The 58,174-nt window shown below is 38.0% G+C and overlaps 2 protein-coding genes across 2 annotated transcripts; one reads left to right on the forward strand and one right to left on the reverse strand.

Moving 5' to 3' along the window:
* Window positions 1-5,451: 5,451 nt before the first annotated feature.
* Window positions 5,452-6,789, reverse strand: LOC146002300 (uncharacterized). Its single transcript, XM_083140011.1, has one exon. The coding sequence runs from the start codon at window positions 6,787-6,789 to the stop codon at window positions 5,452-5,454; it is 1,338 nt and encodes a 445-aa protein (XP_082996137.1).
* Window positions 6,790-10,681: 3,892 nt separating this feature from the next.
* Window positions 10,682-52,134, forward strand: LOC146002301 (uncharacterized). Its single transcript, XM_083140012.1, has 4 exons — window positions 10,682-10,692; window positions 13,227-13,512; window positions 14,400-14,518; window positions 51,889-52,134. Exons 1-4 carry the CDS (start codon window positions 10,682-10,684, stop codon window positions 52,004-52,006), a joined length of 534 nt encoding a protein of 177 aa, XP_082996138.1. The 3' UTR covers window positions 52,007-52,134.
* The last annotated feature ends 6,040 nt before the right edge of the window (window positions 52,135-58,174 follow it).

The following is a 58,174-nucleotide window of genomic DNA, read 5'->3' on the forward strand; positions in this document are numbered from 1 at the left end:
GAAGGTCTCTCTCTCTAAAGTGAATATTCGGCAGTATTGGGCTGGGCATTGGAGCAATTTATTAAAAAAGAAATAAGCTGCATAGATCAACTGAAAATCAAAGTTTTGAGTGATGATTTGGTTGTGCCAGGACCAAATTTTGTGTATGCAGTCCGAGAATTTCATGGCATAAAAAAAATACTTTTGTTTAAGGCTACTGGGTTCGACACACACTCAACAGACAATTTTGAACACTTGTGAGTGCTTAGGCCTGAATATGAACAATTTGGTGGGTTTCGGCTTTTATAAGAGCTGCAAACATGGGAGGACAAGACACATTAGTGGTCTTCAGGCTCGAATGAGAGAGAAATATTCGTGAACTGTCTGCGTCCAGTTCCCAGCACACAGTTTGAATCTCGCGTTGTCGAGTGGATTGTGCATTCCGTGCATGTGTAACACCTTCGTATAAACACTTCTGGTACATAGATGTTTTGATGCCTGATGAGAAGAAATGGGCAAACATACATACTGAGATGGTTCCGGCACACAATGTTAATGCATGGAAACAGAGGAGTTGAGTAGTAGAAAATGTCCCGATTTCACGTTCTGATTAAAATGACAGTCTTAAACAGTGGCGACGATTTAGGAGATAGTTCCTCCCCATTCTTTTGCCTCCACACTATCACACTATGGCCTCTTAAGGCTTGTCTCCTTGTCCACCCCCGCCCCCACACACACACACACATTTTGAACCCAATTGCCACCACTGGCCTTAAACATACAATTGTGATACCCCTTTGAAAAATGGTGCTCAGCCTTCCCCCGAAAGAAATCCCTGGATACGTGCCTGCTGCTTCCCGTAAAATATCACTGCACTCTCCAGGTTTCTCTTCTGTCTTTTCTTTGGCGCCGTCAATAGCTTCAACACGTTGTTCTTTTTTTTATATATTTGTCACATATTTGTTTTAATTAGTATTCTGCTCGTTCCGCCACCTGAACGCAGCAGCTAGGGCTCAAAGGGCAGTGCAGTTACACCGGAAGAAGGCTCGGAAATGGCAGGCTTCAGAAGTTAACTCTTCCAAATTAAATGTGCTCTCTCAAAATTTAAATCATAGTTCACAAATAATTTGATTAAAAGTTTTAAAAGTATCTGTTTTATTTAATAGTGTATTAATTGGTGCATTCTTCTCCAGCATAGCTATAGGCAGTGACCACACTACAGGGGGGAGGCAGGAACGCCCCCCTATTCTCGTTCGACAATTTCTCTCTCTCTCTCTCTCTTATCTGCCCCCAGTAAAACGACAAAAATAAATAAATGAATGAATGCTCTTTTAGCCAAAATATGCATTTTTGTGTCGTGTGTAACGGAATAATAAACATGATTGCCCCGGGAAAATATGATTTACCCCTCCATCTTTACTATTGCGCCGTCAGTAGCTACAACATATTTTGCTTTCTATTGTTCCCACATATTTATTTTAATTTTAGTATTGTGAATCATATTCCACTGTGTTACCTCACGTAGCCATCCCCCCCTCACACACACACACGTACGATATCAGTTGTAAGTTTTAGACTAAGCTTGTCAAATGTCCACTTATATCTTTGTATTCTTGAGCCATTTTAAAAAAAAAATCATTTCGCCCCTTCTCCTGGACTATTTCATAGCAATGTTTTCCCACTGGAAGCCCCTTTGCAGATCGAGATCCGGGGCTATAGCCTTCCCAAGCCCCTCCAAATACTCTCTTGGCTTCATGAACGAAAAATATATGTATTTCTACGAAATATTAATTTGACTTGGCAGTTTCTTTTTTCGAACAGGAATAAGTTTTAAATTTTAATAGCTTATAAATTTACACTAGCAATTTTGAGTAAAGGTTTTGCGTAACCCCAAAAGTACATTTAGAGACTGCAAGGTCAACTCTCAACATTTCAGATATATTAATAATTTTCATCACAACGTCTTGTATAATTATTTGTTACTTCAATAATTTCCTCGCAAATGTTTCTCGCATATTAAAACATTTATGCCATTTTCTGTTTATTTCCTTGTAATGCTGACCTCCGTGGCGAAGTGATTAGCACAACGCTTTACGATGCCAAGGGTCCCCAGGTTCGAATCCCAGCACGGGCATGGGTCTACTTTCCTTTCTTCAATTTCATCATATCATCACGCATCCTCATCTTTGCGATTAGCCATATGTGACAGATAAGCGAAGTGAAATAAACTAAGTCTATTAATCAATTATTTTTTAAAATTCTTTAATTCTTCTTTAGCATGCAACGTTTTTGTTAAAATTACATTACAATTTGTAAAATGAGGAAATTGTAAAGGAGAACACGCAACTTTCTTTGTAACGGATCGGTCAGAAAGTTTCAGGAATATGGATTTTCAAAATACATTTTTTCACATGTACTTTGCCCCCTTTTAAAAGTAGCACGTTTTCAATTATGTTACTAATCATTAAAAGGATGCCTCAATACCATCTTGGAGGATGACAATTAATATTTTCCCCCTCCTAAAAGTAATAATATACTTTCGCTCTCTGAATCTCCCATATAAATGCTAGGGGCCGTCTGATTCAGCCGAGCTCACTGCTTCTCCCGTGACGTCACGCGTTCGTGCAAGATCGTCAATCTTCGGATGGCTTTGCCTAATCTCTATGTACCTTGCCTGAAAATGACCTGCTTAAGGCGGAAAACACCATTTAAAGACCAACGAGATGTTTTTATTCTCAGTAAGACAGAAATTTCTTCCTCGCAAGAAAAACAATACAATACTGTAAGTGAAACACGCCTCTGTTGCCACTCACTTATCGGTAACGTTGTCGATATCAAAGAATGCGCTATAATACTCATAGCTCTTACGATTTCGTTTCTTTCTTTCATCTCTTACCCTCTTTCTCCACCTTTCTTTGTCTATTTCTCCTCTGTTCTTTCGTCATCTTTCTATTTTTCTTGTTATCTCTCTTTGTTTCTTTCTTTTTCTTCACTTTTATCTCAATCTTTCTTCACCTATCTTATTCCATCTTTCAATCTTTCTCGCCAGGGTCCAGGGTTCGAATCCTGGCATGGGCATGGATGTTTGTGAGTGTCCATTTTACTTCGCTTTTTGTGCCACTTTTGGCTAATTTACGAAGATGGGGATGAGTGATGATATGATGAAATTGATGAATGTATCGCATTTTTATTCATGTACGTATATGCATTAGTACTCTACATTATAAGTAATGCGAAATGTAAATCTGTTTTTCCAGCAGCGCTCTATACTGTATTTAAAGTCAACCCTGTATAAGAAGGAAAACTGTTAAGATAGAAAATTTTGCTCGGAACCATCATGTTCCGGGATAGACAGGTTTTACTGTATTTAGTAGTTATAACTTCTCTTTCTGGCAATTTACAGTGCATTACAGAAAACAATAAAATTGCGAGCGTAGCGAGCAAGAAAATTTTTAGACAAAAATTTTGGCAAATTGAAAGCAATATTGGTTTAATATGGCACAATAAAACTTCATGCGCCGCCATGGCATTCTTTTACAACTTTTTCATCATTTCGGCGCCCAGGGCCAACTCCTGCCGGTTCCTAGCTATGGCTCTTAACAAGACTGTAAGAAAAGGAGACATTGCAAGCGAAGCGAGCAAGAAAATTTTACGAAATGTATCTTTATTTGTATGAAACTGGATATCGAGGGGGGCAATGCCCCTATGTGCCCCCTGCAGGTGCTCTTGGCCGCCTGGAAGAAATAATGCAAGATAGACGTGAAAACAAATTTCATCTTAGATTCTACTAGTCTTGCTTTCTTTTACCCCAATGTTTGCCCCCTTGCCGCCTAGAATTGATTTCCGTCCAAGTTTGGGGAGGGGGCAATACGAGTACAATATCGTTTAATATCGGTGATAAAATTCCTCTACACTAAATTTCTAGGTGAAAGTATAATAATGTAAAGACATAGATTTCTGGAAGGGGGGCAAGAATGGTCACACCTCCCCTTAGAAATCGAATGTCAACTTAAAAGTATATATTTCACACGTATAATTTGAATTCAATCATAGTAATTTACATTAATGCGATAATTTCAAATTCAAGTTGCCTTTCTTAGGGTGCAACATTATTATCGGCGTAATATGCCCAAAATACTTTGCTTGTCCCTCCGTGGAAAAAAAAAACTGGGGTCGTCTATGATTAGGCAAGTACCACCACTTGCCCCCCCCCCCCCCCCGTGCGCACGCCTATGGTTGTTTCTATATTAAATTTCATAAACCATTTAAGAACGGACACTAATTGCAACGTATCACACATATTTTTTTTTATGATAAAGATAACAGTAAAACAGGACAAATTATTTCTTACAATTTGCAGGCAGCAAAAGATTGTCACCGGTCCCGTCTAGTTGGCTACACTTTTTGACACTAGGTTAGTGCAGGTGTATCCCAGTGTCAGGCTGGTGCAAGGAAATTGTGTTCAACCAAGTATACGCTGTACGCAAGAACAGCGGTGTTGAGTTCAGAAGATTAAACAAATTCTAGTCTGTTGGTTTCATTGCTCACTTTTATTGGTTAGCACGTGCCACGTGACCATACAGTACACTGTACACCTCTCTACGCAAACGATATAAACACCAAATACACTACGTGATTCAAAATCAACGAAGTAGACGATTCGGTGTTGCACTTTGTAACCATCTAGACGGTTCAGTGCAAAGAGAGTCAAAAAAATGCCGTGAACTAGACAGGGTTACAAAGCCACTTCTGGTGATAAATCATTTATCGTCTTTCAGAGCTGCCATATATCAAAATCTACACTGCATGCTCTTAGGAGAATTTTCCTTACACTTTAGTCGCAGTGGTGCCAACTCTTAAGAAACATTGAGTGGGGTCAAACGCTTGAGTTATAAGTTCACAAGAAGTATCATAAATCCTCCCTCCCATGTACCATGATATAATGCACACCAACAATGGATCCTCACTTATTTATTTACATCTGTTATTTACTGATTTCAATAATCAATTTATCACGAATCACGATAAGAAATATAATAATGATTTAATAACAGTTGTCTGTAGATACCTTCCACGTATCAACATGAAAGAAAACTAGCATCTCTGGGTATGACGCCATATTGTCTATCTTACCATAGGGCTGGAACAACGGATATAGCAACAAATTCGCATATGATACAAGTCCTTTAATTCACATGGTATTATATAATAATTAAATACGTTTGCACACTGAAGAAATACAAAAAGGCCCACATCCGATAGGCTAGCTGAAATGTTCTCCCGCTGCCGCGAGCCGACATGCACCATGCCGCTTTGTACGAATATCACGCTCCCAGAATTCCGAGTTCTTGCACGAAGCTCCCAGCGGGAGTAAAATAAAAACAAATGAGGAGCGGAAAGCAATACTATTTACAATCTTAAACATTCTCCCCCCCGTTGGAATGCACAGCATCCAAACTAAATCATGAAAGTTCAATTGATCTTCCCATCTGGAAGAGGTACAATCTTACTGAGAGCCCTTCGGTACACTCCATCCTTGGTGCGAACCACGGCTACACGAACTAAATTGTCTTTCCCTGGAAACACTTCTTCTATAATGCCCATTTTCCAAGATAATGGGGGTAGGTTGTCTTCTTTCAGAAGCACAAGTAGTCCTGGTTGCAGGTTGGGCTGCGTGGTTGTCCACTTCTGACGCTGTTGCATACCATGAAGATAATCTCGGGACCAGTTTCTCCAAATCCTTTGTTGAATCTGTTGAACTCGTTGCCACCTGGAAAGTCTATTTTCCTTGAGATCACTTAAGTCTGGTTGAGGAAAGGAAGTTAGTGGACCACCAATAAGAAAGTGGCCTGGAGTGAGGTAATTAAATTCTTCATGAGAGTCAGGTAAGGATGTAAGAGGTCGAGAGTTTAAGCAAGCTTCGATTTGGCACAAAAGAGTTGACAGCTCTTCGTATGTCAGTACAGCATTCTTGGCGACTCTGCGAAGATGGTACTTCATGGATTTTATGGCGCTTTCCCAGACACCACCGAATGTTGGGCTACGTGGAGGTGAATTTTTCCACTGAAAGTTTTCTTGTGCTGCATACCTTTGAATATCTTCACTGAATTCTTGCGATTGAAATAGCAATTGAAGTTTCTGAAGTTCGTTCTTCGCTCCTTGAAATGTTGTGGCATTATCGCTGATAATGGTGGAACACTTGCCTCGCCTTGCTGTAAAGCGTCGCAATGCTGCTATGAAAGCTTCAGAAGTAAGGTCTGTTACTAGCTCAAGATGTATTGCTCTCGTGGCTAGGCACGTAAAAAGAGCTATGTAGCATTTCTTTGTGATTTTACTCCAGATTGACCCTACTTTGATGACGTATGGTCCGGCATTGTCTATGCCCACATGATTAAATGCCTTGCTAGGTGTAACTCTGATGGATGGGAGCTGCCCCATTAGCTGTTGTGCTGCGGATGCCTTCAAACGATAACAAGTTAAACACTGATGAATGATTTGCTTAATAACTTGTCGTATTCTAGGAATCCAGTACCTTTCTCGAATGGATGAGATTAACAATTGAGGTGCTGCGTGCATCAATCGTTCATGCTCTGATGCAATTAGTAGACGGGCGAAGTGACTTTTTGGATGCAAAATGATTTGATGCTTGCTGCTGAATTCCAAGTTGCTATTTTCTAGCCTACCTCCGACACGAAGAATTCCCTGATTATCCAGAAAGGGGTGTAAGTCCTTGAGGATACTTTTGTTGGATGCTTGCTCTTTGGCAGTGAGATCATTTATCTCTCGATGAAAGAACGAAATTTGTGTCATAACGACACACGTTTGAGTAGCGTCTTCAATGTCAATTGAAGTAAGTGGATCGGATTGTTTGTTACTTGCATTTTTACAATTGCGAATGAATCTTTTACAGAGCGCTACAATCCTTAACAATTTGAAAAATGTAGAAAAATCGTTTATTATTGCCTCTGATTGCAGATGAGACACCAGTGTAGTTACAGGAAGCTTTCGTTGTTCAGGAACATCTTTGTTCTTAAGACTTGTGTCAGATGATGATGATGGCCAGCACGTTTCATCTTCTTGCAACCAAGCTGGACAATGAAACCATAGCGAATGATGATGAATATCTTTAGGTTTAACTCCACGGGAGATTAAATCCGCTGGATTATCCTTGGACGAAACATGTCTCCATTGATAAGTTTGAGTAAATTCTTGAATTTGCGCTACTCTGTTGGATACAAAAGGCTTCCATCTGCTTGCTGGCGATCTGAGCCATGCCAGAACTATTTGTGAATCTGTCCACAAATAAACATTGTCAATATTAAGTCTCAAAATTGGGAGAGTTTTGTTGAGTAATTTGGCCAATAAGACTGAAGCGCACAGTTCCAATCTAGGAAGAGTGGTTTTCTTGATCGGGGCGACCCGTGATTTTGAGCACAGTAAGTGAACTTCGGTGTAACCTTCTTTGTTTGCTGAACGAACATACAAGCAACTGCCATAATTTTTCTCCGATGCATCGGAAAAGCCATGGATTTGTATATTCTTGACACAACCAGGTGTTAGGATGAAACGTGGTATTTGCATTTCACTGATGACTGGTAGCTGAGAATGAAGATGAACCCATTCAACTTGCAGGCTATCTGGAAGTGGATCATCCCAGTTTATGTTGTGAAGCCACAACTGTTGTAAAAAATACTTATACATTACAGTTACTGGTGAAAGTAGTCCAATTGGATCAAAAATCTGGGCAATAACACTGGCTACTTGACGTTTGGTTGGTTTGTGTGACATCATATTGACAGACTTGGCTCCAATGTTAATCATGAAAGTGTCTGCCGAGGGATTCCATGAAATTCCTAGAGTTTTAACACCTTCGGTATGAAAATGAATTAGATTTTGAGTCTCTCTCAGTGATTCTGGAATAGCGTTGAGTACTTCGGTGCTGTTGGAGCACCACTTTCGTAAGATGAATCCTCCTCTTTTCAGAAGTTCTGAAAGATCTTGATAAAGTTGTAACGCACCTTGCACGCTACTGCTTCCTCCAACGTAATCATCAACATAGAAATCACGCTGCAACACTTGACATGCGTGTGGGAAGTTAAATGCTTCATCTTCGGCTAACTGCTTCAGACATCTGGTTGCTAAAAAGGCACTTGATGTAAGCCCATACGAGACCGTATTCAATTGAAATACTGTTATGAGTTCCTGAGGAGAGTTTCTCCACAGAATGCATTGCAGTGGCCTGTCATCTGGATGTATGTGTATCATTCTATACATCTTTGTTACATCAGAAACCAATTCCACCTTGTGAGTTCGAAATCTTAGAACAATTGAAAATAAATCTTCCTGTATGGTAGGTCCAACTATTTGTATGCTATTTATTGATTCACCGCTTGTTGATGGCGAACTCCCATAAAAAACAACACGTATTTTCGTTGTACTGGAATCCTTGAAAACACAATGATGCGGAATGAAAATTTTTGTGCAGTCATTTGTTTGTACATCATTTAAATTCCCTATGGGTTCCATGTGTCCCAACTGGTAATATTCTTGCATAAATTCTGTATAATCAGCCTTTAATTGTGGTTGACGTTGAAGCCTCGTTTCTAATTGGTGAAATCGAGTTAATGCAGAGTGTGAGGAGTCACCTAACACTGAACGATCCTTACATAATGGCAGCCTGACCGTATAACGGCCACTTTCATCTCGTGTCACATTTCGCTGAAAATGTTGCTCGCAAGCAATTTCTTCTGGTGATTGCAGTTTCGTGTGGATCTCCTCTATGATCCAGAACTGTTGGAGTTGGGAGCTGAGAGAATCTTCCTTTCTCGTGAAAAATGACCTAGTAATACTGTTGCTAGAAGATGTTGCTGGAATCTTCCCTGCAATAATCCATCCAAACTCTGTGTCTTGAAGAATGGGGAAATTTCCTGGTTTTGTTCTCTTTTCAGGCTTCATAACGGTAAAGAAAACCTCTGCACCAAGCAGAATCTGTATTTTGCCAGGCGAACAAAAGCTTGGGTCTGCTAAACGAATATCTGTTGGAATGTTCCATTCAGATGCATCAACCTTTTCTGAAGGCATTAGTCCTGTAATGGTTGGCAACACTGAGCACGAAATACTTGTCGTAAAATTGCTATTATTAGATCTCAGACGGATCTCTACTGAATGACTCGATTCAGCTGACGAATTGTTGATTCCCTGAATGGGAACTCGATGCTTTACCTTTCGAAGACGATTACTTTGAACAACGTCTTCAACAATGAAATTATTCTGACTCGCCGCGTCCAAGAGAGCACGACAATTGACCCAATTGCCCGCTATATCTTGTACTTGAACAATCGCCGTAGCAAGTAACACCTGTGACGCGCTTTTCTGCTTAATTGAACAATAAGAAACCTGAGGTGCTTGATCTGAATGCTGTGAAGAATCGCTTGTATTGTTTACCATCGATGTGTTCACGTGACCCCCAGATGACATTTCTCGTTGCCGGTTTACATTGGATGTACCTTCATCTACATGAAGTAAAGTACTATGCTCCTGTTTACATCGCTTGCACACTCCATATTTACACTGCGCCGAAACGTGATTGTTGCTGCTAAGACAGTTAAAGCATACGCGATTCTCACGTAAAAATTTATACTTTTGTGAAATAGAAGCTTTCTTAAAGGCTTCACACGAAAATAAGCGATGTTTGTTTGCTTTACAAAACATGCACAATGAAGAATCTGTTGTAACATATGACTTCGAAGATTGTTGACATTTAGCACTGTACTGTTTGTGCATATTTGTAGATGATTTTGTTGCTACCTTGTTACCTTCACTCGTAACTGGATTAATCTTTTCAAGAGCCTGGCATCTGTGCTCTAGAAAACTAAAGAGCTGATCTAATGTGCTAAATTCAGTATCATTACTTTCTAGTTCAAATGCTCTTCTCGTTGCAGGGTCGAGATTTGAAACAAGATGCTGAACTAAAATTATATCAGTTAACGACGTGTCTTCAGCTATCATTTTGAGCGCTGAAATAGAGCTAACTGCAGTGTTTGTAAATGAACGAAGTTCCTGACAATTCTCCTTTACAACTGGATTGATATGTAAAATATCATTTACATGTGACACTGCTATCAACCTTTTATTGTCGTATCGCTCATTGAGTTGCTCCCAAGCAATAGCGTAATTTGCTTCTGTCATTGGCAAATTTTGAATTAGATGTAAGGCCTCGCCTTTCAATGATACGCGCAAATACTGAAACTTCTGAACATTTGAAATATCTACATTGTTGTGTATCAGCGATACGAACGTGTCCTTGAAAGACACCCACTGCGTGTAATTACCGCTAAAATGTGGTAATGCAATTGCCGGAAGCTTCACCTGCGTACTTCCTCGTGATGCAGATTGTTTAGTTTCAGGGGAAACTGGCTTTGTGACATGCTTGTCAATCAAAATTTGCATTCTTGTTTTCAAATCAAAGTACATACGTTCAATTTCTTCTCTTGCCGCGTCATGTTCACCTTCGACTGATTGTAGTTCAATGCTGTCTTGAACTTCCTCTAATTTTAGCCAAACCTCGTTTAAATGCTCCAAGCGAGTCTTGATTGTTAGAATGTTGCTTGATGCTTCATCGTAAGTATCAACATACGAAGCTATACGTTTGAGTTTGCGCTTGCATGCATTTCTCTCTTTGATAAGACGCTGAATGTCGGCCATGGTTGCAAGGTAAGGAAAATACAAGGAAGGAAATGTAAAATGAACCAGACTTACTCACCGATTTGCTTCTTTGACGCTCGCGTAGAAAGTCAATCCCTCCTCCCACGACGATGGTGAAGAAACAGAGAATGCATCATCCTACGACGAAACAAGAGTTCCTGAAAAAGCTGATTTCACCGTACCGTGACGATTAATGCTACTTAATCGCAACCGAGTTCAAGGTCACTGCAAAATTCGTTGTAACGATGTTCGTTACGAAAGCGCGGAAAACATGTATCTGTGCAAACCAAAAACACTGTTCGTTCTGTAACACTGTCACAATTAGCACTGTCACAATTAGCACTGTCACAACTGATGATCACTGAACTGCACGAAACAACAACTGTCACTATATCCGGAATGCGGAGGACCATAAATGTTTGCAGATACCTTTCACGTATCAACATGAAAGAAAACTAGCATCTCTGGGTATGACGCCATATTGTCTATCTTACCATAGGGCTGGAACAACGGATATAGCAACAAATTCGCATATGATACAAGTCCTTTAATTCACATGGTATTATATAATAATTAAATACGTTTGCACACTGAAGAAATACAAAAAGGCCCACATCCGATAGGCTAGCTGAAATGTTCTCCCGCTGCCGCGAGCCGACATGCACCATGCCGCTTTGTACGAATATCACGCTCCCAGAATTCCGAGTTCTTGCACGAAGCTCCCAGCGGGAGTAAAATAAAAACAAATGAGGAGCGGAAAGCAATACTATTTACAATCTTAAACAACAGTACAAAATATTGTGTGGGCTCGGGCCCTACCCCAGATAAGTTGGCACCAGTGCTACAGTGGTATTAGAAACTGCACCAGCGACCACGAAATTCACTAATTCAGGTATATTATGCAGTGTTTCATTTACTAATGAATTATGCAATAGAATTTTTGGGAGAACTCACCGGCAAGTATAGAAGCATTTAGAGAACAAAAGCAAGTCGTTAGAGTTATGGCAGGAATAAAAACTAAGGAATCGTGGAAAACGTTGTTTAATAAATATAATATATTAACCTCGCTTCACTGTGTGTGTGTGTGTATATATATATATATATATATATATATGAAATGGCATTATCTAACGAGAAAAATATTACTCCACGAAGCTCAATAGAACATAGTATATACCTGTATAACACCCGAAACAAACAGCTTCTAGTTCACCAGGCTAACATTAGTTCAAGAAGGATTCAAACATATGGCAATTAAAATATTCAATAACCTACCAAATGATATAAAACAGAAAATTTGAGAAGGTACAAAAACAAATTGAAAGAAACTATTATTAAATTAGGAATATAATAGCGTTAGTGAATACTTAAATTGTAAATTATAGATAATCTTGTGTTATTATTTTTTTGTCTGAATTGTACCGAACCCTCCAAATACCAATATGTATGGTTTATAAAAATTCAAATTTAAATTCAAATTCGAAATTTGGCGACTGGGTAGAAGTGCGCTGGTATCATATACGGAAAATGCAAAGCGAGCGAAGCTCAAGAATATCTGCGTACACTGTGTGGCAACGTCTACAATGCAGCGTTGCCTACTCCAAGCGTCAATCCTCCCTCTGAAGGGAAAGCAGTCGTTGTCTTCCCTAGTCTTTTCTACAAATGTTGATGTCATTCTTGTATCACGTATATCGTTCAGAAAAGAGAGAGCATGCAGACTCGTAAACCTCCTAACAAATCCAGTTGTGAACAGGGTCGCGTGCGCCTATGCGACAACAGCGCATATTCTGCTAGGCGCCTGATTTCTTATATCCTAGTGCAAGGCAGTATATGTTAAGGCCGAATCGCACGGAACTGGATTTCCAGTGGGAATGCCCTAGTCGGTTACCTGGTGGAAATCATAGCAGACAAGCTGCCTGCTTGACTGGTTTTGAAGAATGGGCCATGTTCTACATGCAACTGGCTTTCCTCGACTGAATTCTGGGGAACAACCAATCACAGCGGAGTTTGGTCATTTGAAAATAATCTGTAAGTTTGCAAGGCAAACTCGTGAATGTGGTTTCCGAGTGGTGGTTGTTTTTGTTGGCTTCTCGATAAAAGAAAAATTAACAGAGATTATGCACATTCTTGTTCAGTTCATTAATATTTTATGTATCTCCGCAAACCGATGAGATTTGTACTTGACAAATATGATTAGCGGATAATGAAAATCCTTATTATTACAAGTATATTAAATGTTCAATTTCTAGTCCATACTTTTCTGTTTTCATTTTTAATAACAGCAGTAATTCTCTTACAACGTTTTTTAAATCGCTCGTTCATCTTCTTAGATTGCCTGTTCTGGGCAATGTCTTGTGGGAACAAAAGTATTCCGACATGTACGGTAACAAGTATCGTGCGAGACGATGGGTAGCCAGCCAGTCCAGGACCAACTAGGCCATTCCTATCGGAAATCCAGTTCCGTGTGATTCGGCCTTAAGTCTTGTTGTATATTTGTTCTGTTTTCAATTAAACTTTCAGTACTCCTGCTTTTAATTTTCTAGGTTCAAATTCCTTCCAGTCCTGGTAGTGCTTTGTGCTGTGTGTAAAGAGAGTGACACCACATGGAATCAAGCTCAGAACAATGTGATTCCCATCCCAATCGACACCTTTAGCTGGCCACAGGTCTTTCTAATAAAAACAATTACTTTGGCCTACACTGTGATCTGGTTCTGGGGAAGGTTTCCCATAGCAGTGGAGGTGCCGTTGACGAACTTCTTCTCTAGTGACGAAAGAAGCATGGACGATGAAAATGGAATATTTTCTCTCATGGAAGAATTTGTTTTTATGGTGAGTCCATATTCTCGGTCTCCTTCTTTTCCCATTACTTCTATCCATAATTGTAAGCAAATCGAGTGTAGATCAAGTAGGAAGAGGGCGGATTGAATCGCTTATGCTTCTGTTCCGGCGATGATGTATGATACTTAGAGGACACCAAATACTCTCGCTTACCGGAGAGGCGGGCATCATGTCCACACCTCCATTTTTTCTATTTTTCAACTGTGACAATGTTTATAAAAAATATTTCTGTATTAGTTCTGTTAATAAAAACCATACGTTTAATGCAAATAGAAGGAAAAATGCCTAGGTGGGTCTATCAGCCGCCATCTTTGAATGTGTGTTACTCGGTACACTCAAGTCAGTGACAGTGTACAATTGGTTGGTAATGATGGTAATGATCTGTAATTATTATAATTAATAAACAACTGCACCTCGAAACAAAGAAGCATTAATGAAAAAAGATTATGTTTTTGTGAATTTTTGAATAGTAAAACATGTGTGTGACACTCATGTAATAATTGGTTATTATTTCTTATTAATTATGACATTTTTGTAATTATTGTAATTAACAAATAACTGCACATATACATATACATATACAATCAACATAAGAAGCAATGATTCAATAACAAAATGGTTTCTTGAATTTTAATGATTAAAAAAAGTGTGAGCCTGTGAGCCCCCTCAGGAAAGCAGGAAAGTAAGTTTCTCGTACGGCACGGGTAAGGTAGGCTTAATTTACGTTATTTTAGATATCCATTTCTCATTTTGTTGAAAAATTCTATTTTCCCGTTCATTGTGAATAAAGATGTCATCCAACATGGATAATTTCAACTCACAATCCTCCACTAAAGTATGAACAGGTTCTAAATACCAAGTTTTCTCCTCTCTTACAGGCCATTCATCGTCTGAGCAGTGAAGATTGTGCTTTGAAATACACGTGCGAGTTAGCTTCAAAAGCAAGGCAAGAAGAGGGTTTCGATGTTTTTTATTCGATTTTTCTTCTTCAACTCTTGTAAGTTTCTGAATACTACAAAGTCACATTATACGGCATAACTTTTTTTTCTGTTTGTATAGGACGGAGCTCACCAAAGTTCTTCGCGGATAAGCGAAGGTTATAATTTATTACTTAAGTATGTGTTCCATGATAACAAGTTGTATCACATAGAGGTTACATCACTATGTGCTTTGCCTCTTTGTAGACAAAGGCGTATGCAACGTTTCATCACATGTAATTTCCGTACAATATGCTTCCTTCGTTGTTGGCGCCTTGGGTTGCTTACATGGGCGCAGCAATATGTTTCAATATTGTCATTAAAATTTAATCAATGATATGACTGTTCCAAATATGTGCTTATTTAGTACTTTTTACATGTGAAATGTTTCTGAATTAAAAATATACGAGTATGTTTATTTCTTAAAATAAGGCAAGCAACGTAACCACTCTAATAACAGAGCGTTGCAAGTGTTAGATAGGCCTACATTCTGACTTGGGCATCGCTGAAAAATCTTGAAACACTAAGGGAGCCGTGAAACGAAAAAGTTTCGGAACCGCTGCAATAGAAGTTATGCATTTTAAGTTCTTTCTTTTCACTGAAATTCAGTTTCTCGTCTTCATAGACGGGATGTAATCTTAATTTGTGTCACATCTTGTTGTGGTGTTTGAGTTGTTGTTTTATTGTGACCCTTTCACCGTTTTTCATATCTCATTCAGTTCGTATCTTCGGTGCTTTCGTTTTAGTTTCTTCGGCACTGTTTTCTGTAAGGACTTTTCTATTCTGAATAGATTCTATCTAGGGGAGACTTTTTATCAATGAGTTTTCTGAAATCAGAATGTGTGGTAGTTTAGATGGAATAGCTGGAAGAGGATATGGAAGAGGAACGTTTTCCTCGTGGTTTCCCTTTCTGTTTCATCTCAACGCCGACAATTTGCTTTAAACAGAAAAAAGAGAATAATCAAGTATTGTTTAAACCTCCATTTCCCTAATATTGGAAGATACGTCTGTTACTATACAATTGCCACCTGCAACTCACTCGATTGTACATTTTTGTAGATGTTATTGTGAATCAGCTAATATGAACTAAACGAATATATGTACAGTGTTATTCAAAATGATGGACTCACTTTCATTCATGTATATTTCCTTGAATATACATTGAATGTGAATAATATACATACAATAGAGAGAGGAAGGTCTAAAGTATACAAATTGACAATAGAGGTTATAGATGTTCAATATGGCCAGCGTCTGCTGCACGGCAAACATCTAAGTGGTAGCCGAACTCATCCCACTCACGAAGAAGCATCTCTTGTGTTACTGAGTTCACCACAACTGTGATACGGTTCCGAAGGTCGGACAGAGTTGTTGGAAGAGGTGATACGTACACTGCTTCTTTGACATACCCCCACAAGAAAAAGTCACATGGCGTGAGATCAGAAAATCTCGGAACCACAACAGAATAGTCAGGTCTTCATTTTCCTTGCGACCTATCCATCCTTGAGGGAGGGCTTCATTCAGAAATCCTCGAACAGCAAGGTGCCAATGGGGCGGAGCTCCATTTTGATGAAAAGATGAAGGTTTTGGAATCTTCATTAAGTTGAGGAAAAAGCCAGTGTACCAACATGTCCAGATATGTAATCCCACTTACCGTGCTCTCCGAATAAAAAAGTCCGCAAATCTTTCTGTGCGATAAGGCACACAAAAAATTTACCTTTGGTGAGTCTCTCTCAAGTGGCAGTGTTGCACGGGGATTTTCCAGACCCTATATACGAACATTGTGCCTGTTCACTTTCCCGCTAAAGTGAAACGTCGCTTTGTCACTGAACACTACAGCGGGAGAAAAGTGGCATCCTCCATTTCTTTCTAGCATGTTCACACAAAATTCAATACGCTTTTGTTTGTCAATCCCGAGGAGCGCCTGTACAAGTTGTAAGCGGTGTGGCTTGTACAGTAAACGGCGTCTCTAATCTCGCCATACAGTTGGTTGAGGTATTCCAAGTTCTCTGCTAGTTGTATTGGTTGACTTTCTAGGACTGCGCACATAACTGTCTTAAATTCGTCTCACGTCCTCCTCTGACACACGCGGTCGGCCCGTGCTTTTTCCTTTGCAGAGACATCCAGTCCGTTGAAATTGGTTAAACCAACGGCATATGCTCTTCCTAGTTGGCGGTTCTATGCCGAATCAGAGACGGAATGCCCGCTGCACTGCAGTTGCCGACTCAGTTTTGCCGAACTCAAGAACGCAGAAAATCTTATGCTGCACGGTGGCCATCTTACTCGGAACTGAACTGAAGCGTACTTGGTGGCGCGAGCACGCACACTCAAGCGGTTGGTTACGCAACTGCACTCTAGCGGTAGTATTCGAAACTTTAGACCTTCCTCTCTCTCTTGTATGTATATTATTCATATTCAATGTATATTCAAGAAAATATACATGAATAAAAGTGAGTCCATCATTTTGAATAACCCTGTATATGTGACGACCTCCGTGGCTGAGTAGTTGGATGCCCGAGGTCCTGACCTGAGTATAGTTGTTTGTTATGTGTGGCGTGTCCCTTCATCAATTTCGTCATATCATCACTCTCGCCTCCCTGTGCAATCGGGGAGGAAACCCGGTTGTCAGCAGGGTGCGATTCTGAACGATCAGTGGCGTACGTAAATCAGTCTTTAAGTTCTTTAAATAATTTACTTAAAATACTGGTTTAGAAGCATAGTTTAATAGTTTGCATAATACATACACGTAATGTTATATAATGAGATATTGGCCATTAAAGTTAAATGTGTAAAAATAAAAGAAAAAAGTTGGTTTACCAGTGCTAAACGGGGTAACATGGCGTATAGTACGTACTCCACTGTTCAAGCATCACTTAGATCATATCTTTCTTTTTCAAAGAAATTTGTTGAGAATAGTGTATGTTAAAATCTACAAGTTTATTTTGAATCTACGATCTTGTCGATTTTATGGTACGTTATTCTCACAAAATTTCTTTGAAAAAAAATTATATAAATGGCATTTGGTATCTTTATAGTTTTCAAGTCATGCCCACACATGCCATCACACTGTGAGTACAAGGACAAATATTCAAATGAAAATGAAGTCTGTAAAGTAATCGTACCGTGACTTTTGTATATTGTAAAGGAGCCAAAAGGCGTATTTTGAACGCTGAAATTCGACCGAAGTGTTTTTTCGCTTGCACAGTGGTTCGTATCTTCACTCATCCTCATCGACACGATTAGCCAAAAGTGGCAGAAAAACGACGCTAAATGACAATAAACTCATCAGAATCAAATCAAACCATTCTGTGACTGGAAGAATAGACTAGACAAAAACCCTTATGTTTGGAAGAGAAGACTAGTTATTGCTTCTGCTCAGTGACGGTCATAAATTCACTGATTCCCAAAACAGAATGTACACTGATTCATTACAATGTCAAAACTATATTTGAAAACTGTGAACCGAAAGATAGGCACTCGAGCACTGAATGCTTACATTTAGCAGCTTACGATCAGTGGCGTAGCGTTATAGTACGCCCATACGCCCGGCTTTCCCAGATTTAAAATTCCAAAAATGCTTAAATGCTGCGATTATAAAGTAAAACGTGACTAATTTCATATATGTTTGACCTTCATGGCATTATAGTAGCTATTTTTCGCGATCCGCTTGCAACGCTCCAGTCTCAACACTCGTTCTAGCATCTCTTTTCAATGCCTTTCCTGGTCTCTATATTCCTTGCTGCCTTTCTGGAGGGAAAGCTTCAATTTCTACAGCACGCGCGTAAATGCTCTCTCTTACGCCAGCGTACGGAGCAGAGAGGTCTACCGTGATTGGTTCATGTGACCCTTCCTGCCTTCTGAAGCAGACGACAGCGGTAGAATTTCTACCCGGTTCTTCGCGCTCATGCAACTCGTGCTATGTGATGCTACAATACGCAATATTGACTGACGTAACTTTACCAATCTCAAATATACTGCTTCTTAATACCCACTGCATTGTATAATTTATCGCACGAACAGCGATGTGCATTAGAAACTAAAAGATCAACACAGTTTTTGTCAAGTAAGTTGGTGATGTCCTCGTGGTAGAAGTTCAGCCTGTGGCTGCTCTACCACTTAACCCGCAAAACTATTAATTTTTTATTGTATTTTTTCGTTATTGTCTAACTACTTAATGTTGTGTCAATGGAAATGTTTAGCATTCATTTGAAAACTCTTAACATCGAATGGTCTCTTGACAAAATTATTTTAAAATGTTATCAGCATTCTCAAGATGTAATAAACAGTGGTCTGAATTACTAATCGGTACTGTTACGTCAGTAGAGTGTACGATATTTGGATCATCCACTCTGCTTTGCACAGTGCGCCAAGACGACCGAGGTCCCTGGTTCGAATCCCGGCGTGAGCACGGGTGTTCTTTGTCAGTGTCCCATCATCAATATCATCACTCATATTCATATTCGCAATTACCCAAAAGTGGTAGAAAAGCAAAATAAAATAAACCAAATCAATCAGTAGTTGGATCATCCACAACAATGACGTCTACTGTTGTGCAGAGGCGCTTGTGATTCAGGTAGGTTTTTAATGAAAAAATATAAATATGCTGACCAAGGCAGTAATTTATTTTATTAAAAACATAAACTAAACGTAACGTTTCAACCTTCTAGCAAGGTCTTCATCAGACTCTGTATCAAGTACAAAAGTAACAAGATACCTAAAACAGGGCATTATATACACAAAACATTACTCCCTCCAGACTAATAGAAAGTTGTTTTGGAACTTTCTCGCAGGTGGCTTTCACTATACTTTCACCTAAAAGGCGAAAAATATATACTTTCATATAGAATGTGGATTGGGCTTTATATATCACGCTCTTTTTCCTTCATTTTCTTCCTTCTCCTCTCCTCTTTCTCTCTTGTTCTTCCACTCTTTCTAACACTTTCTTCCATTCTTTGTTTAACTTCAGTCCCCCATTCCAGTTCATTGTGTCTTCTTCACCTTTCCTCTCTATTTCCTTGGCTTCCTTCCATTTTCTCACTAGCATTCTCTTCTCCCTTCCTATCTGCTTAGCCTCATCCCACTCTATGTCATGTCCTGTTTCTCTCGTGTGTTTAAATATCGCATTTCTCTCTCTCTTAAGTCGTACATCATCCCTATGTTGTTTCAACCTATCTTTCAGTCTCTTTTTCGTTTCTCCTATGTACACACTCTGACATTCTTTACATTTTACTTCGTAGATAATCCCTTCCTCTTCCTCTTCTCTGTTTTTCTTTTTCTTGTTTGCATTCTTCGCTATTCCTAAGATGCTTCTCCCTCCCTTTCTGTAAGTTTTAATGCCCGCTTTCCTAAGCACTTTGCATATCTTTTCTGTGGTCTCACCCATACTCCTTATTCCAAACCACCTCTCTTTTTCTTTCTCTTCATCTTTCTCTTCCAATTCTCCCCTTCCTCTTTTCTTCCTTCTTCTGTTTATGTCCAGTCTATCCTGCTTCTCATAGCCATTCTTTTCCAGCTGTTTCCAAAGGCTATTTATTTTGCCTTCTTTTTCACATTCCTTCGTGCATATTTTCGTTATTCTGTCCTCCGTATTCTTTATGAAATTTCTTTTTGTCACCTCACTTACATCACTTCTTTTGTGGCAGAATACCCCTGCTGCACACTTCTTCTGATGCCAAGCGGTTTCAATTTCTTCTCCTCTCTTCCTTTTCATCAATATATCAAGGTAGCTTAACTTGCCTTCTTCTTCTATTTCAAGTTCCAATAAAATCCCTCTTTCTTCATCTTGTATTTCTTTGGCAAAAATGTCAAGCTGCCTCTTTGTTCCCTTCCATATGCCAAAACAATCGTCCACATATCTGCAAAACAAAATTATTTTGTCACCTCCTTTTTCTATCACTTTCTTTTCCCATTCATTCATAACCAATTCAGCCAATGCTGGGCTTAGGCTAGAACCTATATTCAGTCCTTCACTCATTAACATTATTTTATCTCCCATTATACTGTAACCGTTATTCCAAATGGTTTCCAGCGCCTTCACTACCCTTTCACTATCCCATTCTCCTATAATTTCCTTTCCCATTCTCTTTTTAATAATGTCCAAAACGTGTTCCCTCTTGATGCTTGGGAACATACTTTTTACATCTAAGCTAAACATTGTCGTCTTCATCTCATTTAACTTAAGTCCTTTTATGAGGTCTACTACTTGCTCACTGTTCTTAACTGCTCTGCTTTCTTGCTGTGTTACTAACACTTCAATAACTTTCTTTAATTTCTTTTCCAAGGGTTCCAAAATATTGTTTCTGCAATTCATTACTGGTCTTAACTTTATCTCCTCTTTGTGTATCTTTGGAAAACCCTTCAAACTTGGTAGTCTTCCTGTCTCCTTTATGCATTTCTTGAATCCACTCTTCCTACAGTCTTGTATGACCCTTTCTTTTATAGTTTGTTCTTCTTCTGTTCCACAAATCTCCTCATATCCATTTTCTTTTAGGTCTTCAGACTTCCTCTCGTACCATTCTCTTTCCATCACCACAATTGCTCCTCCTTTATCTGCCTGCTCTATCACCACATCATTTCTTTTCTTGATTTTCTTTATCCCTTCCCTTTCTTTCTGACTCAAATTATCTACTTTTCTTTGTTTTCCCATTTCTTTCTTCAGTATGGCTGCTGTTCTTCTTCTAATCTTGTCTCTAGCTGGTTCTTCTTTTATATGGAGTACTGCTTCTTCAATGTCATATATAACTTCCTCATAATCTACATTTCTTTCTTTAACTTTGAAACCTCTTCCTAGTTTTAAAAAAGCTTCCTCTTCTTTTGATAGGTCAACGTTCCCTATTACCACAACTCTTTTTCTGGTATCCTCTTCTTCTTCCTCTTCTCCCCTTTCTTCTTTCCATCCTAGTCCCTCTCCCTTCTTTTTCAACTTTATTTGTATTTTCTCTCTAAATTTCTCCTGCCAGCTTTTCATTTCGTAAAATGTATATTCTCTCGTAAAAATGGTGAGACCATCTTCAATAGCTTTTTCAATTCTTTTAAGGTTCTCCTTTATTATTTTTATCTCCTTTCTTCTTGCCCTTATTTCATTCCATATCAGTTCTTTTTCCATTTTCTGAACCAATATCTTCCATCTCCTGGTATTGCAAACCACTCCCTTCTTACTTATTTTTAATCCTTTAGGTGCTGTGCCTCTCTCCAAACATTTTCTCAGAAACTTCTCTTGTTCGTCTTTGTGTATTTCTTTCCTCTTCAAGTCCTTCCAGTTGTTAATTTTCCTCATCAGCCTTGGAAAATGTCCAATTATAACACCATTAAGCCTTGTTTCCATTATTATGAAAAAGTATAAATATGCTGACCAAGGCAGTAATTTATTTTATTAAAAACATAAACTAAACGTAACGTTTCAACCTTCTAGCAAGGTCTTCATCAGACTCTGTATCAAGTACAAAAGTAACAAGATACCTAAAACAGGGCATTATATACACAAAACATTACTCCCTCCAGACTAATAGAAAGTTGTTTTGGAACTTTCTCGCAGGTGGCTTTCACTATACTTTCACCTAAAAGGCGAAAAATATATACTTTCATATAGAATGTGGATTGGGCTTTATATATCACGCTCTTTTTCCTTCATTTTCTTCCTTCTCCTCTCCTCTTTCTCTCTTGTTCTTTCCACTCTTTCTAACACTTTCTTCCATTCTTTGTTTAACTTCAGTCCTCCATTCCAGTTCATTGTGTCTTCTTCACCTTTCCTCTCTATTTCCTTGGCTTCCTTCCATTTTCTCACTAGCATTCTCTTCTCCCTTCCTATCTGCTTAGCCTCATCCCACTCTATGTCATGTCCTGTTTCTCTCGTGTGTTTAAATATCGCATTTCTCTCTCTCTTAAGTCGTACATCATCCCTATGTTGTTTCAACCTATCTTTCAGTCTCTTTTTCGTTTCTCCTATGTACACACTCTGACATTCTTTACATTTTACTTCGTAGATAATCCCTTCCTCTTCCTCTTCTCTGTTTTTCTTTTTCTTGTTTGCATTCTTCGCTATTCCTAAGATGCTTCTCCCTCCCTTTCTGTAAGTTTTAATGCCCGCTTTCCTAAGCACTTTGCATATCTTTTCTGTGGTCTCACCCATACTCCTTATTCCAAACCACCTCTCTTTTTCTTTCTCTTCATCTTTCTCTTTCTCTTCCAATTCTCCCCTTCCTCTTTTCTTCCTTCTTCTGTTTATGTCCAGTCTATCCTGCTTCTCATAGCCATTCTTTTCCAGCTGTTTCCAAAGGCTATTTATTTTGCCTTCTTTTTCACATTCCTTCGTGCATATTTTCGTTATTCTGTCCTCCGTATTCTTTATGAAATTTCTTTTTGTCACCTCACTTACATCACTTCTTTTGTGGCAGAATACCCCTGCTGCACACTTCTTCTGATGCCAAGCGGTTTCAATTTCTTCCCCTCTCTTCCTTTTCATCAATATATCAAGGTAGCTTAACTTGCCTTCTTCTTCTATTTCAAGTTCCAATAAAATCCCTCTTTCTTCATCTTGTATTTCTTTGGCAAAAATGTCAAGCTGCCTCTTTGTTCCCTTCCATATGCCAAAACAATCGTCCACATATCTGCAAAACAAAATTATTTTGTCACCTCCTTTTTCTATCACTTTCTTTTCCCATTCATTCATAACCAATTCAGCCAATGCTGGGCTTAGGCTAGAACCTATATTCAGTCCTTCACTCATTAACATTATTTTATCTCCCATTATACTGTAACCGTTATTCCAAATGGTTTCCAGCGCCTTCACTACCCTTTCACTATCCCATTCTCCTATAATTTCCTTTCCCATTCTCTTTTTAATAATGTCCAAAACGTGTTCCCTCTTGATGCTTGGGAACATACTTTTTACATCTAAGCTAAACATTGTCGTCTTCATCTCATTTAACTTAAGTCCTTTTATGAGGTCTACTACTTGCTCACTGTTCTTAACTGCTCTGCTTTCTTGCTGTGTTACTAACACTTCAATAACTTTCTTTAATTTCTTTTCCAAGGGTTCCAAAATATTGTTTCTGCAATTCATTACTGGTCTTAACTTTATCTCCTCTTTGTGTATCTTTGGAAAACCCTTCAAACTTGGTAGTCTTCCTGTCTCCTTTATGCATTTCTTGAATCCACTCTTCCTACAGTCTTGTATGACCCTTTCTTTTATAGTTTGTTCTTCTTCTGTTCCACAAATCTCCTCATATCCATTTTCTTTTAGGTCTTCAAACTTCCTCTCGTACCATTCTCTTTCCATCACCACAATTGCTCCTCCTTTATCTGCCTGCTCTATCACCACATCATTTCTTTTCTTGATTTTCTTTATCCCTTCCCTTTCTTTCTGACTCAAATTATCTACTTTTCTTTGTTTTCCCATTTCTTTCTTCAGTATGGCTGCTGTTCTTCTTCTAATCTTGTCTCTAGCTGGTTCTTCTTTTATATGGAGTACTGCTTCTTCAATGTCATATATAACTTCCTCATAATCTACATTTCTTTCTTTAACTTTGAAACCTCTTCCTAGTTTTAAAAAAGCTTCCTCTTCTTTTGATAGGTCAACGTTCCCTATTACCACAACTCTTTTTCTGGTATCCTCTTCTTCTTCCTCTTCTCCCCTTTCTTCTTTCCATCCTAGTCCCTCTCCCTTCTTTTTCAACTTTATTTGTATTTTCTCTCTAAATTTCTCCTGCCAGCTTTTCATTTCGTAAAATGTATATTCTCTCGTAAAAATGGTGAGACCATCTTCAATAGCTTTTTCAATGCTTTTAAGGTTCTCCTTTATTATTTTTATCTCCTTTCTTCTTGCCCTTATTTCATTCCATATCAGTTCTTTTTCCATTTTCTGAACCAATATCTTCCATCTCCTGGTATTGCAAACCACTCCCTTCTTACTTATTTTTAATCCTTTAGGTGCTGTGCCTCTCTCCAAACATTTTCTCAGAAACTTCTCTTGTTCGTCTTTGTGTATTTCTTTCCTCTTCAAGTCCTTCCAGTTGTTAATTTTCCTCATCAGCCTTGGAAAATGTCCAATTATAACACCATTAAGCCTTGTTTCCATTATTATGAAAAAATATAAATATGCTGACCAAGGCAGTAATTTATTTTATTAAAAACATAAACTAAACGTAACGTTTCAACCTTCTAGCAAGGTCTTCATCAGACTCTGTATCAAGTACAAAAGTAACAAGATACCTAAAACAGGGCATTATATACACAAAACATTACTCCCTCCAGACTAATAGAAAGTTGTTTTGGAACTTTCTCGCAGGTGGCTTTCACTATACTTTCACCTAAAAGGCGAAAAATATATACTTTCATATAGAATGTGGATTGGGCTTTATATATCACGCTCTTTTTCCTTCATTTTCTTCCTTCTCCTCTCCTCTTTCTCTCTTGTTCTTTCCACTCTTTCTAACACTTTCTTCCATTCTTTGTTTAACTTCAGTCCCCCATTCCAGTTCATTGTGTCTTCTTCACCTTTCCTCTCTATTTCCTTGGCTTCCTTCCATTTTCTCACTAGCATTCTCTTCTCCCTTCCTATCTGCTTAGCCTCATCCCACTCTATGTCATGTCCTGTTTCTCTCGTGTGTTTAAATATCGCATTTCTCTCTCTCTTAAGTCGTACATCATCCCTATGTTGTTTCAACCTATCTTTCAGTCTCTTTTTCGTTTCTCCTATGTACACACTCTGACATTCTTTACATTTTACTTCGTAGATAATCCCTTCCTCTTCCTCTTCTCTGTTTTTCTTTTTCTTGTTTGCATTCTTCGCTATTCCTAAGATGCTTCTCCCTCCCTTTCTGTAAGTTTTAATGCCCGCTTTCCTAAGCACTTTGCATATCTTTTCTGTGGTCTCACCCATACTCCTTATTCCAAACCACCTCTCTTTTTCTTTCTCTTCATCTTTCTCTTTCTCTTCCAATTCTCCCCTTCCTCTTTTCTTCCTTCTTCTGTTTATGTCCAGTCTATCCTGCTTCTCATAGCCATTCTTTTCCAGCTGTTTCCAAAGGCTATTTATTTTGCCTTCTTTTTCACATTCCTTCGTGCATATTTTCGTTATTCTGTCCTCCGTATTCTTTATGAAATTTCTTTTTGTCACCTCACTTACATCACTTCTTTTGTGGCAGAATACCCCTGCTGCACACTTCTTCTGATGCCAAGCGGTTTCAATTTCTTCTCCTCTCTTCCTTTTCATCAATATATCAAGGTAGCTTAACTTGCCTTCTTCTTCTATTTCAAGTTCCAATAAAATCCCTCTTTCTTCATCTTGTATTTCTTTGGCAAAAATGTCAAGCTGCCTCTTTGTTCCCTTCCATATGCCAAAACAATCGTCCACATATCTGCAAAACAAAATTATTTTGTCACCTCCTTTTTCTATCACTTTCTTTTCCCATTCATTCATAACCAATTCAGCCAATGCTGGGCTTAGGCTAGAACCTATATTCAGTCCTTCACTCATTAACATTATTTTATCTCCCATTATACTGTAACCGTTATTCCAAATGGTTTCCAGCGCCTTCACTACCCTTTCACTATCCCATTCTCCTATAATTTCCTTTCCCATTCTCTTTTTAATAATGTCCAAAACGTGTTCCCTCTTGATGCTTGGGAACATACTTTTTACATCTAAGCTAAACATTGTCGTCTTCATCTCATTTAACTTAAGTCCTTTTATGAGGTCTACTACTTGCTCACTGTTCTTAACTGCTCTGCTTTCTTGCTGTGTTTCTAACACTTCAATAACTTTCTTTAATTTCTTTTCCAAGGGTTCCAAAATATTGTTTCTGCAATTCATTACTGGTCTTAACTTTATCTCCTCTTTGTGTATCTTTGGAAAACCCTTCAAACTTGGTAGTCTTCCTGTCTCCTTTATGCATTTCTTGAATCCACTCTTCCTACAGTCTTGTATGACCCTTTCTTTTATAGTTTGTTCTTCTCCTGTTCCACAAATCTCCTCATATCCATTTTCTTTTAGGTCTTCAGACTTCCTCTCGTACCATTCTCTTTCCATCACCACAATTGCTCCTCCTTTATCTGCCTGCTCTATCACCACATCATTTCTTTTCTTGATTTTCTTTATCCCTTCCCTTTCTTTCTGACTCAAATTATCTACTTTTCTTTGTTTTCCCATTTCTTTCTTCAGTATGGCTGCTGTTCTTCTTCTAATCTTGTCTCTAGCTGGTTCTTCTTTTATATGGAGTACTGCTTCTTCAATGTCATATATAACTTCCTCATAATCTACATTTCTTTCTTTAACTTTGAAACCTCTTCCTAGTTTTAAAAAAGCTTCCTCTTCTTTTGATAGGTCAACGTTCCCTATTACCACAACTCTTTTTCTGGTATCCTCTTCTTCTTCCTCTTCTCCCCTTTCTTCTTTCCATCCTAGTCCCTCTCCCTTCTTTTTCAACTTTATTTGTATTTTCTCTCTAAATTTCTCCTGCCAGCTTTTCATTTCGTAAAATGTATATTCTCTCGTAAAAATGGTGAGACCATCTTCAATAGCTTTTTCAATTCTTTTAAGGTTCTCCTTTATTATTTTTATCTCCTTTCTTCTTGCCCTTATTTCATTCCATATCAGTTCTTTTTCCATTTTCTGAACCAATATCTTCCATCTCCTGGTATTGCAAACCACTCCCTTCTTACTTATTTTTAATCCTTTAGGTGCTGTGCCTCTCTCCAAACATTTTCTCAGAAACTTCTCTTGTTCGTCTTTGTGTATTTCTTTCCTCTTCAAGTCCTTCCAGTTGTTAATTTTCCTCATCAGCCTTGGAAAATGTCCAATTATAACACCATTAAGCCTTGTTTCCATTATTATGAAAAAATATAAATATGCTGACCAAGGCAGTAATTTATTTTATTAAAAACATAAACTAAACGTAACGTTTCAACCTTCTAGCAAGGTCTTCATCAGACTCTGTATCAAGTACAAAAGTAACAAGATACCTAAAACAGGGCATTATATACACAAAACATTACTCCCTCCAGACTAATAGAAAGTTGTTTTGGAACTTTCTCGCAGGTGGCTTTCACTATACTTTCACCTAAAAGGCGAAAAATATATACTTTCATATAGAATGTGGATTGGGCTTTATATATCACGCTCTTTTTCCTTCATTTTCTTCCTTCTCCTCTCCTCTTTCTCTCTTGTTCTTTCCACTCTTTCTAACACTTTCTTCCATTCTTTGTTTAACTTCAGTCCCCCATTCCAGTTCATTGTGTCTTCTTCACCTTTCCTCTCTATTTCCTTGGCTTCCTTCCATTTTCTCACTAGCATTCTCTTCTCCCTTCCTATCTGCTTAGCCTCATCCCACTCTATGTCATGTCCTGTTTCTCTCGTGTGTTTAAATATCGCATTTCTCTCTCTCTTAAGTCGTACATCCATCCCTATGTTGTTTCAACCTATCTTTCAGTCTCTTTTCGTTTCTCCTATGTACACACTCTGACATTCTTTACATTTTACTTCGTAGATAATCCCTTCCTCTTCCTCTTCTCTGTTTTTCTTTTTCTTGTTTGCATTCTTCGCTATTCCTAAGATGCTTCTCCCTCCCTTTCTGTAAGTTTTAATGCCCGCTTTCCTAAGCACTTTGCATATCTTTTCTGTGGTCTCACCCATACTCCTTATTCCAAACCACCTCTCTTTTTCTTTCTCTTCATCTTTCTCTTTCTCTTCCAATTCTCCCCTTCCTCTTTTCTTCCTTCTTCTGTTTATGTCCAGTCTATCCTGCTTCTCATAGCCATTCTTTTCAGCTGTTTCCAAAGGCTATTTATTTTGCCTTCTTTTTCACATTCCTTCGTGCATATTTTCGTTATTCTGTCCTCCGTATTCTTTATGAAATTTCTTTTGTCACCTCACTTACATCACTTCTTTTGTGGCAGAATACCCCTGCTGCACACTTCTTCTGATGCCAAGCGGTTTCAATTTCTTCCCCTCTCTTATTATTGAAGTGTTAGTAACACAGCAAGAAAGCAGAGCAGTTAAGAACAGTGAGCAAGTAGTAGACCTCATAAAAGGACTTAAGTTAAATGAGATGAAGACGACAATGTTTAGCTTAGATGTAAAAAGTATGTTCCCAAGCATCAAGAGGGAACACGTTTTGGACATTATTAAAAAGAGAATGGAAAGGAAATTATAGGAGAATGGGATAGTGAAAGGGTAGTGAAGGCGCTGGAAACCATTTGGAATAACGGTTACAGTATAATGGGAGATAAAATAATGTTAATGAGTGAAGGACTGAATATAGGTTCTAGCCTAAGCCCAGCATTGGCTGAATTGGTTATGATTGAATGGGAAAAGAAAGTGATAGAAAAAGGAGGTGACAAAATAATTTTGTTTTGCAGATATGTGGACGATTGTTTTGGCATATGGAAGGGAACAAAGAGGCAGCTTGACATTTTTGCCAAAGAAATACAAGATGAAGAAAGAGGGATTTTATTGGAACTTGAAATAGAAGAAGAAGGCAAGTTAAGCTACCTTGATATATTGATGAAAAGGAAGAGAGGAGAAGAAATTGAAACCGCTTGGCATCAGAAGAAGTGTGCAGCAGGGGTATTCTGCCACAAAAGAAGTGATGTAAGTGAGGTGACAAAAAGAAATTTCATAAAGAATACGGAGGACAGAATAACGAAAATATGCACGAAGGAATGTGAAAAAGAAGGCAAAATAAATAGCCTTTGGAAACAGCTGGAAAAGAATGGCTATGAGAAGCAGGATAGACTGGACATAAACAGAAGAAGGAAGAAAAGAGGAAGGGGAGAATTGGAAGAGAAAGAGAAAGATGAAGAGAAAGAAAAAGAGAGGTGGTTTGGAATAAGGAGTATGGGTGAGACCACAGAAAAGATATGCAAAGTGCTTAGGAAAGCGGGCATTAAAACTTACAGAAAGGGAGGGAGAAGCATCTTAGGAATAGCGAAGAATGCAAACAAGAAAAAGAAAAACAGAGAAGAGGAAGAGGAAGGGATTATCTACGAAGTAAAATGTAAAGAATGTCAGAGTGTGTACATAGGAGAAACGAAAAAGAGACTGAAAGATAGGTTGAAACAACATAGGGATGATGTACGACTTAAGAGAGAGAGAAATGCGATATTTAAACACACGAGAGAAACAGGACATGACATAGAGTGGGATGAGGCTAAGCAGATAGGAAGGGAGAAGAGAATGCTAGTGAGAAAATGGAAGGAAGCCAAGGAAATAGAGAGGAAAGGTGAAGAAGACACAATGAACTGGAATGGGGGACTGAAGTTAAACAAAGAATGGAAGAAAGTGTTAGAAAGAGTGGAAAGAACAAGAGAGAAAGAGGAGAGGAGAAGGAAGAAAATGAAGGAAAAAGAGCGTGATATATAAAGCCCAATCCACATTCTATATGAAAGTATATATTTTTCGCCTTTTAGGTGAAAGTATAGTGAAAGCCACCTGCGAGAAAGTTCCAAAACAACTTTCTATTAGTCTGGAGGGAGTAATGTTTTGTGTATATAATGCCCTGTTTTAGGTATCTTGTTACTTTTGTACTTGATACAGAGTCTGATGAAGACCTTGCTAGAAGGTTGAAACGTTACGTTTAGTTTATGTTTTTAATAAAATAAATTACTGCCTTGGTCAGCATATTTATATTTTTTCATAATAATGGAAACAAGGCTTAATGGTGTTATAATTGGACATTTTCCAAGGCTGATGAGGAAAATTAACAACTGGAAGGACTTGAAGAGGAAAGAAATACACAAAGACGAACAAGAGAAGTTTCTGAGAAAATGTTTGGAGAGAGGCACAGCACCTAAAGGATTAAAAATAAGTAAGAAGCGAGTGGTTTGCAATACCAGGAGATGGAAGATATTGGTTCAGAAAATGGAAAAAGAACTGATATGGAATGAAATAAGGGCAAGAAGAAAGGAGATAAAAATAATAAAGGAGAACCTTAAAAGAATTGAAAAAGCTATTGAAGATGGTCTCACCATTTTTACGAGAGAATATACATTTTACGAAATGAAAAGCTGGCAGGAGAAATTTGGAGAGAAAATACAAATAAAGTTGAAAAAGAAGGGAGAGGGACTAGGATGGAAAGAAGAAAGGGGAGAAGAGGAAGAAGAAGAGGATACCAGAAAAAGAGTTGTGGTAATAGGGAAATTTGACCTATCAAAAGAAGAGGAAGCTTTTTTAAAACTAGGAAGAGGTTTCAAAGTTAAAGAAAGAAATGTAGATTATGAGGAAGTTATATATGACATTGAAGAAGCAGTACTCCATATAAAAGAAGAACCAGCTAGAGACAAGATTAGAAGAAGAACAGCAGCCATACTGAAGAAAGAAATGGGAAAACAAAGAAAAGTAGATAATTTGAGTCAGAAAGAAAGGGAAGGGATAAAGAAAATCAAGAAAAGAAATGATGTGGTGATAGAGCAGGCAGATAAAGGAGGAGCAATTGTGGTGATGGAAAGAGAATGGTACGAGAGGAAGTTTGAAGACCTAAAAGAAAATGGATATGAGGAGATTTGTGGAACAGAAGAAGAACAAACTATAAAGGAAAGGGTCATACAAGACTGTAGGAAGAGTGGATTCAAGAAATGCATAAAGGAGACAGGAAGACTACCAAGTTTGAAGGGTTTTCCAAAGATACACAAAGAGGAGATAAAGTTAAGACCAGTAATGAATTGCAGAAACAATATTTTGGAACCCTTGGAAAAGAAATTAAAGAAAGTTATTGAAGTGTTAGTAACACAGCAAGAAAGCAGAGCAGTTAAGAACAGTGAGCAAGTAGTAGACCTCATAAAAGGACTTAAGTTAAATGAGATGAAGACGACAATGTTTAGCTTAGATGTAAAAAGTATGTTCCCAAGCATCAAGAGGGAACACGTTTTGGACATTATTAAAAAGAGAATGGGAAAGGAAATTATAGGAGAATGGGATAGTGAAAGGGTAGTGAAGGCGCTGGAAACCATTTGGAATAACGGTTACAGTATAATGGGAGATAAAATAATGTTAATGAGTGAAGGACTGAATATAGGTTCTAGCCTAAGCCCAGCATTGGCTGAATTGGTTATGAATGAATGGGAAAAGAAAGTGATAGAAAAAGGAGGTGACAAAATAATTTTGTTTTGCAGATATGTGGACGATTGTTTTGGCATATGGAAGGGAACAAAGAGGCAGCTTGACATTTTTGCCAAAGAAATACAAGATGAAGAAAGAGGGATTTTATTGGAACTTGAAATAGAAGAAGAAGGCAAGTTAAGCTACCTTGATATATTGATGAAAAGGAAGAGAGGAGAAGAAATTGAAACCGCTTGGCATCAGAAGAAGTGTGCAGCAGGGGTATTCTGCCACAAAAGAAGTGATGTAAGTGAGGTGACAAAAAGAAATTTCATAAAGAATACGGAGGACAGAATAACGAAAATATGCACGAAGGAATGTGAAAAAGAAGGCAAAATAAATAGCCTTTGGAAACAGCTGGAAAAGAATGGCTATGAGAAGCAGGATAGACTGGACATAAACAGAAGAAGGAAGAAAAGAGGAAGGGGAGAATTGGAAGAGAAAGAGAAAGATGAAGAGAAAGAAAAAGAGAGGTGGTTTGGAATAAGGAGTATGGGTGAGACCACAGAAAAGATATGCAAAGTGCTTAGGAAAGCGGGCATTAAAACTTACAGAAAGGGAGGGAGAAGCATCTTAGGAATAGCGAAGAATGCAAACAAGAAAAAGAAAAACAGAGAAGAGGAAGAGGAAGGGATTATCTACGAAGTAAAATGTAAAGAATGTCAGAGTGTGTACATAGGAGAAACGAAAAAGAGACTGAAAGATAGGTTGAAACAACATAGGGATGATGTACGACTTAAGAGAGAGAGAAATGCGATATTTAAACACACGAGAGAAACAGGACATGACATAGAGTGGGATGAGGCTAAGCAGATAGGAAGGGAGAAGAGAATGCTAGTGAGAAAATGGAAGGAAGCCAAGGAAATAGAGAGGAAAGGTGAAGAAGACACAATGAACTGGAATGGGGGACTGAAGTTAAACAAAGAATGGAAGAAAGTGTTAGAAAGAGTGGAAAGAACAAGAGAGAAAGAGGAGAGGAGAAGGAAGAAAATGAAGGAAAAAGAGCGTGATATATAAAGCCCAATCCACATTCTATATGAAAGTATATATTTTTCGCCTTTTAGGTGAAAGTATAGTGAAAGCCACCTGCGAGAAAGTTCCAAAACAACTTTCTATTAGTCTGGAGGGAGTAATGTTTTGTGTATATAATGCCCTGTTTTAGGTATCTTGTTACTTTTGTACTTGATACAGAGTCTGATGAAGACCTTGCTAGAAGGTTGAAACGTTACGTTTAGTTTATGTTTTTAATAAAATAAATTACTGCCTTGGTCAGCATATTTATATTTTTTCATAATAATGGAAACAAGGCTTAATGGTGTTATAATTGGACATTTTCCAAGGCTGATGAGGAAAATTAACAACTGGAAGGACTTGAAGAGGAAAGAAATACACAAAGACGAACAAGAGAAGTTTCTGAGAAAATGTTTGGAGAGAGGCACAGCACCTAAAGGATTAAAAATAAGTAAGAAGGGAGTGGTTTGCAATACCAGGAGATGGAAGATATTGGTTCAGAAAATGGAAAAAGAACTGATATGGAATGAAATAAGGGCAAGAAGAAAGGAGATAAAAATAATAAAGGAGAACCTTAAAAGAATTGAAAAAGCTATTGAAGATGGTCTCACCATTTTTACGAGAGAATATACATTTTACGAAATGAAAAGCTGGCAGGAGAAATTTAGAGAGAAAATACAAATAAAGTTGAAAAAGAAGGGAGAGGGACTAGGATGGAAAGAAGAAAGGGGAGAAGAGGAAGAAGAAGAGGATACCAGAAAAAGAGTTGTGGTAATAGGGAACGTTGACCTATCAAAAGAAGAGGAAGCTTTATTAAAACTAGGAAGAGGTTTCAAAGTTAAAGAAAGAAATGTAGATTATGAGGAAGTTATATATGACATTGAAGAAGCAGTACTCCATATAAAAGAAGAACCAGCTAGAGACAAGATTAGAAGAAGAACAGCAGCCATACTGAAGAAAGAAATGGGAAAACAAAGAAAAGTAGATAATTTGAGTCAGAAAGAAAGGGAAGGGATAAAGAAAATCAAGAAAAGAAATGATGTGGTGATAGAGCAGGCAGATAAAGGAGGAGCAATTGTGGTGATGGAAAGAGAATGGTACGAGAGGAAGTCTGAAGACCTAAAAGAAAATGGATATGAGGAGATTTGTGGAACAGAAGAAGAACAAACTATAAAAGAAAGGGTCATACAAGACTGTAGGAAGAGTGGATTCAAGAAATGCATAAAGGAGACAGGAAGACTACCAAGTTTGAAGGGTTTTCCAAAGATACACAAAGAGGAGATAAAGTTAAGACCAGTAATGAATTGCAGAAACAATATTTTGGAACCCTTGGAAAAGAAATTAAAGAAAGTTATTGAAGTGTTAGTAACACAGCAAGAAAGCAGAGCAGTTAAGAACAGTGAGCAAGTAGTAGACCTCATAAAAGGACTTAAGTTAAATGAGATGAAGACGACAATGTTTAGCTTAGATGTAAAAAGTATGTTCCCAAGCATCAAGAGGGAACACGTTTTGGACATTATTAAAAAGAGAATGGGAAAGGAAATTATAGGAGAATGGGATAGTGAAAGGGTAGTGAAGGCGCTGGAAACCATTTGGAATAACGGTTACAGTATAATGGGAGATAAAATAATGTTAATGAGTGAAGGACTGAATATAGGTTCTAGCCTAAGCCCAGCATTGGCTGAATTGGTTATGAATGAATGGGAAAAGAAAGTGATAGAAAAAGGAGGTGACAAAATAATTTTGTTTTGCAGATATGTGGACGATTGTTTTGGCATATGGAAGGGAACAAAGAGGCAGCTTGACATTTTTGCCAAAGAAATACAAGATGAAGAAAGAGGGATTTTATTGGAACTTGAAATAGAAGAAGAAGGCAAGTTAAGCTACCTTGATATATTGATGAAAAGGAAGAGAGGGGAAGAAATTGAAACCGCTTGGCATCAGAAGAAGTGTGCAGCAGGGGTATTCTGCCACAAAAGAAGTGATGTAAGTGAGGTGACAAAAAGAAATTTCATAAAGAATACGGAGGACAGAATAACGAAAATATGCACGAAGGAATGTGAAAAAGAAGGCAAAATAAATAGCCTTTGGAAACAGCTGGAAAAGAATGGCTATGAGAAGCAGGATAGACTGGACATAAACAGAAGAAGGAAGAAAAGAGGAAGGGGAGAATTGGAAGAGAAAGAGAAAGATGAAGAGAAAGAAAAAGAGAGGTGGTTTGGAATAAGGAGTATGGGTGAGACCACAGAAAAGATATGCAAAGTGCTTAGGAAAGCGGGCATTAAAACTTACAGAAAGGGAGGGAGAAGCATCTTAGGAATAGCGAAGAATGCAAACAAGAAAAAGAAAAACAGAGAAGAGGAAGAGGAAGGGATTATCTACGAAGTAAAATGTAAAGAATGTCAGAGTGTGTACATAGGAGAAACGAAAAAGAGACTGAAAGATAGGTTGAAACAACATAGGGATGATGTACGACTTAAGAGAGAGAGAAATGCGATATTTAAACACACGAGAGAAACAGGACATGACATAGAGTGGGATGAGGCTAAGCAGATAGGAAGGGAGAAGAGAATGCTAGTGAGAAAATGGAAGGAAGCCAAGGAAATAGAGAGGAAAGGTGAAGAAGACACAATGAACTGGAATGGGGGACTGAAGTTAAACAAAGAATGGAAGAAAGTGTTAGAAAGAGTGGAAAGAACAAGAGAGAAAGAGGAGAGGAGAAGGAAGAAAATGAAGGAAAAAGAGCGTGATATATAAAGCCCAATCCACATTCTATATGAAAGTATATATTTTTCGCCTTTTAGGTGAAAGTATAGTGAAAGCCACCTGCGAGAAAGTTCCAAAACAACTTTCTATTAGTCTGGAGGGAGTAATGTTTTGTGTATATAATGCCCTGTTTTAGGTATCTTGTTACTTTTGTACTTGATACAGAGTCTGATGAAGACCTTGCTAGAAGGTTGAAACGTTACGTTTAGTTTATGTTTTTAATAAAATAAATTACTGCCTTGGTCAGCATATTTATATTTTTTCATAATAATGGAAACAAGGCTTAATGGTGTTATAATTGGACATTTTCCAAGGCTGATGAGGAAAATTAACAACTGGAAGGACTTGAAGAGGAAAGAAATACACAAAGACGAACAAGAGAAGTTTCTGAGAAAATGTTTGGAGAGAGGCACAGCACCTAAAGGATTAAAAATAAGTAAGAAGGGAGTGGTTTGCAATACCAGGAGATGGAAGATATTGGTTCAGAAAATGGAAAAAGAACTGATATGGAATGAAATAAGGGCAAGAAGAAAGGAGATAAAAATAATAAAGGAGAACCTTAAAAGAATTGAAAAAGCTATTGAAGATGGTCTCACCATTTTTACGAGAGAATATACATTTTACGAAATGAAAAGCTGGCAGGAGAAATTTAGAGAGAAAATACAAATAAAGTTGAAAAAGAAGGGAGAGGGACTAGGATGGAAAGAAGAAAGGGGAGAAGAGGAAGAAGAAGAGGATACCAGAAAAAGAGTTGTGGTAATAGGGAACGTTGACCTATCAAAAGAAGAGGAAGCTTTTTTAAAACTAGGAAGAGGTTTCAAAGTTAAAGAAAGAAATGTAGATTATGAGGAAGTTATATATGACATTGAAGAAGCAGTACTCCATATAAAAGAAGAACCAGCTAGAGACAAGATTAGAAGAAGAACAGCAGCCATACTGAAGAAAGAAATGGGAAAACAAAGAAAAGTAGATAATTTGAGTCAGAAAGAAAGGGAAGGGATAAAGAAAATCAAGAAAAGAAATGATGTGGTGATAGAGCAGGCAGATAAAGGAGGAGCAATTGTGGTGATGGAAAGAGAATGGTACGAGAGGAAGTTTGAAGACCTTAAAGAAAATGGATATGAGGAGATTTGTGGAACAGAAGAAGAACAAACTATAAAAGAAAGGGTCATACAAGACTGTAGGAAGAGTGGATTCAAGAAATGCATAAAGGAGACAGGAAGACTACCAAGTTTGAAGGGTTTTCCAAAGATACACAAAGAGGAGATAAAGTTAAGACCAGTAATGAATTGCAGAAACAATATTTTGGAACCCTTGGAAAAGAAATTAAAGAAAGTTATTGAAGTGTTAGTAACACAGCAAGAAAGCAGAGCAGTTAAGAACAGTGAGCAAGTAGTAGACCTCATAAAAGGACTTAAGTTAAATGAGATGAAGACGACAATGTTTAGCTTAGATGTAAAAAGTATGTTCCCAAGCATCAAGAGGGAACACGTTTTGGACATTATTAAAAAAAGAATGGGAAAGGAAATTATAGGAGAATGGGATAGTGAAAGGGTAGTGAAGGCGCTGGAAACCATTTGGAATAACGGTTACAGTATAATGGGAGATAAAATAATGTTAATGAGTGAAGGACTGAATATAGGTTCTAGCCTAAGCCCAGCATTGGCTGAATTGGTTATGAATGAATGGGAAAAGAAAGTGATAGAAAAAGGAGGTGACAAAATAATTTTGTTTTGCAGATATGTGGACGATTGTTTTGGCATATGGAAGGGAACAAAGAGGCAGCTTGACATTTTTGCCAAAGAAATACAAGATGAAGAAAGAGGGATTTTATTGGAACTTGAAATAGAAGAAGAAGGCAAGTTAAGCTACCTTGATATATTGATGAAAAGGAAGAGAGGGGAAGAAATTGAAACCGCTTGGCATCAGAAGAAGTGTGCAGCAGGGGTATTCTGCCACAAAAGAAGTGATGTAAGTGAGGTGACAAAAAGAAATTTCATAAAGAATACGGAGGACAGAATAACGAAAATATGCACGAAGGAATGTGAAAAAGAAGGCAAAATAAATAGCCTTTGGAAACAGCTGGAAAAGAATGGCTATGAGAAGCAGGATAGACTGGACATAAACAGAAGAAGGAAGAAAAGAGGAAGGGGAGAATTGGAAGAGAAAGAGAAAGATGAAGAGAAAGAAAAAGAGAGGTGGTTTGGAATAAGGAGTATGGGTGAGACCACAGAAAAGATATGCAAAGTGCTTAGGAAAGCGGGCATTAAAACTTACAGAAAGGGAGGGAGAAGCATCTTAGGAATAGCGAAGAATGCAAACAAGAAAAAGAAAAACAGAGAAGAGGAAGAGGAAGGGATTATCTACGAAGTAAAATGTAAAGAATGTCAGAGTGTGTACATAGGAGAAACGAAAAAGAGACTGAAAGATAGGTTGAAACAACATAGGGATGATGTACGACTTAAGAGAGAGAGAAATGCGATATTTAAACACACGAGAGAAACAGGACATGACATAGAGTGGGATGAGGCTAAGCAGATAGGAAGGGAGAAGAGAATGCTAGTGAGAAAATGGAAGGAAGCCAAGGAAATAGAGAGGAAAGGTGAAGAAGACACAATGAACTGGAATGGGGGACTGAAGTTAAACAAAGAATGGAAGAAAGTGTTAGAAAGAGTGGAAAGAACAAGAGAGAAAGAGGAGAGGAGAAGGAAGAAAATGAAGGAAAAAGAGCGTGATATATAAAGCCCAATCCACATTCTATATGAAAGTATATATTTTTCGCCTTTTAGGTGAAAGTATAGTGAAAGCCACCTGCGAGAAAGTTCCAAAACAACTTTCTATTAGTCTGGAGGGAGTAATGTTTTGTGTATATAATGCCCTGTTTTAGGTATCTTGTTACTTTTGTACTTGATACAGAGTCTGATGAAGACCTTGCTAGAAGGTTGAAACGTTACGTTTAGTTTATGTTTTTAATAAAATAAATTACTGCCTTGGTCAGCATATTTATATTTTTTCATAATAATGGAAACAAGGCTTAATGGTGTTATAATTGGACATTTTCCAAGGCTGATGAGGAAAATTAACAACTGGAAGGACTTGAAGAGGAAAGAAATACACAAAGACGAACAAGAGAAGTTTCTGAGAAAATGTTTGGAGAGAGGCACAGCACCTAAAGGATTAAAAATAAGTAAGAAGGGAGTGGTTTGCAATACCAGGAGATGGAAGATATTGGTTCAGAAAATGGAAAAAGAACTGATATGGAATGAAATAAGGGCAAGAAGAAAGGAGATAAAAATAATAAAGGAGAACCTTAAAAGAATTGAAAAAGCTATTGAAGATGGTCTCACCATTTTTACGAGAGAATATACATTTTACGAAATGAAAAGCTGGCAGGAGAAATTTAGAGAGAAAATACAAATAAAGTTGAAAAAGAAGGGAGAGGGACTAGGATGGAAAGAAGAAAGGGGAGAAGAGGAAGAAGAAGAGGATACCAGAAAAAGAGTTGTGGTAATAGGGAACGTTGACCTATCAAAAGAAGAGGAAGCTTTTTTAAAACTAGGAAGAGGTTTCAAAGTTAAAGAAAGAAATGTAGATTATGAGGAAGTTATATATGACATTGAAGAAGCAGTACTCCATATAAAAGAAGAACCAGCTAGAGACAAGATTAGAAGAAGAACAGCAGCCATACTGAAGAAAGAAATGGGAAAACAAAGAAAAGTAGATAATTTGAGTCAGAAAGAAAGGGAAGGGATAAAGAAAATCAAGAAAAGAAATGATGTGGTGATAGAGCAGGCAGATAAAGGAGGAGCAATTGTGGTGATGGAAAGAGAATGGTACGAGAGGAAGTCTGAAGACCTAAAAGAAAATGGATATGAGGAGATTTGTGGAACAGGAGAAGAACAAACTATAAAAGAAAGGGTCATACAAGACTGTAGGAAGAGTGGATTCAAGAAATGCATAAAGGAGACAGGAAGACTACCAAGTTTGAAGGGTTTTCCAAAGATACACAAAGAGGAGATAAAGTTAAGACCAGTAATGAATTGCAGAAACAATATTTTGGAACCCTTGGAAAAGAAATTAAAGAAAGTTATTGAAGTGTTAGAAACACAGCAAGAAAGCAGAGCAGTTAAGAACAGTGAGCAAGTAGTAGACCTCATAAAAGGACTTAAGTTAAATGAGATGAAGACGACAATGTTTAGCTTAGATGTAAAAAGTATGTTCCCAAGCATCAAGAGGGAACACGTTTTGGACATTATTAAAAAGAGAATGGGAAAGGAAATTATAGGAGAATGGGATAGTGAAAGGGTAGTGAAGGCGCTGGAAACCATTTGGAATAACGGTTACAGTATAATGGGAGATAAAATAATGTTAATGAGTGAAGGACTGAATATAGGTTCTAGCCTAAGCCCAGCATTGGCTGAATTGGTTATGAATGAATGGGAAAAGAAAGTGATAGAAAAAGGAGGTGACAAAATAATTTTGTTTTGCAGATATGTGGACGATTGTTTTGGCATATGGAAGGGAACAAAGAGGCAGCTTGACATTTTTGCCAAAGAAATACAAGATGAAGAAAGAGGGATTTTATTGGAACTTGAAATAGAAGAAGAAGGCAAGTTAAGCTACCTTGATATATTGATGAAAAGGAAGAGAGGAGAAGAAATTGAAACCGCTTGGCATCAGAAGAAGTGTGCAGCAGGGGTATTCTGCCACAAAAGAAGTGATGTAAGTGAGGTGACAAAAAGAAATTTCATAAAGAATATGGAGGACAGAATAACGAAAATATGCACGAAGGAATGTGAAAAAGAAGGCAAAATAAATAGCCTTTGGAAACAGCTGGAAAAGAATGGCTATGAGAAGCAGGATAGACTGGACATAAACAGAAGAAGGAAGAAAAGAGGAAGGGGAGAATTGGAAGAGAAAGAGAAAGATGAAGAGAAAGAAAAAGAGAGGTGGTTTGGAATAAGGAGTATGGGTGAGACCACAGAAAAGATATGCAAAGTGCTTAGGAAAGCGGGCATTAAAACTTACAGAAAGGGAGGGAGAAGCATCTTAGGAATAGCGAAGAATGCAAACAAGAAAAAGAAAAACAGAGAAGAGGAAGAGGAAGGGATTATCTACGAAGTAAAATGTAAAGAATGTCAGAGTGTGTACATAGGAGAAACGAAAAAGAGACTGAAAGATAGGTTGAAACAACATAGGGATGATGTACGACTTAAGAGAGAGAGAAATGCGATATTTAAACACACGAGAGAAACAGGACATGACATAGAGTGGGATGAGGCTAAGCAGATAGGAAGGGAGAAGAGAATGCTAGTGAGAAAATGGAAGGAAGCCAAGGAAATAGAGAGGAAAGGTGAAGAAGACACAATGAACTGGAATGGGGGACTGAAGTTAAACAAAGAATGGAAGAAAGTGTTAGAAAGAGTGGAAAGAACAAGAGAGAAAGAGGAGAGGAGAAGGAAGAAAATGAAGGAAAAAGAGCGTGATATATAAAGCCCAATCCACATTCTATATGAAAGTATATATTTTTCGCCTTTTAGGTGAAAGTATAGTGAAAGCCACCTGCGAGAAAGTTCCAAAACAACTTTCTATTAGTCTGGAGGGAGTAATGTTTTGTGTATATAATGCCCTGTTTTAGGTATCTTGTTACTTTTGTACTTGATACAGAGTCTGATGAAGACCTTGCTAGAAGGTTGAAACGTTACGTTTAGTTTATGTTTTTAATAAAATAAATTACTGCCTTGGTCAGCATATTTATATTTTTTCATAATAATGGAAACAAGGCTTAATGGTGTTATAATTGGACATTTTCCAAGGCTGATGAGGAAAATTAACAACTGGAAGGACTTGAAGAGGAAAGAAATACACAAAGACGAACAAGAGAAGTTTCTGAGAAAATGTTTGGAGAGAGGCACAGCACCTAAAGGATTAAAAATAAGTAAGAAGGGAGTGGTTTGCAATACCAGGAGATGGAAGATATTGGTTCAGAAAATGGAAAAAGAACTGATATGGAATGAAATAAGGGCAAGAAGAAAGGAGATAAAAATAATAAAGGAGAACCTTAAAAGAATTGAAAAAGCTATTGAAGATGGTCTCACCATTTTTACGAGAGAATATACATTTTACGAAATGAAAAGCTGGCAGGAGAAATTTAGAGAGAAAATACAAATAAAGTTGAAAAAGAAGGGAGAGGGACTAGGATGGAAAGAAGAAAGGGGAGAAGAGGAAGAAGAAGAGGATACCAGAAAAAGAGTTGTGGTAATAGGGAACGTTGACCTATCAAAAGAAGAGGAAGCTTTTTTAAAACTAGGAAGAGGTTTCAAAGTTAAAGAAAGAAATGTAGATTATGAGGAAGTTATATATGACATTGAAGAAGCAGTACTCCATATAAAAGAAGAACCAGCTAGAGACAAGATTAGAAGAAGAACAGCAGCAATACTGAAGAAAGAAATGGGAAAACAAAGAAAAGTAGATAATTTGAGTCAGAAAGAAAGGGAAGGGATAAAGAAAATCAAGAAAAGAAATGATGTGGTGATAGAGCAGGCAGATAAAGGAGGAGCAATTGTGGTGATGGAAAGAGAATGGTACGAGAGGAAGTCTGAAGACCTAAAAGAAAATGGATATGAGGAGATTTGTGGAACAGGAGAAGAACAAACTATAAAAGAAAGGGTCATACAAGACTGTAGGAAGAGTGGATTCAAGAAATGCATAAAGGAGACAGGAAGACTACCAAGTTTGAAGGGTTTTCCAAAGATACACAAAGAGGAGATAAAGTTAAGACCAGTAATGAATTGCAGAAACAATATTTTGGAACCCTTGGAAAAGAAATTAAAGAAAGTTATTGAAGTGTTAGTAACACAGCAAGAAAGCAGAGCAGTTAAGAACAGTGAGCAAGTAGTAGACCTCATAAAAGGACTTAAGTTAAATGAGATGAAGACGACAATGTTTAGCTTAGATGTAAAAAGTATGTTCCCAAGCATCAAGAGGGAACACGTTTTGGACATTATTAAAAAGAGAATGGGAAAGGAAATTATAGGAGAATGGGATAGTGAAAGGGTAGTGAAGGCGCTGGAAACCATTTGGAATAACGGTTACAGTATAATGGGAGATAAAATAATGTTAATGAGTGAAGGACTGAATATAGGTTCTAGCCTAAGCCCAGCATTGGCTGAATTGGTTATGAATGAATGGGAAAAGAAAGTGATAGAAAAAGGAGGTGACAAAATAATTTTGTTTTGCAGATATGTGGACGATTGTTTTGGCATATGGAAGGGAACAAAGAGGCAGCTTGACATTTTTGCCAAAGAAATACAAGATGAAGAAAGAGGGATTTTATTGGAACTTGAAATAGAAGAAGAAGGCAAGTTAAGCTACCTTGATATATTGATGAAAAGGAAGAGAGGGGAAGAAATTGAAACCGCTTGGCATCAGAAGAAGTGTGCAGCAGGGGTATTCTGCCACAAAAGAAGTGATGTAAGTGAGGTGACAAAAAGAAATTTCATAAAGAATACGGAGGACAGAATAACGAAAATATGCACGAAGGAATGTGAAAAAGAAGGCAAAATAAATAGCCTTTGGAAACAGCTGGAAAAGAATGGCTATGAGAAGCAGGATAGACTGGACATAAACAGAAGAAGGAAGAAAAGAGGAAGGGGAGAATTGGAAGAGAAAGAGAAAGATGAAGAGAAAGAAAAAGAGAGGTGGTTTGGAATAAGGAGTATGGGTGAGACCACAGAAAAGATATGCAAAGTGCTTAGGAAAGCGGGCATTAAAACTTACAGAAAGGGAGGGAGAAGCATCTTAGGAATAGCGAAGAATGCAAACAAGAAAAAGAAAAACAGAGAAGAGGAAGAGGAAGGGATTATCTACGAAGTAAAATGTAAAGAATGTCAGAGTGTGTACATAGGAGAAACGAAAAAGAGACTGAAAGATAGGTTGAAACAACATAGGGATGATGTACGACTTAAGAGAGAGAGAAATGCGATATTTAAACACACGAGAGAAACAGGACATGACATAGAGTGGGATGAGGCTAAGCAGATAGGAAGGGAGAAGAGAATGCTAGTGAGAAAATGGAAGGAAGCCAAGGAAATAGAGAGGAAAGGTGAAGAAGACACAATGAACTGGAATGGGGGACTGAAGTTAAACAAAGAATGGAAGAAAGTGTTAGAAAGAGTGGAAAGAACAAGAGAGAAAGAGGAGAGGAGAAGGAAGAAAATGAAGGAAAAAGAGCGTGATATATAAAGCCCAATCCACATTCTATATGAAAGTATATATTTTTCGCCTTTTAGGTGAAAGTATAGTGAAAGCCACCTGCGAGAAAGTTCCAAAACAACTTTCTATTAGTCTGGAGGGAGTAATGTTTTGTGTATATAATGCCCTGTTTTAGGTATCTTGTTACTTTTGTACTTGATACAGAGTCTGATGAAGACCTTGCTAGAAGGTTGAAACGTTACGTTTAGTTTATGTTTTTAATAAAATAAATTACTGCCTTGGTCAGCATATTTATATTTTTTCATAATAATGGAAACAAGGCTTAATGGTGTTATAATTGGACATTTTCCAAGGCTGATGAGGAAAATTAACAACTGGAAGGACTTGAAGAGGAAAGAAATACACAAAGACGAACAAGAGAAGTTTCTGAGAAAATGTTTGGAGAGAGGCACAGCACCTAAAGGATTAAAAATAAGTAAGAAGGGAGTGGTTTGCAATACCAGGAGATGGAAGATATTGGTTCAGAAAATGGAAAAAGAACTGATATGGAATGAAATAAGGGCAAGAAGAAAGGAGATAAAAATAATAAAGGAGAACCTTAAAAGAATTGAAAAAGCTATTGAAGATGGTCTCACCATTTTTACGAGAGAATATACATTTTACGAAATGAAAAGCTGGCAGGAGAAATTTAGAGAGAAAATACAAATAAAGTTGAAAAAGAAGGGAGAGGGACTAGGATGGAAAGAAGAAAGGGGAGAAGAGGAAGAAGAAGAGGATACCAGAAAAAGAGTTGTGGTAATAGGGAACGTTGACCTATCAAAAGAAGAGGAAGCTTTTTTAAAACTAGGAAGAGGTTTCAAAGTTAAAGAAAGAAATGTAGATTATGAGGAAGTTATATATGACATTGAAGAAGCAGTACTCCATATAAAAGAAGAACCAGCTAGAGACAAGATTAGAAGAAGAACAGCAGCCATACTGAAGAAAGAAATGGGAAAACAAAGAAAAGTAGATAATTTGAGTCAGAAAGAAAGGGAAGGGATAAAGAAAATCAAGAAAAGAAATGATGTGGTGATAGAGCAGGCAGATAAAGGAGGAGCAATTGTGGTGATGGAAAGAGAATGGTACGAGAGGAAGTCTGAAGACCTAAAAGAAAATGGATATGAGGAGATTTGTGGAACAGAAGAAGAACAAACTATAAAAGAAAGGGTCATACAAGACTGTAGGAAGAGTGGATTCAAGAAATGCATAAAGGAGACAGGAAGACTACCAAGTTTGAAGGGTTTTCCAAAGATACACAAAGAGGAGATAAAGTTAAGACCAGTAATGAATTGCAGAAACAATATTTTGGAACCCTTGGAAAAGAAATTAAAGAAAGTTATTGAAGTGTTAGTAACACAGCAAGAAAGCAGAGCAGTTAAGAACAGTGAGCAAGTAGTAGACCTCATAAAAGGACTTAAGTTAAATGAGATGAAGACGACAATGTTTAGCTTAGATGTAAAAAGTATGTTCCCAAGCATCAAGAGGGAACACGTTTTGGACATTATTAAAAAGAGAATGGGAAAGGAAATTATAGGAGAATGGGATAGTGAAAGGGTAGTGAAGGCGCTGGAAACCATTTGGAATAACGGTTACAGTATAATGGGAGATAAAATAATGTTAATGAGTGAAGGACTGAATATAGGTTCTAGCCTAAGCCCAGCATTGGCTGAATTGGTTATGAATGAATGGGAAAAGAAAGTGATAGAAAAAGGAGGTGACAAAATAATTTTGTTTTGCAGATATGTGGACGATTGTTTTGGCATATGGAAGGGAACAAAGAGGCAGCTTGACATTTTTGCCAAAGAAATACAAGATGAAGAAAGAGGGATTTTATTGGAACTTGAAATAGAAGAAGAAGGCAAGTTAAGCTACCTTGATATATTGATGAAAAGGAAGAGAGGAGAAGAAATTGAAACCGCTTGGCATCAGAAGAAGTGTGCAGCAGGGGTATTCTGCCACAAAAGAAGTGATGTAAGTGAGGTGACAAAAAGAAATTTCATAAAGAATACGGAGGACAGAATAACGAAAATATGCACGAAGGAATGTGAAAAAGAAGGCAAAATAAATAGCCTTTGGAAACAGCTGGAAAAGAATGGCTATGAGAAGCAGGATAGACTGGACATAAACAGAAGAAGGAAGAAAAGAGGAAGGGGAGAATTGGAAGAGAAAGAGAAAGATGAAGAGAAAGAAAAAGAGAGGTGGTTTGGAATAAGGAGTATGGGTGAGACCACAGAAAAGATATGCAAAGTGCTTAGGAAAGCGGGCATTAAAACTTACAGAAAGGGAGGGAGAAGCATCTTAGGAATAGCGAAGAATGCAAACAAGAAAAAGAAAAACAGAGAAGAGGAAGAGGAAGGGATTATCTACGAAGTAAAATGTAAAGAATGTCAGAGTGTGTACATAGGAGAAACGAAAAAGAGACTGAAAGATAGGTTGAAACAACATAGGGATGATGTACGACTTAAGAGAGAGAGAAATGCGATATTTAAACACACGAGAGAAACAGGACATGACATAGAGTGGGATGAGGCTAAGCAGATAGGAAGGGAGAAGAGAATGCTAGTGAGAAAATGGAAGGAAGCCAAGGAAATAGAGAGGAAAGGTGAAGAAGACACAATGAACTGGAATGGGGGACTGAAGTTAAACAAAGAATGGAAGAAAGTGTTAGAAAGAGTGGAAAGAACAAGAGAGAAAGAGGAGAGGAGAAGGAAGAAAATGAAGGAAAAAGAGCGTGATATATAAAGCCCAATCCACATTCTATATGAAAGTATATATTTTTCGCCTTTTAGGTGAAAGTATAGTGAAAGCCACCTGCGAGAAAGTTCCAAAACAACTTTCTATTAGTCTGGAGGGAGTAATGTTTTGTGTATATAATGCCCTGTTTTAGGTATCTTGTTACTTTTGTACTTGATACAGAGTCTGATGAAGACCTTGCTAGAAGGTTGAAACGTTACGTTTAGTTTATGTTTTTAATAAAATAAATTACTGCCTTGGTCAGCATATTTATATTTTTTCATAATAATGGAAACAAGGCTTAATGGTGTTATAAAGGTTTTTAATGACTTGCGTCATGCAGAAAGGTATAACAAAAAGGTATAAAACACCAGAGTTCAAAACATTTGTGGCATAGTGAGGCATCTAATTTTCTAGCTAAAACATGCATGGATGATATTTTATTGAAAACCCATCTGACTTCAGGCAAATAAACAACACCTGTGGCGACTAATACCATAAGCAAATTATTAAGCAAGAAAGGGCCGACCCTTCCTTCGGACTTGGCGTTCTCAACCGAAATGTTCATGCTACGCCACTGCTTACGATATAATGAAATATAATCTTAACTGATATTCAGCACTGCCAACAGAAGGACATAAAAGTAGCATTATTACGTTGATTGATTTCCTTTATTTTACTTCGCTTTTTATGCCACTTTTGGCTAATTTGCGAAGATGAGGATGAGTGATGATATGATGAAATTGATGAATGGACACTCGCAAAAACACCCATGCCCAGATCGGGGTCCGAACCCGGGACCCCTGGCGTCGTAGCGCGATGTGCTAAAAACTCCGCCACGGGGGCCGGCAGCATTATTAGGCTACTAATTGTTTTCGGGAAGTGTTTTGAGAGAAGCCATCTTGATTGTGAATGTGTTCTGCAGCACATTCTTGTAAATCGAAAACTCAATAATGATTAAGTGAACAGGTCAATATACATACAGTAATGGTATTTTCTTTAATGAACATTTTAAAATTACGTAGAAGCATTTAAATAGAATAAAATTATTATCATGAAAGAATTATTCTTAACATTTTCTACTATTCCTCTCTATTCCGGGACATTGGTGCGTCCCGTAGAAACTTATCGGGACACCAGGGCAAGTGATTCCATTCCAGGATTGCCTCGGAAAATCCGGGACGTGTAGCAAAACTACCTGTAAAAAAGCTGTCCTGAATTAAATTTTCAGTGGTTGCATCCAGTAGCGACTATTTTTGCTAAACTTTTTTTTCTTTTTGGTGCTGCTGAAACTTTTTTGTTCGTTGGGATATATCAATATCATCGCTTGTCATAATACCTAGTAACGGCTATTGGTGGAAGCACATGTCCCTGTGTCCTCTCTAAATCCGCCAATGTTGGCAACCAAGAATGTCATGGATGGCTAGCATGAAAATATTATTTGAGGGCTCGTAGAGTCAAAATGAGACCGCAAAGAATAAAATGTTATGAAGGAAAGTTGTTCACACTCATGTCTTCTACACGATACAAAGTTTACCTTGTGTATGTGTGTATCCATACACATAGGCGTATCAATATATCACGGGACACTGGGCGAGATTAAAATGCAAAGCCCCAATCAGTAGTGATAAGGGAGATGTTTGAATAGTTGCACTTTTTATATTTTTACACTTTTGATTTTACCACACATTATGTGTTTTTCCTACTACATGATCTGAAAAATTGCATATTTCTATCTGTGGTTTCGATCCTACTTAGCGACTTTTAGTCTTGAACTAGTTCAGTTTTCACCATTTTGAAGACCACTATTCCAAAAATACATTTTTCTAGCTGTGGTTGGAGCCTACCTATACCTTGTCCCATTTATCTCTGAAGCAGGCGAACGAAAACAAGTCTCTGCGCAAGTTGTGACGCGAGACGGCTCTACGAATGAACACGTGACAGGGAACGGTATTGCGTGAAGCGACTGCAGTTACCAGCCATCGCAGCAGCGTGTATTGCATTGCTCTGTCCACTCGATTTCCTCCCCTTCTCTGACGCTATGCGCGTCCTTGCTTCAGAGATATATATTGGACAGGGTATGGTAGTTTAGCGTTCGGAACTTTCCTGAAAGCAACTCGTGATTGGTTGGAAAGTAGGTCACGTGACTATTTATTTATCTGATGTGCAAGGATGTGCATGTCCTGGCTTTTTTCGTGCATGTTCTGTATTGTTCCATGATTGTCCTGGCTTGTTCTCTATTGGTTCTGGTTTGTCAGTGCATGTTCTGGATTGTTCGTGCATCTTCTGGATTGTTTGTCAATTTCTGGATTGATCGTGTATGTTATGGTCATTTCGTGCATGTTCTGGATTGTTCGTGCATGTCCTGGTTCGTTCATGCATGTTCTGCTTTGCTCGTGCATGTTCTGGATTGTTCGTGCATGTTCTGGTTCGTTTGTGCATGTTCTAGATTGCTCGTGCATGTTCTGGTACGTTCGTGCATGTTCTGGTTCGTTCGTGCATGTTCTGGTTCGTTCGTGCATATTCTGGTTCGTTCGTGCATGTTCTGGTTCGTTCGTGAATGTTCTGGTTCTTTCATGCATGCTCTGGATTGTTCATGCATGTTCTGGTTCGTTCATGCATGCTCTGGATTGTTCATGCATGTTCTGGTTCGTTCATGCAAGCTCTGGTTCGTTCATGCATGTTCTGGTTCGTTCATGCATATTCTGGATAGTTCGTGCATGTTCTGTTCGTTCATACATGTTCTCGATTGTTCATGCATGTTCTGGATTGTTCGTGCATGTTCTGAATTGTGCGTGTATGTTCTGGATTTTTCATACATGTTCTGAATTTTTCGTGCATGTTATGGATTGTTCGTGCATGTTCTGGTTCGTTCGTGCATGTTCTGGATTGTTCTGGTTCGTTCGTGCATGTTTTGGTTCGTTCATGCATGTTCTGGATTTTTCATGCACGGAATTTAGCCCAAGACTTAAACTTGTATTATAGTAGGCTATTATGTACGGATTAGGCAAGGTATATCAGATAGTGAATTCTGATATTCTTTTACAACTTGTTGGGCAGAGTTAATTAATGTGTTAAGAATATTTGTATCTCGTTCCTGAACTATATTATTATTTCTGTGGCGTATTTAGTTCACTGTCCAGAGTTGCCCTCAGTTATCCAGAGTCATCTCCAGTAGGTGGAGTTACTCCGGACGTTTTACAGGTTGCACTTTTTCTCTCTAATTATTTCGGGTTCCAGATAAAGAGGTAATACTGGTATCATTCGGTAGTCAAAAGATGTCTCTTTAGACACGTAGCAGAGGCAATGTGAATAAATTAAAACTGAATGTAATCTCTGAACTATGCAGTTCCCTCCCACCTGACTCTATTGTTGGTTTACTGAATTGCGTAGTCATTCTATTTTGTTATTAACTTTAATACACCTTTCTCAACAAAGAGCTTAAACAATCTAGAGGGAAGAGGAATCTTAAAGTTTCTGTGATCCCTTACATAAAAATCTATCTTTTTTTTATTTTGAAAACAGTGGAACCATTCATTCCTGGAATTGAATGGTCGAATATTAAAAAACAACCTTGTTCCTGTACTTTTCACTCAGTGTTTCCATCTAATGCAGTTCTTACTTTGGTTATTATGTTCGAACAATATTTCTAATATTAACATTAAAATAATATATAACTGACGTTCTGCTTTTTTGTGAATTGAAATTAACATTGACAATTTAAACTGGTATACACTGGATAAAATGTAGTATCTACAGTATGTAACATTCTTATTCGTACACACGGTTTTTCAAAGAAAATGCTTTAAAGGTGGAAAGGTGCACAGAAATATATGTAAAACAAAACCAAGTATTTCGATCAAGTTATTTATATAATTGTAATAAACAACGACCAATAGTCCTTTCAGCTAACTATACGTTTCAATTTGTCTTTTCCTGCTCTATTAACTTTGCCTTGCCTTCAATCGTATATTTCTCATGATCCTTAATTTTAAAGAAATCGTAGATAAGTCTGTAAAAAAGTAGGACACCGAAACTATGGGAACGAAATGTATACTGTGATAAAGAAACCAACACAAAGGAAATACCAATGCCATTACCGCCGCTCAAACCAGCACCATTTGGCGTTGAGAGGTGAACTCACATACACGAGCTCGCAGGAATATTGCATATGGAATTCGTTATTCGTCTGATATTGAATACCCAGTGATGCTTTCTGTCATATAATAGACGCTTATTTAGTGAACGCATTATTAAGACTTTGCCAGATTTCAGAAAACACTCACAGACAGAGACATACGTAAATATATGAAATTAATTTCTCAGTTGTATTTTTATGCTCATGTGAATAGATGTAATGGAAAGTAAAGTCTCTTACTGTTAAAAAGTATTACCAATGTATATTTGCTTAAAGATTATTTATCACAATATATATTGCAATTATACATTCAACATATGTTGAAACGATGCCTTTTGTAATGAACGTTTGGTGGATTTCAGACTCAACAATACGCTACAGTTGAAGTCCTACCTAAAGTGGGATTCGAGCCACTATGTCCCTTCACCGGGTATCGAACCCAGTGCCCCTTGATTACAAGACGACCTTGTTACCACTATGTTATCGGTACACAGCACGCTACATCATGTTTTTCTTTCTTTTTTTTCATGTAAGTACACATTCATCAATTCTCTCATTATCATCCTCGCAATTAGCCAAAAATGGCCAAAATTCAACACTAAGTAACACAAATCAAATCAAATGCCATCAGTGAGTCACGTATTGCTCGCAACAAAGTCCTGTTTTTCAAAATGAAAACATAAAATTCAGGACATGCACCTATGCAAGTAGATAATATTACATTTTGTGTCTATCATGGTTATTAAGATTTATACATCTTGTTTATACTTATCTGCTGACTAAACATTGTTCATTACTGAAAACTTGCTTTCAGTTTGCTGTGTACTACACAGGGAATCTGCGGGCCGCATGCGGCCCGCGGGCCACGAGTTTAACATGGCTGTTTTAGAGTATAGCATGTTGTGCGAAAAATATATTTATTTCACGATTTTTGGTGATGACATGTTTGAGATATTCAAAGTGAAAGGTCAAGGTCACGTGACAAAATTTTCTTTTCATCCAAAGGTAGGATTCTTACATATTATTGGAAAGCTTGTTCCATTTCCTACACAACAAACTTTATTTCAGCTTCCTAAACCAAATATAGACAGAGTTAGAACACATTTAGTATAGCTAAAAGGCTCAGAAAGGACAATTTCTGCAAACTTTGACCTTGAATAATATAACAATTATAAGACAAAAGAGACTAAAAAAATTCATAGTTACTAAGTTCTATCCATAGTTTCAACTCCCCACATTTCATGAAAATCGGAGATGGTCAGGTTGGAAATTGCACATATCTGTGTTGATTTGGCATGGAATGACTCCCATGCAAAGAAACTCCATACACGTATATATTTTTAGGGAAGTCTATTATAGATTGAGGACTATAATTTTCGTTTTGATTTTCTTTCCAGGAAAAATCCATCTTCCAATGGTGCCACGGAGAAACAAAAGTTTCAAGACGCAACCAAGCTTGGACTAAATTCTTCAAGTGATAATTGTTCGCGAATATTCTCGTGTCCTCATAGTTGATGAAGCAGCATGCAAACTATTACTTAAGATTAAATGAAAGAACTTGAAAACACAGTTGAAATATGTAAATCTATTACAAAATTGAAATAAAAATTAAGTTAACAATATTAAAATATACACTATCGAAAAACTAGTGCCTTTATATGGTAGTGAACATCAATGAACGCTCAATTTTGTTTATGTGCATTTTGTAAATTAACTGCCTGATGTGTATTAAATGTACATTTCATTTCTTTGTCCAATTATTTTTTATTAAAATAATCATGTACGTATTTTATCTGATAAGCAAGAATGTGTTATTATATTAAAATTGCTAACGCCTTCATGCAAGCAAGTTTGTGTGGAATGTGTTTAGTAAAACATTAGGGAGTAACACGAAATCTTTACTAGTTTGCGTTCGTATGGAAAAGTAATACCGGGTGTCCCAGAAGTCTTTCCCTGATTACAAACTTTATTCATATCCGCTTTATGCAAGGTAGAAATGTGAAAGTGGTGCCAAAATGTTGGAAAACTAACCAAGATTTTTGTTGCAGGTTTGAGTAACGTGGCTGTAGTGTAGCAGTATCAGTGCCCAGAAAACCGGAAATGTTCACAAATCAGGAAAAGCTCAGCATGTCCTCTGGTATCACGAGACCGGGTCACCAATAACAGTGCAGAGGAACTTTCAAATGTACAGAATTATTTCGTCTAGAATATCTGTCATCAATAAGTTGATATTTATAAAATGGAATTTATCTTCATTCCCAAATCCTGTCAAATCCAAGAAACATTGTATGGAAAGATGCCGCCAGATGTCAAGAGCATTAATTCCGGATTCCTTGGCACTGACACTGCTACACTACAGCCACATTACTGAAACCTGCAACAAATAAACTTTGTTAGTTTTCCAACCTTTTGGCACCACTTTCACATCTCTACATTGCATATAGCGGATATGAATAAAGTTTGTAATCAGGGAGAGACTTCTGGGACACCCATAACCTTTTACCTTAACCCCAATTAAATCCAAGCGGATCCCAGGCAGAAATTTTGTTAGGGGAATATGGCTGAGAAAGATTGATAACAAGTGTTGTGCCTTTTATTTATCAACAGGTTTCTGAATATAAAGGACCAATGTTTTGACCACTTTCACTGTCGTAAAATTACAGTTTTTGAGTTGAAATCTTCAAAGCGGCTGGATGCCTCGTATCAGTGCATGAAATGGAGATAGTTGGAGGTGATGCTCCTCTGCTGTACATCATGAAAATTGGACGTGTGGGGGGATCCTTTGTGTAAATTTTCTTAGCTGATGGATACGTATCCTCAAAGTTCCCTTCACTTCGGGCACCGCCTCGGATGACTGGTCTGGAAATGCATTTGAGTGAGACCAGACACCAGGTATCAACGTGGCGGATATTTAAACTGCCACAAGAAAACTTTGGAAAATACACTTGGCAAGTACGCGGAAAATAAGTTATGCTGTTCTTAGCTATTTCATCTTCATCGCGATTAGACCACGTGGTAGCAAATGGACGTAAAGTAAACACATCAGTGGTGGATGAAAATAGTTAGATAAACAATAGCCTACTTTCGATGTGAAAGAAAGTTTCAAATTGTGGAGTACGGTGTGATATTTTCTGAACGTTTTGGTTTCTTTGCTGAATGTCGTAGTCTGTGTTTGTGTGCAGACCAACAACTGCTTCTTATTCTTAGATTTATTTCTATCACTTAAATATTTTATGGTGAATGCTGGAAGTTCATTATTGACATTTTTCAAGTTGCTGGAATTTCAGCTGCTCATTTACAATATCAAAATAATAATAACCCATGGCTCGACAGCCCTCGAAAGAGCCTGGGCCTATCTCCCGGCTGCAGTTTTCCTCCCACAATGCTACCTAGAGGTGTGGAGATCTTCAACCTGTAATGGGGTGACGCGGGGTTAGCCGTTGTAGGAGATTTCCGAACCCGGGTTACGCTACTCACTCGTAGCTCCCCAGTTTCCTCACGATGGTGGGTTGCCACTGGTCCTATACATAGGCCGAAAACCCAGAGACTGAACAGAGGCGGACTCGAACCCATGCCGTCCCGCAGTCGGCGCACAGCACAGCGCCTTAGACCGCACGGCCATGGAGGAGGACAATATCATAATATAATCAAAATTTTAATAAATATCGCAGTTTTTTCACATTATCTCCAGATTTCCATTTATTTGAGCCTGGGTAAACACCAAGGTCGCTTTATATAAGGCAAATGCCGGAAAAATTCCAACTTTTGATATCCAGCCCCGGGAATAAAACCTGCGTCTCCCGCTTGACAGGTAGACGTTCCTACCGACTAAAGCACCGCCTCTCCTCCCCCCATCGACTCGAAGATATAAATAAGTTTCCAATCAGGGTTAGCATGTTAAAAACAAAAGTGTTTGAAACAACTTGCTTTAAAGGTTTAAAACACGCGCCTTTGTTTTTTTTACAAATGTTTAAAACATTTAAAACAATGTGTTTTTTCAGACTTGTTTAAAACACATTTTGATTCTTGATGTTTGATAGTTTGTGGTTATTTGCTTGTTTTGTAACTTTGTATTCTCATTCATTTCGTGTAATTTTGTTTATTCTGCACAAATATCTGTTGAGTGGCTGAAAATGTATACCTAATCAGTTAACAACAGTGGCGGCGATTAGGTGGAGCGAGGGGGGCATCTGCCACCCCCACTTTTCGCCACTTTTGTCCCCGCACTATGATAAACCTTATGGAAATATACTGTCTTTGCCCCCCAAGTTTTGGCACCTTGCCCCCCCCCACCCCGGTTTTGGAACCCAATCGCCGCCACTGGTTAACAACAAAGAAACATATCGCTATGAGTAGCTACCCGTGGGCCTCTTTGAAACGCCTTTTCTTACAAGTGTCTTAAAAAATTAAAATTGAATAATATATGGATGAAACAGTTTTGTTCCTCACTTAATACGTTGCGCACAGTTGTTAATGCTAATATTTTGTTGCATTCACGAAAAATGGCGTATTCCGAAAAACAGAGTAGCTACCAAGTGTATAGAGTGGGGCCTGGCAACTGTGCAGTAGTTGAAGCTTCCATGCGAGATTTCACTTTTAAGATTAACAAAAATAAGTATTTAAAAAGTTAATCAAGAGTTTACTTTAAAACTAGAAACATAGTCCTTCCTTGGATTATTAACACATTCCATATTAATCATTATTCTTAGAAAATAAGTTTTCTTGGCATTATGTTTTAAACGTTTTATTTGTTTAAAACATGTTTCTTTTCGGTTCTTGTTTAAAACACTGTTTAAAACATGAAAAACATGTTTAAAACAAAAAAAGTGTTTTTCTTTTTCGAAAAAAAAATAATTACCAACCCTGTTTTCAATAGATTGTGGCAAAACCGGGAAAACAGTAGTGACGCTAAATAGTGGTCAAGGTGGCTGTCTCGGATAAAAAGAAAAATTGCCTCCAGGTTTTAGCATATTCTATATTTCCCATTCCGGTTTGTATGTGCTGTGAGACAGGGTTAAGATCGGATGTCGTTATAACGGAAAAAGTTATTTGAAAGCTTCAAGTACCTATTTTTTATAGATCCGTCACTGGAGGCCACTGAAGTTCGTAATATCACTCTCCACATCGTTTCTCTCCGAATATCAGTTTCAAACACTCTGTGTCCTGCCTTCCACCAGAGAGGACACATTTATACTCACTCCCTCGTCGCGTGGGGGAGGGCTGAAAGTTCAAATTCTATTTGCTATTTTGTACTATACTCTTGAGAACTCATGGAAGAACCATGAATACAGAATACTTTACAATTGAAAATAACTAACCATAATTCACGATCTGGCCAGATCACACTCACACACAAATATGAAATAATAATACAATCACTTAATTACATAAAAGCACATCAAATCAAATACGGTTTGCATCAGATTTGGACAATTTCATGGGCGTCCGGAAGGGCCACCCCCCCCCCCCCCCACATGGATAATGAATGTCTACCTAGAAATTATATATTTCACACATAATTTCATTTCAGGCACAGTAATTATTATAAATTCGTTGAAGAAACATGATAATTTCAGACTGAAATAGTGTTTTTTGAGGGGACATCGACATTTTGAGGGAAAATATGCATCCTTTCCTCCCCTGGAAAAATTACCTTGCTTGCCCCTCCCTGGTAAAAATCCTGCGGACGATCATGGGCAGTTTTGAGTCACAGCTAGAGCTGATACCAGTTATGGCACACTGAGGCAGAGAGGGAACTAAAAGTAAGGACCATCCAACGGGTGCTTGCACTGGTTGAGACATTTATAATTGCCTTTCACTAACTTTATGGGCTTTGCGTTATTGCAATGTGTACATCCCCATCAAGAGCTGCATGTGAGAGAACATTTTGTAGCGTGTGGTAACTGGATTGCTACCTTCGTAAATCGAATTGGTATCGAGAGGTTAAGTGATCTATCTATTCTGACCATTGAGCAAATGCTTCCAAAATCTTTGGTTGTAAACAAGGTTGTACATAATTTTGAAACTGCTCATAAAAACAGACATATCTTATCGAAGTTTCTGGCCGTGGTTCATTTTTTCATTTCAGCAAAGAAGAATTCATACTCTTTACAAATTAATAGAGTTACTTGCTGTGTTTATACGTACATCTAGAGAATTGAGAGTAAGTGTATTTTTATGGTGTGTTTGGTACTGTTAATATGAATACAAACTGTGTAATATTATTCCACTAAACAATGACTTAGGAAAAGAAAAAATATAATTATTATATGATGGAACAGAATGCAACAACATCTTACATCAACCATAGATTCCGAATACATACTACCTTCGGATCTGGCTTAAAGAACGTCATTGGTAAAATAACATCGTAGTAAAGTCTTAGGTATATAATTTTAGCCGGCATTAGCCTCCCCGATGGCGTAGTGGTAGCGTCGTTGCCTTGTAATCAAGGGGTCCAGATTTCAATACCCGGTGGAGGCATGCAGTGGTTCGGATCCCACTTTAAACTGCAGGCCCAGTCCCCATTAGCCCTACTATCCATCAAGTGGACTTAAAACACCAACTCAATAAATATATAAATACATTTTAGCCAGCATTAGTCCCAAGCCCATTTTGCCATCTAGGTCCTCCGGTACCGGGCCATTTTTTCAGCAAAATGCAGAGTATCATTTAGATGATTGTAGACCGGAGGCTAATTGCCCTAGACCGACGAATGATATAACGTTATACGCTGAATGAACCATAGATTCGGACTACATACAATTTATGCACGTTGAGTGTATATATAGATGCGGGGGGAGGGGAGGAACCGGAAAATTAAAAAATCTCAGAAAAATACCCCTCCGTCCCTGGACAACAAAGTACAGGACATTGTCAAAATGCACATGGAAATGATCGCTGGTGTGTCTGCAACAAGAAAAGAATTGCACTATTATGATATGAACAATCTAACACGACTTGTACTCCCAAACCGATTTGTCTGTACGGCACTGAGCTATTCAGTAAAATGCGCAGTTACCTTGAAACAACTGTAGGTTCGAAGCTAATTGCCCTACATTGCTTTCCGGAATGTCTGGAGTAAGAGAACGCGAACGCGTCCTGCGCGCACGTTCGGGCGTGTGCCTCGTCCAATGAACGCGCGGAGGGGAGGGGAAGCGCGGGAGGGGGCGACTCGACTGGTCATTCGCGGTCCAGTAGTTCTGTGGGAATTCTGCATTATACCGCGTTTGTTACAACCTGTCCCTGTTCCCGCGCTAGTTGCTCCCTGGCTTTTCTCGGTGCTGGGGAAAGTCAAAGCCAGGCAGCCAATTAAAATACGCAACGTCGCAACAGCGTCTACGTAAGCGCCTCTCTTCTGGCTTCCATTCGCTCCTCGCTGCCCAGCAGACGATTTTTTCCTCGTTTCTCATTGGCACGGAAACTGTCGAGCGCTTCCTAGCGCGGGAAAGGGGACAGGTTGTAACAAACGCGGTATAGAGAGAGCAGCATAGTCTGGCTCCGCCCACAAGCTTTCGCCTCTGCGCGTGGTTACTCCGGACATTCCGGAAAAGGAATATAGACGGACGAATCAAGTACCGTTATACGCAGAATGAACCATAGATTCGGACTATATACAATTTATGCACATTGAGTATACATATGGATGAGGGGAGGAACCGGAAAATTCCAAACTTTCTGAAG

The sequence above is a fragment of the Lepisma saccharinum genome, chromosome 18 (genome assembly GCF_977018435.1).
Source record: "Lepisma saccharinum chromosome 18, izLepSacc3.1, whole genome shotgun sequence".
NCBI lineage: Eukaryota > Metazoa > Arthropoda > Insecta > Zygentoma > Lepismatidae > Lepisma > Lepisma saccharinum.

Coding starts and splice junctions, on each gene's coding strand:
- LOC146002300 (XM_083140011.1), bottom strand. CDS start 6,789: ATGACACAAATTTCGTTCTTTCATCGAGAGATAAATGATCTCACTGCC.
- LOC146002301 (XM_083140012.1), top strand. Junction 13,513..14,399: donor TGGAAGAATTTGTTTTTATG/GTGAGTCCATAT, acceptor CCTCTCTTACAG/GCCATTCATCGTCTGAGCAG. Junction 14,519..51,888: donor ATTTTTCTTCTTCAACTCTT/GTAAGTTTCTGA, acceptor TTTTCTTTCCAG/GAAAAATCCATCTTCCAATG.